This window comes from Piliocolobus tephrosceles, chromosome 9 (assembly GCF_002776525.5).
Source record: "Piliocolobus tephrosceles isolate RC106 chromosome 9, ASM277652v3, whole genome shotgun sequence".
Taxonomy (NCBI): Eukaryota; Metazoa; Chordata; class Mammalia; order Primates; family Cercopithecidae; genus Piliocolobus; species Piliocolobus tephrosceles.
The window spans coordinates 83,772,970-83,838,837 of record NC_045442.1 but is presented as its reverse complement, the minus strand read 5'-3'; the positions used below and the strand labels follow the sequence as shown (position 1 = coordinate 83,838,837).

Here is a 65,868-nt window from a genome sequence, read left to right as displayed (position 1 = left end):
AGGAAGGGAAGCCAGGTGCTGGGCCAACCTGTTCTTTGACTAACCAGGTCAAACTCTGCCCCTGATGTCGCAGCCCTTCAGAGCCTCTCGGCTGGGGCAGTTATCTATGCTCATCGGAGGTCACAGAGCGTACTGCGTTAGGGCACTGTCTACATGGTTCTCTCTGTGGAATGATAAGAAGACAAAGTCACAAAAGACTATGTCAAAACATTTAACACGGCCGGGCGCAGCGGCTCACGCCTATAATCCCAGCACTTTGGGAGGGCGAGGCAGGTGGATCACGAGGTCCGTGGTGAAACCCTGTCTCTACTAAAAATACAAAAAATTAGCTGGGCGCAGTGGCGGGCGCCTGTAGTCCCAGCTACTTGGGAGGCTGAGGTAGGAGAACGGCATGAACCTGAAAGGCGGAGCTTGCAGTGAGCCGAGATGGCGCCACTGCACTCTAGCCTGGGTAACAGTGAGACTCCATCTCAAAAAAAAAAAAAAAAAAAAAAAAAAACTTGTAAAATTCTATATTAAATGTTAAATTGATGTGTGTGAGCTGTGAGTAAAACTATGCACAAAGCATGTGTATATCTCATTCCGTTTCAACAAAATAGATTCCGGGTAGATGAAGGACTTAAATTTACATACATGAATTTATTAACTTACTAGGAGATAACCATCTTAGCTCAGGCTGCTATTATAAAATACCATAGGACAGGTGCAGTGGCTCACACCTGTAATCCTAGCCCTTCGGGAGGCCAAGGCAGGTGGGCCACCTGGGGTCAGGAGTTCGAGACCAGCCTGACCAATATGGTGAAACCCCATCACTACTAAAAATACAAAAATTAGCTGGGCGTGGTGGCACATGCCTGTAATCCCAGCTACTCAGGAGTCTGAGGCAGGAGACGCCCTTGAACCAGGGAGGCAGAGGTTGCAGTGAGCTGAGATTGTACCACTGCGCTCCAGCCTGGGTGACAGAGCAAGACTGTCTCAAAAACAAAAACAAACCATAAACTGGGTGACTTAGAAATGACTTAGAAACCATAGAAATTTGTTTCTCACACTCCTGGAGGATGGGAAGTCCAAGGTCAAGCCAATGGCAGATTTGGCATCTGGTGAGGGCATCTTCCTGGTTCGTGGATGGCCTTGCTGTGTCCTCACATGGTGGAAGGAGACAGCTCTCTGTGGTCTCTTTTATGTGGGTGCTAATTTCAACCTCCCAAAGGCTGCACCTCTTAATATCATTACATTAAGGCTGAGGATTTCAACATATGAGTTTTGAGGGGGAAGACATCATAAACATTTAGACATTGTAATAACATAAGAGAGTTTGGCCTAATCTTGGAGAGGGGAGAATCTTTAGAACCGTGACAAAAAACACCCAGCGGCCATAAAGGAAATATTAAGTAAATTTGGCAATCCAAAACTTTGAAATTTTCTATAGCCAAAAAAAAAAAAAAAAAAAAAAAAATTACAAACTAAGGCAAAAGAAAAACTCATTAAAAATATTTGTAATAAAAATGATAATCCAGTATAACAACCCAATATAAAAATGGTCAAAAGACATGAGCAGGCATTTTCCAGAAAAAAGGGTAAGTAGGCAGTGTAGCCATGAGATGCTCAGTCTCACTCACAGTTGAAGAAATACAAGTTGTTGGGGAAATTAAAACCAAATTCAAATTCATTCTGCCAGGTGTCCTGTTGCCCTTGGTCCCATTGGGCCACTCCAGGGACTAATCCATTAAGATGGCCACATCCCACAGGCCACTCAAGGGGACACAAGTTCAGCGGGTGGATCACTAGGACATTCTTCCTCTTTCTTTCCAACAGCCATTGCCGAAGCCGTAAAGAAAGCCCAAGAGTCAGCGGACAAAAAGATGAAGGAAGTCACTGAGACAGTGACCAACACAGTCACAAATGCCATCACCCACGCAGCAGAGAGTCTGGACAAACTTGGACAGTGAGTGCACCTGCTACCACGGCCCACCCTTCCCGAGTCTCAATAAAAAGCCGTGAGATGAGTATATCAAGCCCTGGATTTATTCCCATTTGGATGGAAACACTAGGCAAAGTATTTTCTTATTGATATAAAATATTTTACATATTTATGGAGTACATTTGAGTATTTATTACATGCACAGAATGTGTGGTGATCAATCAGTGTTCGGGGTGTCCATCACCTTGAATATTTGGTATTACTATGTGTTGGGTACATTTCAAGTCCCCTCTGCTAGCTACTTTTTTGTGGTTGTTTTTTGTTTTGAGACAGAATCTTGCTCTGTCACCCAGGCTGGAGGGCAATGGTGTGATCTTGGCTCACTGCAACCTCTGCCTCCCAGGTTCAAGCAATTCTCCTGCCTCAGTCTCCCGAATAGCTTGGACTACAAGCGCAGGCCACCATGCACCGCTAATTTTTTTTTTTTTCTGTATTTTTAGTAGAGATGGGATTTCACCATGTTAGCCAGCCTGGTCTTGAACTCCTGACCTCAAGTGATCTGCCTGCCTGGACCTCCCAAAATGCTGGGATTATAGGCATGGGATACTGTGCCTAGCCTTCTAGCTACTTTGAAGCATACAATACATTCCTGCTAACTATAGTCACCCTAGGTGAAATATTTTTCAACAGAAACACTTTGCATGTCCCCTGTGTCTCCTCTGCTGAGGCGGACACTGGCACTGGGGCCCATGCTGCTGGCTGGATAGGTCCCCATGATGAATCAGATGCTTCTCTCTCACGCTAAGACCTTTCATGTCAGGAAGGGGCTTTTCTGGAAGAATAGTTAGTGTCTGTGCTACGTTTCCTAAAAAACTGTTTCCCCAGAAACTATATAAACTTTCAGCCACCTCAGTGCTTCAGGAACACGCTAAGGGAGGACCCTCATTTGTCTCGCATGTTTTGGGGGATTTTTCTTGAGATGTTCTTGCAGGACTCAGGACAGATAACAGACCAGCTTGATGAAGAATTTAGCAAGGCAGGCCCCCACTGAGCTGCTTCTTGTTCTCCCAGAGATCAGATAAGCATTTCTGCTGGACAGTTACAGAATCTGGTCAAGGAGAGACTGAGTCACTGCTTAGTCATCCTAGAAGCCACTGTTGATTTTTTTTTCTTCTTCTTTTTTTTTTTTAAGACGGAGTTTTACTCTGTTTCCCAGGCAGGAGTGCAGTGGCATGGTCTTGGCTCACTGCAACCTCTGCCTCCTGGATTCAAATAAATCTCCTGCCTCAGCCTCCCGAGTAGCTGGGACTACAGGTGCCCGCCACCAGTCCCAGCTAATTTTTTGTATTTTTAGTAGAGATGGGGTTTCACCATGTTAGCCAGGATGGTCCCGATCTCCTGACCTTATCATCTGCCTGCCTTGGCCTCCCAAAGTGCTGAGATTACAGGCGTGAGCCACCGCGCCCGGCCCAGAATATTTACCGACTGACGTCAGGCCTACATGTTGATAGTGGGTAGTAGGGGACAAGATGCCTGGCCCTCTCTCTTTCTTCTCATGAGCAAGTCAGTATCACAGAGGCTAAACATATCTTTAAGTAGCATTTAACTTAAATTTTTTTTAATAAAAAAAAGAGAAGTAATTTGTAAAAATATTGCATCCCCTATTTCTCTGCTGGAAGCTATTTGTTCTTAGCATAAATAAGAAGAAAAGGTGTTTTGCTTAAAAAATAAGTGAATTGCTCACCGTATTTCTGGATTTCATCTAGAATTGGCCTCACAGTTTGTGAACAGCCCAGGAATAGCCAATGTCTTAGCTTTGGAACATTTGCCACTTTCCAGCTACAGCTGGACCTTATATCCTGGTTTGGTTCCTGATGACTTTCAAATTCTCCTGATCCAAATGCAAACTCAGAAACAAGAGCGCATTGTTGGTGGCAGTATAGACTGAAACACCCTCTTTGGATGGCAGTTCCTCTCACAGGACTTCATTCTCCAGGTGTGCACAGGTACACACAGGTGCCCGAAGGATAAACACACAGATCTATTGTGGCATATTTGTATTACTGAGAGATTAGAAACATCCTAAAATGCTAACCAAATCACTTGGATGAAAAGTTTTGCTCTGCTTATTAGGTTTGGCGTGCAATATGGAGGTGACATCTGTTACTTCCAGTGTATTCTAAATACTTTAGCTCGAAAAATGAGACCTGTACCTAGATGGACACCAAAAGGGACTGGAAAACAAATATTGCATATGCAGGGGTGTGGGACGGCTCCGGGGCGGGGGATGGCGGCAGCCTTCCTTGCCGGGGCTCCAGGACAAGCGGATGGATCCCAGGAAGTGCTGTGAAATAGGCTGGCTCCCCAGCCAGCTGGTGTCATGTGCGTCCGTGTGAAGAGACCACCAAACAGGCTTTGTGTGAGCAATAAAGCTTTTTAATCACCTGGGTACAGGTGGGCGGAGGATTTGGGTAAGTAAAGGAAAATTACAGTCAAAGGGGGGTTGTTCTCTGGAGGGCAGGAGTGGGGGTTACAAGGTGCTCAGTGGGGGAGCTTTTTGAGCCAGGATGAGCCAGGAAAAGGAATTTCACAAGATAATGTCATCGCTTAAGGCAAGGACCGGCCATTTTCACTTCTTTTGTGGTGGAATGTCATCAGTCAAGGCGGGGCAGGGCCTTTTCAGTTTTTTGTGATTCTTCATTTACTTCAGGCCAAGTGGGCGTATCTGTGCAAGTCACAGGGGATGCAATGGCTTGGCTTGGGCTCAGAGGCCTGACAGCCGGGAGGATGGGAGGACACTTACTACAGCTGCTCAGAAGCACCACTGGAAGCTCAGATGTGGGTGCCCCCGCCAGAAGCAGAGAGGGGTACAGAGAAGCTACAGAGAAGCCTCTCCTGATGCCCCAGGGAGCAAGCCGACTCCTTTCAGGCTCCAGGAACACCACAAAGCAATATGAAACCTGTTCATGAGAGGAGTCAGGAATGGCTTCCACCAAAGAAACAAGACCTCCCCGTGAGCAGCGAGGATATGCAGAGAACTACCAGCTGCTCCACTAACCACACACCCTCTAGTGATGCCTCTGAATGCTCCCGAGGGGTTGTGGTGGCCGGGCCGAGCCAGGAGCCACAGTCAGCCGGGGGGTGGTGGAGCTGAGGCCATCACCTGTCTTGACAGTGGACCAGTATGGCATGGTGTATAAGGTGGCTGTGCCGCCTGCCACCTTCTCACCAACTGGTCTCCCAACTGTGGTGAATATGAGCCCCTTGCCCCCGGGAAAAATAAAATATTGCATATACAGTTGATTAAATGGAATGCTCCATGGCTGTTAGGAATGATGAAAATGGGCTGGGCATGGTGGCTCACGCCTGTAATCCCAGCACTTTGGTAGGCTGAGGTGGGCAGATCACCTGAGGTCGGGAGTGTGAGACCAGCCTGATCAACATGGAGCTGTGTTTATTGAGTGGGGATTTCGCAGGCTGGAGCTAAGAATTTCCAGTATGCATAACAGCCACAGCCCAATTATCTGACAGTGAGTTGCATAATTCCTGAGAGCAGGCCTGGACAGTGTCTGGGTGGGGCCTGGGAGCCACAGGAGACGCCCAAAGCCAGGCAGAGCCCGGGGGCGAGGGGGCGGCAGGCAGGTGTGGCACTGGGTGTGGCCCAGGGAGGGCTTGCACCCCCACACCCAAGGCAGCGGCCTGCTCATTCCTCGGCTGCAGGAGTGTGTCTCTTCATCTCCCTGGGAAAGGTGCCCCCGAGGTGAACAAGATGGCCTGGTGGAAAGCCTGGGTAAGTGGGAGCTGGCAAGAGAGTTGGGCTCCTGCATTGGTGTTAGGTGCTGGTCACCAGGGAGGCCTGAGAAATGTAAAGTCGCCCTTGGCTGGGAGTGGCTCATTCTACATTTGGCTGCCTCCTGGGCCAAGCATGGAGGGTGAGGAGGGGCCGAGATGAAACAGTCCCAGGCCTAGAGTGCCCTTGGCAGGGATGGGACCTGAGTCGGAAGGCAGGCCGATGAAGAAATGTAGAAATGCAAGGGGGAAGCTGAGGTTTGAGAGGAGTCCAGGGGAGACCCTTGCAGGGGTGAGACCACTCAAAGGAGGGGGTGTCATGGTTGAGCCTTGTGTGTAAATGTGTATGGGGTGCACACACGTGTGCATTTGGGGAGAATCAGGCACACTGCTCCCGGCAGAGGGAACTGTGTCAGAGGGTCAGAGGGCGGGCAGCTTGGCTTTGAGGGAAGCTGCTCAGCACAGCTCGAGGGTCCTGGTTCCGGAGGAGATGGACCTGGGGAAGAAGGCAGGACCAGGTCCTGAAAGGCCTTGCCTGGCAGGCTGAGGAGTTCAGGCTTTACCTTAAGAGCAGTGGGAAGGCATTGAAGGGCTTTGAGCGGGAGAGTAACCTGAATATGCTGTTGGGGACCCATCAGTGCCTTCACCTCCGGGATCAATGATGTTCATTTGTCAAGACTGGAGAGAGAAGAGGGGAAGCAGGAGGACCTGGCCTACTAGAGCCCTGAGGAACCCGGGGCTCAGGGCAGCCCATCCCCAGCAGAACTGATGGGTTCTCAGGAGCTTTCGGTCTATGCTTGAGCCTGAGGCCATCGCTGTGCTAAGGAGTTGAATATCCAGGAGGGGACAGAGGTGACATCTCCTGGCTGCCGGCTCTGCACGCCCTTTTCCTTTCCTCCCAGGCAGCCTCAGGATGTCAGGGCTGCACTTTCTGTTTTGCAGATGAGGAAATGGAAGCTCAGAGACACTGAGTGACTTGCTAGGGTCCAATGGCCAGCAGGCTCCAGTCAGAGAGCACTTGGGTCTCTCTGCCCAGCCCTAGGCTCTCTGTGAGCTTTTATGGGGAACCAGGCTTGTCCAGCTTCAGGGAATCTCTGGATCATAGATGTCACAACCCAGGCAAGGGTCCTCAGGGTCAGACATGCTAGGTTCTGGACAGGTGGGACACAGGAAGCCAGGGTGAGGTGGGGCAGCTGTCCTGGCCCCCAGGGAAGCAGCCATCTTCCAGGACAAGGGGCCATGGCAGCCTCCAGCTTCAACCAGGCTGCTGGGAACCTGCCTTTGAGGAGGTGGACATGGCAGGGAGAGCCCAGTGCTGGGTGGTTTCCAGAGTCAGTTGCTGGCCAAGGTGGTCTGACACTGGGCCTTGCACCCAGTGCAACAGGACAAAGGGCTCTCCATGTAGGGACCTGCCAAACTGACAGGATCACTGTGGCACTCACTGAGTCCCTACTGTGTGCCGGGCCCTCCTCTAAGCACCTCACATTTAGTATCTCCCTTGAACCTCACAAGAAGTCTATGAAGGCCGGGCGTGGTGGCTCATGCCTGTAATCCCAGCATTTTGGAAGGCCGGGGCGGGCGGATCACCTGAGGTCGATGATTTGTTTTTCTAAGACCAGCCGAGAGAGCACAGAAGAACCAGCGAGTAGGCAAGGGTAACAGCAAAACTGCAAGTTTATTTTTGGTAACCTAAGGTGTGGGGGAGAAGTCTGTCGGCCTCCGGCCAAAGAGCCCGGCAGAGTCCCCCGGTGGGGCTCTCGGACGGACTTCCCACAGTCCCGACATCCCGACAGGACTGGGGCTGTGAGAAGACCGGGTGTGGTGGGCACATGCCTGTAATCCCAGTTACTAGGGAGGCTGAGGCAGGAGAATCGCTTGAACCTGGGAGGCGGAGGTTGTGGTGAGCCGAGAGAGCACCATTGCACTCCAGCCTGGGCAACAAGATCGAAACTCCGACTCAAAAAAATTTAAAAAAAAAGAAGTCTATGAAGTAGACACCAGTATCCTTATCCACAGATGAGGAAACTGAGGCACAAGTAGGCTAGGCAGGTGCCCGAACTCACTAGTAAGTGTCAGAGTCTGGGTGAGAATCTGAACAGCCTGACTCCAGGGCCAAAACTGTACCCTGGCCATCCATGTCCCATGTGAGAGCTGGCTTGGGGCAGCAAGTTCACAGGTAGACCCCACCTGCAAGAGCCGAGCTTCCAGCGAGGACCCAGTGTCCTCTGGGCACCAAGCTGGACCAGGAACAGGATGGGAGGGGATGAGGGAACCACTGGAGAGAGCTCTGTCTGCAGGCAGAGCCCCTTTGCACCTCTCTTTTTGGTGTTGTCTTTTCCTCTGTGTCTCATAGAGACAAACCCATCTCCCAGGCCTCTGGGCAGCCACATAGCAGGGGAAGGCCAAGGTGTGGCAGCTCCCCCATGCCTGTCACAGAACAAGTTATATTAATAGATGTAGTCACAGGCTGGTCTGAATCACCTTTTCAGTGCAAATGTGTCTGTCTGTACTAGCACGGCCCTGGGCAAGACCCTGCAGGAGCCTGAGGCTGACCCTTCCTTCTCAGCAGGGGTTCTGGAGCTCCAGGACTCCACACTGATAGCCAGGGCTCCAATTCCTAGAACACTTATTTTCTAAAACCTTAGAGTGGGAAGTGAGACAGAGGCTTCTTAATGCAGCAAAATAAGAACCAGCCTGGGAGCTGCTTACAAATGCTTCACCTGAGCCCTACTGCACCCCTACTGGACTGCATGCTCCTGAGGGATGCAGTCACACAACCTGGCCACTAGCTGGTGCACCACAGCACCCGAGAGAGCCGGGACAGAGGGAAGCCGGCAGGCACTGAGAGCTGAGAATCCCCGCACCTTCCCAGACGACCTGCATTCCTGTGGGTGAAGCTTCCTACAGTGGAACGTTCCAGGAACACTCATTGCCTGGGAAAGGTTGAGTCATCAGTAGGGCAGGGGAGGTAGATAGAGCTCAGCTTCTGAGTCAGGCTGGGGAGTCCCAGCAGCACTGCTTACTGTCTGTGTAAGGGAGTCCAGCTCCCTTTCTGTAAAATGAGGGATCAGTACTTACCTAGCACAACTGTTGAGGAAGCCGTGACATAAGCATTGCATCTAAAGCACCTGGCCCAGGTCTGGCACACACAAGGGGCCCAAAGTGCTAAGAGGAGTAATAGCAGAGTGTTACTCCACAAGCAAGGGATATCGTGTGTGTGTACACTGATGAGCAATATCTCGGACCACATTGGCTGTCTCTGGATGGAATTTCCATAGGAATTATTTCTAACAATTTCTGCTCTGCAACATGGTGCTAAGAAATGACTCAGGAAGATCTGTCACCAGACATTTGAAATTAAAGCAAAGGGTTCAGAAAGATGCCTTACCTCTTACTCAAAGGAAAGATACTTACAGATATACCATCCATGGGAATCTCTGTATTTTCAGAATCTAACCCAGGGCCTGGATGGATGAATGGATGGATGTGGTAGTCAAATGGATAAGTGGGTAGGTGGGAAGGTAGAAGGGCAAATGATGGAGGTGATGGAAGGAATAAGTGAACAGGTGAATGGAAGACAAGACTGGATGGGACTAAACTCTTTTTTATCCTGGAGTATCTCTGAGTCTCCCTCTAATTCAATACCTATCTCCAATATCCCTCCACTCTCTACCATTCCTCCACCCGAAACATGCTTATGAGGAGTCGTCTGTCTTAATCATCTGAGAAATTCTGCAGTTTAAAGAGCCCTCAGGCAAGCCCTGAACTGGAGGCTTGGAAGTCAAGGGCTCAGGCACCTGGTTATCTGGTTTATTTCACAATCTGCAGAGCATCCTGCGGGTTTTTCTAAACCTGACGCTCTGAGCCCCATGGGCCTGTGGACTTGCAAACACCCTGAACTATCAGGATGCTCAGCTGAGACCCTGCCCTCTAAGTTCCTGTAAGTCCTAACTCCCCAGGAAGAGGGCAGACTGAGCTCAAACCATTCCTCAGAAAGGCAGAACCATGCCCAGCCTTCCAGCCTCATCTGCACGCTCTGAAGGCGGCACATGCAGCTCCAGGAAGCCTTTGCTTAAGTGTTCTTTCTCCCCTAACTTTGGGTGCGTTTGTCCCTTCCTGCTGCTGGTGGGTGATGCTGGAAGGAGCTGGGTGTGGCTGGGGCTGCTATCTGCCCTCAGATGGCACAGGCAGGGACTGGAAAGTTTTCGTGGCTTCTCCCCACAAACTCTGGCTCTGGCTACCCCACCCTGTTGGCCAAGGGGCTGAAGGGCTGAGTACTGGCCTGCAAGGGCTGAGCAGATCTCCGTGCCCAGGGGAGGGGCTTACTCTGTCGGGGCAGGCTACAAGATGGGCTGGGAGACTGCTCTGCCCTCCCTGTCCTTGCCTGCTTTGAGCAGGCCTGGTTCTCTTGCAGATTGAACAGGAGGGTGTCACAGTGAAGAGCAGCTCCCACTTCAACCCAGACCCTGATGCAGAGACCCTCTACAAAGCCATGAAGGGGATCGGTGAGTGGGTGTTGGCAGCCTTGCCACCTCTGCTCAAGACCTCTCTGCTCACAGCCCTGGCAAGCAGGTGCCAGGGGACATCTGGGGAGCTGGGGGTGTCCCGTGATACTCTGAGACTGACTCCACTACCCAGAGAATCACACAGCCTTCTGTTTCTGCAGTGAGGTCAGCACCCACCCTGCAAGACTGGACAGGAGGGTGCTGCTCTTCCCTGGGTAATAGGGGTGGGGAGGTCAGCTATGTGTCCCTGTGAGTGACTTCCCATCAGTCTCAGCTTTCTCACTTGTAAAGTGGCCCCAATACTTCTTGGCCTCGTGTGTCACATGAAGTATGAAGGGGATGGTGCTAAACAACGCCAGGAACAGAGGTGTGGGGAGTTTGTGGGGCTGACTGAAGGCCCCCTTGCCGCATGTCGATGGCCACGGAGCCGGCTCCCTTCCCATCTCCAGCACTTGCCCAGTGCCGCCCTCAGCACTACCGTTGAGTGGGCGAGGGCTGACCTGAGGCCAGATTTAAACAGCTTGCCCAGAAAGCCCTCCTGACCTGAGAGCAGAGCATGCACCCTGACCTCACCCCAGCTGGGACTGACCCCTTAGCCGGCTCTGCCTGAGGATCAGGGACATTAACGAGAACTGCCGCTCCTGACAAGCCCAGAAAACGTTCTCATGCCCTCTGCTTTCTCTGAAGCAGAAAGTTATCTCCACTTCCCAAATGAGAAAACAGAGGCCCAGGGAAGTAAGGCTGGCTGCCCAATGCCACGCAGTTGCTGAGCCAGGCCTCAAATCCAGGGGTTGGACTCTTAGTCTTGACCTTCCCCTATTGCAACCCACACAAAGGAGGGCAGAGCCAGAGATCTCACTCGGCCAAGCTCCAAAGGCCTGGGCTGATGTCCAGAGCCACCCAGACCTCAGATTCCATCTTGTGAGACTGGCCCTGGGCACACCCCAGCATTGTGGTGGTGTGGGGTGGGAAATGGGGAGGCAGATTTCCTAAGGGCCTTGTTTACACCACGAAAATGGTCCGGGGTTTTGGAACTATCCAGGTGTCGGGTCCCAGCTGCTCAGCCACCAAGCAGCTGCCTTCACCTTCCCCTCCTCCACCCTCACCAGTGCGTCACCCTGGGGTAGAGGGTCACTCGCGCTGTATCCCTGCAGGGACCAACGAGCAGGCTATCATCGATGTGCTCACCAAGAGAAGCAACGCACAGCGGCAGCAGATTGCCAAGTCCTTCAAGGCTCAGTTTGGCAAGGCAAGGGGAAGGCTGGTGGGGGTGGGGATAGGTGAGCCTTGGGGTTGGGGGTACAGCCTGGGAGGCAGCTCCATTCTGGACAACTTTCCCCCACAGCCAGCCCACTGGCAGCATGGGCACATGGAACCTGTGTGCACGAAAACAATTGTTCTTTATCGAAATTCACATGTAACTGGCCGCCCTGTGTTTCATCTGGCAGACCTACTTTTAGGTGTCAGTGCCCGGGCCAGGGGTTGGCCTTCCCTGCTTCCTTTCCTGCCTCCTCTCTCACAGCATTCCTTCTCATGCACCCCACAGGCCCCACTGGAGGTCTATCTCCCTGTCCCCAGGCTATCTTGCCCTGCCCTCTGAGCCCAGACCACCTTCTCTTTCCCATGCCCCGCGCATGCAGGCCTGGCTTCGCTCTGTTCTGGGGTGTGGGCACATTTTCCTCAGTCGAGCTGCTTGCACCCACACCTCGTCCCTTCTGCCACCTGGGAATTCTAAGAGCCTGGAACAAGTATGCCGGACCCTTTGTTTCTCCTCCCACCTGCCCTCCACCCCTAGGGCAAAGCCTGACCTTTGGGGGTACACAGTAAACACAGGATTAAATATGTGCATAGCCATGGTTGCCTGAAGCCTCTAGTGACTCAAATCATTAGTTTGGAGATTTAACAAGGGAAGATCAGCTCAGATATTCTCTTGGAGAACCCAGTGCACATTTTTACAGTTTCCTTCTCTTAGTCCTCACAGCTATACATTATTCTTTGCATTCAAACATTTGGAGAAACTGGTGCTCAGAGAGGTTGTAAGTTGCCCAAGGTCCCAGAGCCTGTAATCAACAAGATGGGGATTAAAATCCAGGTCTGACAAAGCCGTTGATGTCTCTGCTGTTCTGCAGATCAGCTGATGTAGCCTGGTGGCTCCTTGTAGCAACATGTGCCCTTCGAAGGAGGCACATGTATTTTATGGCAATGCCACACTCAGAGCTTGCAGTCTAGCTAGCAATGCCAATTTCATTTTACTGAGAGCTTATGATGTGCCCAGCACGGCACTGAATGCTGAGTTGAGTCACACACATCTCTCTATCAACACCCAAAGCAATGGGATGAAGCAGGACCATGTTTATCTCCATGTAACTGGTAAAGATACTGATGCTCAGAGAAGCTAAGGAGCTGGCCCAAGAAACCCAGCCAGCACATGGCAGGGCCCACGCGGAATCCAGCCCAAGCCCCTGGGCCCAGCCACCACGCCGCTGCCTGCACTCAGGTGGGCCTGGCTTACGACAAATATCACCTTTCCCTGTTCCTGCATTAGGACCTCACTGAAACCTTGAAGTCGGAGCTGAGTGGCAAGTTCGAGAGGCTCATTGTGGCCCTTATGTACCTGCCATACAGATACGAAGCCAAGGAGCTGCATGATGCCATTAAGGTAACCAGGCTAACAGGGCAGGGAAGTGGCAGGGGTGCTCACATGACTGGGTAGAGGCAATACGGGGACCAGGCACTGGCAGCCCAGAGCTCCCCTTGAGCCACTGCTTGGAATGGCCACATGGGCCACAGCTGGGCCCAGTGAGCAGGCAGTCAGCTGCTCAGACTGCACCCAACACCTGACTGACATGTTGAGTGGCCATGATGAAGCCAAAATCGGTACTTCTCAGAACCTCACAAGCTCAGGCGTACAGTGGTATTGGAAACCTGCCTCTACAGTCCCAGGCATAGCCCCCTGGGTTTCCCTTTACCTCTCACTACTCTTTGCTTTTGCAGATTAATAGGGGGGATTTTGCAGATTAATAATGGCGACCCAGTAACTATAGTCATTTTGTTTGAAAAGACACTGCTCCATGGGCACTGCCAGGCATTTTACACCTGTGTCCCCTAATCTACCTTCGGGGCAGGGGAGGCTTATTCCTGTTTATGGATCGGGATGCTTAGGCTGCGGGACATGGAGCAGCCTGTCTGACACCACCCACCTAAGGAGGGAGAGCTGAGACAGGGCTTCCCCATCACACCACTTGCCCTCAATGTCCATCACTGAAGACAAGCATGTGATTTTCTCATCACATCCTCCCACTCCAAGTGGGATAGGGCAGTGAGGTCCTCCCTGAGGCTTAGGCATCTTAAGAAAAGAAGGTGTGGACAGAGCAGAAGGTCATGCAGAGCACTCCAGCAGGCAGAGGTTTCTGTCCACAGGGCTTAGGAACCAAGGAGGGTGTCATCATTGAGATCCTGGCCTCTCGGACCAAGAACCAGCTGCAGGAGATAATGAAGGCGTATGAGGAAGGTAAGGGGTGGCACAGATGGAGGGGCTCAGGAGTGGTCACAAGCTTTGGCAGCCTGGCGGGGAACAAGGATCAAGAAGTAACCTGGACCACACTAGAAAGGACCTTTTGGGGACTTTTTTACTCACAGGTGCTGAGCACCAACCGTGTGCCAAGATCTGTGCCTGATGGTGACATTGAACATGACTTAGACTTGATCTGTAAGCTCACCAGCCCCTCTTACAGGGGAGAGAGGCATGTGACCAACTAAAATCTCTGCCCTGAGGACTGTGTTAGTGGGGGGTGTGGACCCCAGGCTAGCACAGGCCAGTCAGTCCTCCACATTGCGTAGCCAGTGGGGAGTTTTGCTGGAGGCTTTGGCTTTGCCAAGCCTTGAGATGAAATGGAGCTTTGTTGGCAGCCCCTGGCCTGGCTCTCTGATCTGGTCCATCTTGTGCTTTGCACTTGGTTGTGTATGCATGTCGCTTCTAGTTGTGAACCACCACCCAGGTGGCAGCCACTTGGACACCCGAGCATTGCATCCATGCCCTGTGCCAAGGACTTTCTTTCCTAGAAGGCTTTAATCAGGAGAAGTATGGGGAACAGGGCTGGAAGGAAGAAATCAGGCCCTGGGTAGGCTGTGGACCTCTGCTTGTGCCTCATGGTCCTGTTTCCCTGCAGACTACGGGTCCAGCCTGGAGGAGGACATCCAAGCAGACACAAGTGGCTACCTGGAGAGGATCCTGGTGTGCCTCCTGCAGGTATCACAGCCTAGGCTCTTGGGAGTGCCGTGGTTTGGGGGTCCCAAGAGCTCCACCCCAGGGAGTAGCTCTTGAATAGAGCCACAAGAATCAAGGCAGGGGCATGGGATAGCCCAGCAGCCAGGGCTCATTGGGTGTGTCTCAGCATGGTTAGAGGGTCCCGACTGCAGAGCCCCCACACCTGTCCTTACTCAGCCATGTGAGAGCGTCCTGGAAGGGCGAGGAGAGCAGGGCCTTCGTGCAGGCCTCATGCCAGGCACTTTGCTTACCTTAGCTCACTGAATCCCCCAAGCCTTATGAGACAGTCCTTACCACCCCCATTGTACAAATGAGGAAATCGAGGGCTGAAGAGAATAACTGGCTTGCTGAAGTTTCCACAGCCAAAAAGCAGCAGAGCCATGCCTACCCTCCAAGCCCAGGATCCCGCCTCTGCCCTTAATGCTCTCGTCAGCTGGCCTGCCTTACAGATCCACCTCCTCTGTTCCTAGGGCAGCAGGGATGATGTGAGCAGCTTTGTGGACCCGGGACTGGCCCTCCAAGACGCACAGGTGAGGCTGCGCCCAGCTGGCCCTGTGGCCCCACCCCCTGCCATCTGGACTCCAGCTCCTCTGCCCGTGGGGGCTTTCTCTGACACTAAGCTGGGACCCACCCAGCTCAGCTCCCTATAGGCCTTTGCCCTCTGGTGTCTGGGGAGGAGAGTGAGGGTGTTGGGAGACCAGGGAGGAAGGAGCGTGACTTGGGGGTGGGGGAGCACTAAAGCTCTGTCCTGGCAGCAACAGCCCATGAACCTGGGGATGCTGAGCCCCAGGGCTGGACACAATGTGTCCGGGTTTTGTAGGTCTGCTGCTGGCAGAGGGAAGCCTGGGAACTGGGCAGTTCCTAGAGCAGACTGTAGCCCAGGATGGAGAAAAGATTCTAAGCCAGAGCTGCTAGAGAAAGGGGACCTCCCTGTCAGAGATGACCAAGCAGAGGAGCATGCTGGCCTGGTAGAGTAGACAGGGCCCAGCCATGGCTGCAAAGCTCTGGGACTCTGGGGCTCAGTCCCTCACCTCCCTGGTCTCCCTCACCGGCTTATTGTGGGTGTTCCAATGCTAGGATCTGTATGCGGCAGGCGAGAAGATCTGTGGGACTGATGATATGAAATTTATCACCATCCTGTGCACGCGCAGTGCCACTCACCTGCTGAGAGATACCAGGGAGGGAGGGGGCTGGGGCCGGGGTCACAGAGCGTATCCTGGTCATGAGTCTCTCCCTCATGCTTCTGCCTTGCCAAGTCTAGAGTTAGGGAGAGAGCCAGGGAGGCCAGGACTCTTTCCCTGGCTACCAAGTGGGAGGTCAGGGCAGCACATTGATGTGCAGTCTCTGATCCGAGACACTGAGGGGCATTGCAAGGAGGTCTGACCATCCCCTGAGCAGAGCCCTCTCCACAGTGTTTGAAGAATATGAGAAAATTGCCAACAAGAGCATTGAGGACAGCATCAAGAGTGAGACCCACGGCTCGCTGGAGGAGGCCATGCTCACTGTGGGTAAGAGCTCAGACATGCACATTTTTCAGGCCACGGGGCTCACCGTGGGGCAGCACCAAAAGAACAAAGGGCCTAGAGATGTGACCGCAAGAGAAATAATCCATGTCACCTTCACGGAATGTCCCCTCAATGCACACTCTGCCTGTCCCCTTCACCCAGGGACTGCTCCACCTCTAGAGTCCCAGTGTGTGCTGCCAAGGATTGATCTCTGTGATGCCCACGTGGTGCCCAGTGCTGTGTGGGTGTATGTGCATGAGGGTGTGTGTGCATGAGAGTGTGTCTGCGTGTGTGTGTGCATGAGTGTGCATGAGAGTGTGTGTGCGTGAGAACGTGTTTGCATGAGAGTGTACCTGAGGGTGTGTGTGCATGACTGTGTGGGTGGGATGTGAGTGTGTGTGAGTATATGTGAGAGAGACAGTGTGTGTGTGCACACACGAATATATACGCCAGTGATTATGCCAGCCCCAACCCTTTGTGTACTCATGGCAGCCATGCAGGGAGCGCTCTGGCTCTGGTTATGAAGCCCTGGCCAGCACAAAGTCACCTTTCTGGACATGAGCCAGGGGCCTGACCCCTGCCTTCATTGCCAGTTGAAGAAACAGTGATGTGTGGCTTGAGTCCAAACTGAGTGACAGATGGTCTGGTGCTGAGAAACACTGGGGATCTTCCCCACAGCAGGAAGTCAGGGCTACTCAGGAGGTCCCACTCCAGAGCTCTCATGGGGTCCAGGGCTGAGATCACAATGGGAAGAGTCCCTGCAGAGTAGAGAGCTGAGGCCCAGGGCAGAGGGACGTCTCTTCTCTCACTTACACACAGAGCCCAGGTCCAGACTCCTGGTCTGCAGCTCTCAGCTCCACACCAGGCTGCCTCCGTGCAGAGGCCAGCAGCCAGTAGGCTCCCTGCTGTGTCCTTGCCTCTCTGGGTGGACAGGGCCATCTGAGACACCCCAGCTGGCCTTGGATGCTGTGACACAATCCGGTCTATGTCAGGACATCTAATCATACCCCTGCTCCAATCTCAGCTTCCAAAGTCCACCCCTGGATCTGGCCTGAACCCGCCATGAATGAAGTCTGCCAGCAGGGAACAGTGAAGCCATGCAGTGCCCTGTCATGCTGGGCCTTCCTATTTACTTACCCTTGAAGCCTTGCATCAGTCTCACTTCCCAGATGAGTCAGGGAGGTCAAGTAATGAAACTATACTGCACCATCAAGGCAGGAAGTGAATACATGCCTACCTCACTCAAAACCCACGCTCCTTCTACAGCCCTGGGTGAAAACGCCAACCTTCCCCACTCAGATGCCAAGTCTCTGAGCAGCACCCATGGGAGCAAGCAGGGGTCCACTCTCTGGACCAGACGCCCCCAGGTGCCTTAGTCCTCTGGGGCCAAACTCCACTTGTCACATGGGAATTCAAAATGCAGCGTTCCTGCTGAGCGACAGAGAGAGGGCACTCTGAGGCCAGCAGCCACCATACCACAGTGCCTCTGTGGATCTGAGTGACTGGATTTTCGGTGGAGGTGCCTCTGGGTTGAGAGCCCAGGGCCTGTCCTGAGTCTGAGCGGCCCTCGGATGGGCTTGAGCTGGTGTCTTCAGATGAGCCCCACAGTCCGATGCATTTCACATCTTACCCTTTGCCTGCCTGCTTGGGCCTTTGGAGCTGTGCCCAGTGCCCCGGGCTTCCTTCCTTGTCCCACACCACCTGACACAAAGCCTCTCACTTTGGGAAAGGCAGGGCACAAAGAAATATGCCAAGCCTTGCACAACACTGACTCTTAAGACCCAAGGGAAGACATAAATTTGTAGGCAGTGCCACCTACCAGCTCCAGACATTAACACAGCTTTCTTGTTTGCCAGTGAAATGCACCCGAAACCTCCACAGCTACTTTGCAGAGAGACTCTACTATGCCATGAAGGTAATTGTCCTGTCTTCTGCTTCCTGACAGTCACCCTACATAGCACCAAGTGCAAAGTCAAGAGCTCAAAGCCACCACCATCCTCCACACTGGGGAGTTCTCTTACCCCAACCTGTTGTGGATCAGAAAGGTTTTAGTTCTCAGAGGTGAAATTGAGTCTAGGAAAGGGATGCTGCCTCTCCGGAGGTGAATAATTCCATGAAACTAAAACCAATGCCTGTTTTCTCTGATTGATGGTTGCTGATATCCCCTGAAGTCAGTTCCACACCCGAAACCCAAGCCCTCTGGCCACTTCTGCCCAGGAAATGAGAGAGGGCATGTGATTCCCTTGGCCATGTGGCCCTAGCTGACATGAGACTGGTCAAGGATGAAGGTGAGCAGGAAGGCCCTGCCTGTGAAATTCCTGGCTGAGCTGACTGATGCTGTTGCTCTAGTAGGAAGTCTTGCTCCTGGAGCAGTGAGTATTTCGTGTCTAGAATATGATATGGCAAACCAAACATAATGAAGTTTGGAGCACTTGGCATCATAAAGGAAGAGTTCTGGGCAGTGGGTGAGAAGGGATTGAGGGAAGTGGACACCCTAAGCCACCAAAGCATCCCTCCTAATGCTTCCTTGACTGAAGCACAGGCTCCTTCCCTCCCTCTAAAAGCCCCAGAACCCGACGACACAGATCCGTCCACCACTCAGAGATGGACAGGAAAGGTGAGGCAGGATTTTGATGGCCGCTGTCTTGCCCAGGGAGCAGGGACACACGATGGGACCCTGATAAGAAACATCGTTTCAAGGAGTGAGATTGACTTAAATCTTATCAAGTGTCACTTCAAGAAGATGTACGGCAAGACCCTCAGCAGCATGATCATGGTAAGCAGCCATTCCCAATGTTGAGGCCAGCCTGAAACCTAGACTTTCGGGGAGACCTGGAGGCTGTGGCCAATGCCATGTGAGCCCCTCCCTTCCCAGTGGGCACCACGCGCTTGCATTCCTGACCATGTGGCGTGTGCAGGGAATAGTGGAGGTCAGTGTGGCTGGATCCCAAGGGGAGTTGGGGGCAGAGGGGAGATGCAGAGACCAGGGCACAGAGGCTCCCTTGTGTCCCACTCAGAAAGTTGGTTTCACATTTGAGTTATGGTTGCTCCTTGGAAAAGACACCAAATCCTTGCAGAAGAAGCCACCTCTGAATAGTCAATGAGATGCACTAGTCCAGTAGGAATCGGGCCCACCGCTCAAATCCAGATTTAAATAGTCCTGGCAGCCAACTTCTAAGTCAGATGAGCGCCAATAGACGGTCTGACCAGATTCCAATTAGCAAGAGTTCTGGAGCCTTCAAAACACAGAGTGATTATCACACTGCGATAATCGGGAGAAACAGCTCATCTGGGGGTGTCTGCAAATTGAGGTCTTGATGATTTCATTAGCAGAAGTCACATTAGGACAAATATTTCCCCAAGTCTTCTTTGGTTACTAAGTCAAGTCTCTAGCTCTTCCGCAAATGTCGTTGTTAAGTGCACTTTTCAAGAAACACATAGCTGACAATAGATGGAAAAGACATTTCTGTTTCCAGATGTTTCAAGACGGGGCAGCAGGTGGGCAGGGGGAAGGGACGGTTGGAATTATTCTTGGTTTCACTTTAGGCTCCCCAGCCAATCTTGTCGGGAGACAGGAGGGCAAGGCACACACCAGCCTGGACTGCTGCTGTCACCTGCAGACGGTCTGAGCTGATTGTCATTAACCCTTTTAACCACACATGGTAACTTATGGCATCGGAGAGATTTCTAGAGATAGATGAAGCCACCCTCTTCAAATTTTATCTAATGTTGTAACTTAAGAAAATTGAGTTAGAATCACGAATACCTTGACGAAACATTTTCTTTTTAGTATAGAACACAGATGTCATTAAAGCAAAAATGGTTTTCAATACTAATATGAGTTAAAAACTCTTGCATTGAAATTAAGAGGAAAATGTATAAACACTCCAAGTATAACTCATGTATTTGAAAAAGTAAACAAAATTAATGCTTCTCTTTCTAAAAACTATTACAAAAATTGTCTTCAAAATAATAAAAATCACCAGGCGTGGTGGCCCACACCTGTAATCCCAGTGCCTTGGGAGGCCAAGGCAGGAGGATCACTTGAGCCCAGGAGTTCAAGGCTGCAGTGACCTAGGACCGCATCACTGCACTCCAGCCTGGGTGACAGAGTAAGACCGTATCTAGAAAGAAAAAAGTTTTTAAAAAAATTAATTGTAGTTTGAAACCTGTGACAAGATTTCAGGTTCAAAACAAGCAAATGTTACTAAGCGGTGAAAAACAGACAATAACCATGAGACCTAAACTGTTCCACAGTGTGGAAAGTCTAGCCCCAGCCTACCCCTTACTCACCATACTCCACTCCCCTCTCTTGGCCCCATTGTCCTCAACTGCATGAAGAAGAATCTGGGTGATCTGACCTGGCCCATTTCCCAGCTCTGTGTGCAGACCCCGGACTAGCCAGTCCCATCAGGACCTACCAGTATCTAAGAAACAGGGCTCCTCAGCCATCAGACCACAAGGTCAGTCTCATCAGGAGACAAACACTGTGGACCTGATGTGAGTCAGCTGCAGGGTAGACCAGCTTGCCTTTCTCCTGCTCTGCTCTCACCACATCTCAGCAAGATGCACGGCAGCGCAGCGTCAATCTTATTTCATAGATGAGTCCCACAGAGGTGAAGGGGCTTGCGCGATGGTCCAGGCTCCTTCCACCCCCAGCCCTGCCCCCAGGTGTGTGCTGGTGCCTCACTCTCAGCCTTGGTTCCCAAGCTGCCACAGCAGGTGTTGAATAATGATGCATCGTGTTGTGTAAATGAATGGCTGGGCACCCCTGGCTCCCGAATAGAAGAACCCTGGGACAGCTGATTCCTTCCTTGTTTAGAAGTGGAACTGTCTCTGATTCATTTTCCACATCACTCCTGCATGTAGTTGCTAAAAGAATCAAAAGGACATGCAAAGGAATGGTGTGAAATTAAAAACAAGGAAAGAGGGGTGACAGCACAACCCCTGCGGCTAGGAACCCTGAAGGGCCAGGCCAGGTGCAGGCCAGGGGCATAGCTGTTAGTCATAACAACACGCCGCCATTGCCAAGCCAGGCACAAACAAGCCCCTTCTCATGCTCATGCACCTCCTGCCCACAGGAAGACACCAGCGGTGATTACAAGAACGCCCTGCTGAGCCTGGTGGGCAGCGACCCCTGAGACAGAGAAGAACAAGAGCAAAGGCCATGAAGCCAGAGTCTCCAGGCCGCCTCGCTCAACCTCAGCCATGGATGCACGTTGGGTGTGGCAGGCGGGGAGTATCCCAGTCTTTTAGTCTTCTTTTTCCCTATTTCCAGTGCTTTCCAGCCGGGTTTCTGACCCAGGGGCTGGAACCGGCCTGGACTCCTCTTCCCAACTTCCTCCAGGTCATTTCCCAGTGTGAGCACAATGCCAACCTTAGCGTTTCTCTAGCCAGACAGATGCCTCGGCATGAAGGGCCTGGGGGCTTGTGGGTCATTCCTTCCTCCCTGCAGGAGCTTCCCAAGCTGGTCACAGAGTCTCCTGGGCACAGGTTATACAGACCTCGGCCCCATTCCCATCTACTGAAACAGGGTCTCCGCAAGAGGGGCCAGGGAATATGGGTTTTTAACAAGTGTCTTATTGATATGCTTCTCTATCAGGCAGCTGGAGAGCTGGCTGGGAGCCCTTTTGTTTTAGAACACACATCCTTCAGCAGCTGAGAAATGAACATGTATCCATCCCAACCAAGAAGCCATTAACATTCATCTAAAAATGTTAGGCTCTAAATGGATGAAAAATTCTCTTACCATCTTAATAAAACAAACTACAAATTCCTGACCTAAGGACACTGTGTTCTAAGTGGCGTGGGCTCCCCTGGTGGCTGACCAGGTCAGCTGCTCTGGCCTCGCACCCCTCTGCATGCAGCACATAAGGGCGTGACCATGCCCTCGGCACCACTCTTGTCCCCACCGAACAGCAACTGAGACTGGGTACCTAGAGATTCTGAAGTGCTTTGCTGTGATTTTCAAAATAATAAAGATTTGTATTCAACTCAAAGTGTCTTTGGATGTTTAGCAGGCACCAGAGTAAGACCAATTTAATCTGTCAGAAACAGAGCTTTGGGGAGCCACAAAGCCTGAGCACCCCGTGGGCATCTCCCAGTGGGAACACTGGATGGGCCGCACCCACCGCTGCCCTGGGGACAACCCTTGCAAATGAGGGTAGATTCTATTCACCTCTTGATGTGTAGGCTATATCCTCATATCTCAGGGTTAGGGAGGGATTTAAAGTCAGCTGGTCCTGTTCCAACCTCAGCCTGACTATCTCCTTGGCATCCACCCGGGGGTGGTCCTTGGTGTGCTTGGGGTGTACTTGGGTACTCAGGGTATACTGGGGGTACTCAGGGTGCAGTTAAGTACTCCAGGTGCACTTGGCTGCCTCCAAAGATAGGGACTCACTGCATCCTTTGACAGCCCCGTCTTTTTCCAGTGTATGTGACCGGCAAAGTTCTTGCTTCACCTGAACCAAAATCAGCCACATCAAGCCCACACCTCTGCCATCTGGGGCCACAACACTTATTCATTCCCAGTAACAACATTTTGGATATCTGAAGAAGCCCCACAAATTCTGCGATGACTTCTGTCAAAGCCCGGTGTCCCCAGTCCCTTCAGTGGGCCCTCCTGGAGCCTGGTTTGGGGCCATCACCCCTGAACATGCTCTGTTTTCTGAACTTCCCCTCAAGTGGCCCTGAGGCGTAAGCGTGTGCCCAGGAACCAGCCTGATCAGGGAGATGGGAACAGCGTGGGCTCTGAATTCACTCAGATGGGAGGCAGATTCTGGCTCTGCCCTGTGCCAGCTCCATGACTTTGACTGTGTTAGGCTATTCTTGTGTTGCCATAAGGCAATACCTGAGTCTGGGTAATTTACTGACTCACGGTCCTACAGGCCATATAGGAAGCATGGTGCCAGCATCTGCTCAGCTTCTGAGGAGGCCTCTGAAGGGACCTTACAGTCATGACGGAAGGTGAAGGGGGAGCCAACATCACGTAGTGAGAGTGGGAGCAAGAGAGGTGGGGGGAGGTGCCACACACTTTTAAACAACCAGATCCTGTCAGAGCTCAAGCTGGTGAGCACAGCACCAGGCCATGAGGGATCCACCCCCTGACCTAAACACCTCCCACCAGGCCCCACCTCCAACACTGGGGATCACATTTCAACATGAAATTTGGAGGGGACATCCAAACTGTATCAGTGACTGAGTCACTTACTCTCTCAGCCTGTTTCCTCACCTTTCTATACAGGGTGGGCTCCCAGTTACAACTGCCGCCTTTCACACCACCCCAGAGCCAGTGGTGTAAAATCCTCATGTATAACGTTCACAGATGCTGTGGGTCAGGAATTCTGGAGGGCACCGCAAGGTGCTTGTCTCTGCCCCAACAAGTAAGGGGACTCAGTCTCAGTTGGGAAGACCTGAAGTTTGGGGTGACTCTAAGGCAGAGGGTTGCAATCATCTGGATACCTCTTCACTCACATGTTGGGCCCCTGGTGAGATGGTTGAAAGGCCACGCTCAACTGTAGTCCCCTGAGATCCTACATGTAGCTTCTCCAGCAAGGTGGCCTCAGGGTAGCAAGGGGTGGGGCTCCACAGTCTCCCAATGGACAAGGAGTCACATGGTATCACTTCCCCGGTGCCCTATCAGCTGAAGACATCACAAGCCACCCCAGCTTCAAGGAAAGGGGACACAGACCCCATCTGTCAATGAGAAGAGTTTCAATGAATCTGGGGACCGTTTTTAAATCCACCACAAGTGGGGCTCAGAATATTTAACAACTGCTGCGGCACAACCCACTCACCTGAATGGCTGTTGTCTGCAGGGGTGGAGCAGAGCTTGAATAGTGGCCCCTGCAGGGCCAGGCCTCAACCCTTAGCGCTGGATGGCAGGGAGTCTATGGGGCCCCAGGGGAGGCTCCTGGGTGTTTGGGGTGCAGCAGCTATTCACCAACATGTCTTAGTCTTTTCAGACTGACATACAAAATACCATAAATAGGTGGCTTAAAAACAGACTCTTATTTCGCACAGTTCTGCAGACTGGAAAGTCTAAGATCAATTTAGTTCCCGGGGAAGGTCTCTTCCTGGCTTGCAGAAGGCTGCCTTTTTGACAGGTCCTTCCATGACCTTTCCTCTGTGCTTACACATGGTCACGGGGGGAAGAGTTCTCTCTCTCTCGCGCGCTCTTTTCATAAGATCACTATACCATCATGAGGGCCCCACCCTCCTAACCTCATCTAACCCTAATTACCTTCCAAAGGCTCATGTCCAAACACCATCAAACTGGGGGTAAAGGCTTCAACAACACACAGTCAGACCATAACACAGCAAGGCGGGGGCCCTTTGGGAGTTTAACAACCTTTTAGTAGCTGTATCAGTGTGTGTCTCTTGGATCCCAGCCCTGGGTGAGGATTCTTTTTCCTTTTCTTTCAGTTCAAGTCCTGCTCTGTGTGCCAACTTGCTTTCAGTGCTGAGCCACTGCCCAGCTGCTTTCTGCCAAAGCCCTTTAGAAAGGATTTAGAGGGGCCAGGCACGGTGCTTCAGTCTATAATCCCAGCACTTTGGGAGGCCGAGGCGGGCAGATGACAAGGTCAGAAGATTGAGACCATCCTGGTTAACACAGTGAAACCCCCTCTCTGCTAAAAAATACAAAAAAAAAAAAAAAAAATAGCCGGGCATGGTGGCAGCGCCTGTAGTCCTAGCTGCTGGGGAGGCTAAGGCAGGAGAAAGGCATGAACCCGGGAGGCAGAGCTTGCAGTGAGCGGAAATTGCACCACTGCACTCCAGCCTGGGTGACAGAGTGAGACTCTGTCAAAAAAAAGAAAAAGAAAGAGAGAGAAAGAAAGAGGGAGAGAGAGAAGAAGGAAGGAAGGAAGGAAGGAAGGAAGGAAGGAAGGAAGGAAGGAAGGAAGGAAGGAAGGAAGGAGGGGGGGAGGGAGGGAGGGAGGGAGGGAGGGAGGGAGGGAAGGAGGGAAGGAAAGGAAAGGAGAGACAGAAAGAAAGAGAGAGAGAGAAAGAAAGAAAGAAAGAGACAGAAAAAAGAGAGAGAAAGAAAGAAAAAGAGAAAGAAAGAAAGAGAGAGAGAGAGAAAGAAAGAAAGAAAAGAAAAGAGAAAAGGAAGGAACAGACTTAGAGGATCTCTCTGCCCTGCAAGCCCTCCTGACCACTGGTTCGATGGGTTCTTTTGCAGCCCACCCCAAAACAGCCCTCACGTGGCCAAACAGGAGCCTTGAGAAGAGCTGCAGCCAAGGAAATTTGGTCACATCCAAGTACGTACCCAGCAAGGGGATCTGCTTAAGCAGAGCCATAAAGTTGATTCATCTCCCCTAGTGGGGCAGAATGGGCATCACCCCCCACTGCCTCCCTGCCAGCAGAGAAAGCTGGGACAGGCCTGGAAGCAGGAGGTCTGCTCAGATTAGAGGGGAAGCTCTCTCTGCCTGGTGTCAAAGCTGGAGCGGCATGGGTGTAGGGGGTCACAGCCCCCTGTGCTGACTCCCACCAGGTGACCCCCATGGCACCTGGGGAAGGAAGCAAAGGGGACCTGGCCAGGACACCAGCAGCATCCACAGCACCTGCTAATCATTTTTGCTGGAGTAACCTTTTGGGCACTTCTGATAAAGCAGACACATTCCACAGGTGCTTTTGCAATTGCTCTTTGGAATGTTTTAAAAACACACCTATGTTTTTAAAGATAATTTGGAGTCTGCCTAGTTTAATTTCAGCATAGGGGAAAAATAAGGGAGTAGTGACAAAGATTCTTTGCTTGAGCAAACTAGAGTCAGGCTCCTGAATCTGCTGGGCTCATCTGTGCACTTTCTTATAAAATCCAGTTTGAGCAACAACCCCACGAAGTCAATTCAGCAAGAATCCCCCTTGTTCCTATCTGACCACTCCCAATATCTGATCAGGGTCCTCATCCTCCACCTTCCCAGGTGATGTCTGGTCACCCTGGCCTTTCTTCAGCAGGTATCCTGTTAGGTCAGTTTAGCCAGCATCACCCTCACCCCTGACGTTTCCTCTTGGTAATTTTCCATCTTTCAACTCCTACCTGCTCCATGGCTCCAACTCTCAACTTCTCATGCTGTTTTTAGAATGAGCCTGACTGTATACTGAGGTCTGTTTTCACTTATTGCAATAGTCCTGAATAAAATCTGGTTTTGCTACTTTATCGTCTAGCTCTGGTTTTTCTTTGCCGTAAGGTATTCCCTGCTTGTAGCCTTGCCATAGCTCTATCATCGTTGCTTTTTAATTCCCTCCAAGAGATGATATCTACATATACTCCTTCTCTATCCACAGATCAATGTTTTGCATTTCCTAGGAGCTGAATTCCTTTCCCTCCATTGCAGCACTGGCTGGGAGAGAAGGCACAACATGGTCCAGCATACTGAGCCCCAAGTTTGCCCTGCAGCATGATTTGAGACACAGTGTTCGTGCCGCACAGAAATATGTGAGCTCTCCAATAGCCTTTCATACATTTGTTTTCTGCTTAAACTACAGAGTAGATGCTCTTGTTAGCACCTAAGAACACTCTCAATTACACAGAACTACACCCTAACGACATTTTATCTCTTTACGTGTCCTCTCAGAAAAACTGTAAGCCCCTTGAAGGCAGGAACTTTATTTGTTTCTAAACATTCAGGGCCTAGTAGATAGCAGGCATTCAACAAATATTTTTGAATAACAACAAACAAGAGTATGGACTTTGGGAACAGGAGAGCCTACTAGTCAGTGAGCCTGAGCCAATCCTTGATGGCCTCCAGTTCTAAGAAGACTCTCTGGGCCCCCTTAGGCTCCCTGTGGAAGAAAGCTTACCCAGCCAACCCTAATAAAAATACTTCCCAGACAGATCTAACAGGACAAAGTGGGGTTGCTCAACTCTTTCGGCAGCCCCTTCACCCCAGGTGTTGTTTGGGGTTCTGACACTGCCATGGCATGGCCAGCATGATGGCCCCTGTGGCCGCTAGAGCTGCTCTGTAAGAGCTTCCCACCCCTGACCCGCAGTCCATGAGGGCAAGGCCAGAACCGGGCACATGCCCACTCGTGTTGGTCTCATGCTCTCAGGGGGTAGAGCTAGCGTGTTGGACTTGGCTTGTTTAGGGTCACCTTCCCGAGGGTTGACAACTATCATCAGCAGCAATGATAGAGCTATGGCAAGGCTACAAGCAGGGAATACCTACGGCAAAGAAAAACCAGAGCTAGACGATAAAGTAGTAAAACCAGATTTTATTCAGGACTATTCCAATAAGTGAAAACAGACCTCAAAATCAGCATTCCCTTGGCAAGGAATAAAGAGGGAATGGATTTGTGGTCAGCAACCCACATTGTTACACCGCCAAGCATTCTGCCTGCAACAGGGTGGGGCTGGCCAGGGGAGGCTCCACAGGGAAGGTGAAAGCTGTGCAGAGTTTTGCAGGACGACTCAGTGCTTATCAGGTAGACAGATAGGAAAGAACATTCCAGGGAGAGGGAGGAATGCTAACAACAGCAGGGGGTCTGGTCTGTACCCGACATGCCAAAGGAATCGTGTGTCCATATCAACAGAGGAGGGAGAGACAGAAGAGAAAGAGCAGGTCAGGGCTTGAGTCAGAGCAGGCTCATGCTGTGGGGCTAAGAAGCTCAAAGGATTTCCAGGGACCGTGGGGAGGCTTTACAGGGATAGGCAGGGGAGGATCTTAGCCTGGCTTTCATAAGCCTCTGGCTTAAGTATGGAAGGTGAGTCTGCGACAGGGAGCCCAGCGCCAAAGTGTTGGAACACTCTAGGGAGACACACAGACCAATTCCCTCCCCCTAACAGCCCTGCGCTTTGGGGTCCTGGGGTACTTTCCTGGGAGAAGGCTGGCCTTGGCTACCTCTGTCCTTGACCAAGGACGTCGTTTTAAATATTTGTGATGTGTCCTAGGTCACTGCATCTCTGTTCCTGCAGTGAAGAGCAGACACTGATTCCCCAAGCTCCTACTCTGAGACCACAAATATCTGCAATACCTCGGTGAGCACTAGGCCTGAGTGTGAGTTTGCAGGCACTTCCATGGCCCCATGCAGGTGTCCAAGATCCCTTGTGGTATTTGGCCAAGGTGGGCCCTGTGTGATGTCCTAGCGTGGTGACTACCTGTGTTCCTCGGCATCTTCCAGGGAATTCTGGGCTCAGCCTGGGGATTCATGCGGGCGCATCTCTGTGATCTGCTCTGTTGCAGGATGTACATCAGGTCTCTCAGACCCGAGTCCCTGGTGCCTGGCGCTCAGCCTTGACTTAAGTGCTCGGCCCACCCTGCTGGGCCAGCCAGTTCCTGCTCAGGGCCACAGCCCTGTAACCAAAGCTTCCTTCCCAGGACTCAGGAATTCTCCCACTCCGGAATGCCTTGCCGCTGGGGTGACCAGGTCTTCACTTGTGAAACAGGAGTCAGCCATCTCAGCCCTGTGCCTGGCCTGGTGGAACACGGGTCACCGCCCCAACCTGGGGGCAGCCGCCCCATCCCAACGCAGTCGCTGCCGTTCCCCATGCCTCCCTGTGCCCAGCTAACCGGGGGACTTGTCCCCTGGGAACAACTGGGTACGCAGGATGCCTTTGGTTTCAGCCCCTCCTCCTCTTCCCGGGCTGCCTTTGCTGCCTTTACTCCCCGGACGGCCCCTTTCCCCGGGCTGTGTTCACATAGGCTGGGAAGGGTCCCTTGCAGACAGATCTTGGACAAGGTCGCGCCCGCATGCCTCCCCTCGTGACCAGCAAGCTCTTAAAAGCGGTCCCTGCCCCAGAGCCCGTGTCGCCTCCAACCGGCAGTCCGGGCGCAGTGCCGCCTAGTGGCGCCAGGCGTGCCTGGAAACCCGCTCCTGCAGCGCCCTCTCGTAGCGGCTTCCGCCCGCAGAAAGGCTTTCTCCGGACAGAGAAGCGGGCGCGCGGGGGCGGACGTGTGGGGCCTTGCGCGAGAACCTGACTCTCCGCCGCAGCAGCGGAAGCCGGAGTGACGCGTTCTGTTGAACACCAATTTTCTGGAGCGCTGTGTGTTCTTACAGCTGAGCAGTCTGTTTCTCCAATCAGATTTCAAAGCCACTTCACTGCACTGGCCCCTGTGGGTCACTGTTGCACCGCCCTGGCCCACGTGGGTCCCTGAGTAGCGACCCGCCGGGGCCACCTGGCTGGACCAAAAAGACACACTTTGGACTTAATCCGTGAGAAAAAAAAAACTTCAGTAAGAAACAAATCAATAGGCAAGTCAAAGACTAGGAGAAAATATGCATAAAACATAACAAGTGACTTGATTCCTGATTCTGAAGTATTAATAATTCCTATAACTCAACAAAATGTTCATTCTTTTTAAAAAAGGCTGGGTAAACTATTCACAAAGGAACGTAGACAAATGCCAGTACACACACGAGAAACGCATACACATCCACAAACTTCAAACAAGCCCACCTCATATATTTCTGGCGAGTAAGGAAAACAATGCAAACACTTTTGAAAATGGTTTGGTCGTTTCTTGTAAATTTAAACAAATACCCTATTATATAATCCAGCGAGTCCATCCTTAGGTTTTTATCCAAGGATAAAGAAGTGAAACTCATATCTAACAAATAGATTTATAAAACAATGAAAATAGAAGCTTTATTCATAAAAGACAAAAACTAGAAATAACCCAAATATTCATTCACAGGAGAACGAATAAACAGACTAGATTGAATCCATACAATGGAATGTTAGCAGACAATAAAAAGAAAATGAACTATTGATGCCACCTACTACACGGCAGAAGCTCTGAATCACGTTCCTGAATGAAAGACGTCAGGTATGAAAGAATATACATTGTATGATTCCATTTATATGAAAACAAATCTGTGGTTTAAAAATCAGACTACTATTAAGTTGATGCAAAAGTAATTGCGATTTTTGCCATTTTTTTTTTTTAATAAAAATAGTTGCGTTGGGGTTTGTGGATGGAGTGGCATGGCAGAGGTTAGCTGAAGGGGGCATGAAAGAACTTTTTGGGGGTGCTAGAATGTTCTAAATCTTACAGTGGGGGAGGGACAGGAATGCAGGCATTTGACAACACACATTGAATTGTAAAATTTAAGATTTTACATTTCATTGTATGTAAATTACTTGCCAATAAAAACACTATGAATACAGCAGTTATGAACATTTGTGTGTAGATTTTTGTGCAAACTTAAATTATAATTGCCCAGGAATGTGATTTTTTTTTTTTTTTTTTTTTTGAGATGGAGTCTTGCTCTGTGGCCCAGGCTGGAGTGCAGTGGCCCTCAGCTCACTGCAAGCTCTGCCTCCTGGGTTCACGCCATTCTCCTGCCTCAGCCTCCCGAGTAGCTGGGACTACAGGTGCCTGCCACCTCGCCCAGCTAGTTTTTTGTACTTTTTAGTAGAGACGGGGTTTCACCATGTTAGCCAGGATGGTCTTGATCTCCCAACCTCGTGATCCGCCCATCTCGGCCTCCCAAAGTGCTGGGATTACAGGCTTGAGCCACCGCGCCCAGCGTGATTGTTGACTAATATGATAAGTACATGTTTTTTGAGAAACTGCCGATCTATTTTTGGGAGTGGCTGTGTGTATCATGTTATATTCCCACAAGCAAGGGGTGAGAAATTTGGTTTCTCTGCATCCTTGCTAGCATTTGGTTTTATCACTACGTTTTTATTTCAGCCGCTCAAATAAGTGTGTAGTGATTTCTCATGATCTCAATTTGCATTTCCCCAAAAGCTAATGATGTTAAATATATTTCCACATGCTTACTTTCCTCAGCGATGAAATGTCTCTTCATGTCTATTGCCCAATTTCTTATTAGATTATTTTTTTACTGTTGAGTTTTGAGAGCTCATTATGCATTGTAAATGTGAGTCCTTTGTCAGATACGCGATTTGAAATATTTTCTCCCCTCTGTAGCTTGTCCTTTCATCATCTTAACAGAATATTTTGCAGAGGCAAAGTTTTTAATTTTGATGAAGTCCAATTTATCAATTCTTTCTTTAATGAATCGTACTTGGGTGCCATGCCTGTGTATCCTCATCTCCTAGGTCCAGATGATTTTCTCCTGTGTCTTCCTATCATAGCCAGAAACTAGAAAAGAACCAAAATATCCCTCACTAAGTGAATGCTTAGACTAAGTGACACATCTATGCCAATATTCAGCAATAAAAAGAAACAAATTATTGATGCAAATAACTAAATGGAGGAATCTCAAGAGCATTAGGCCAAGTGAAAAAAAAAGCAATCTCAAAAAGTCACATACTATACGATTTCACTTGTATAACATTCTTCCAGGGGCAAAATTATAAACATGGAAAATAGATTAGTGGTTGGCAGGCGTTAGAGGGGGTGGTGGGGAAGAGTGACTACAAAGAGGTAGCAGGAGAGATCTTGGGGTGATGGGATGGTTTTGTGTCTTGGTGGTTATGGGAATCTACACATGTGATACAATGTAATAGAAGAATGCACATGGTGTAATGTCAGTTTCCTTGTTTTGATATTGTTCTATAGAACGTAAAACATTGGGGAAACTGGGTGAAGGATATTGGGACCCCTTCACAAATTCTTGTCAATCTATGATTATTTGAAAATTTAAAAGTCTAAACATACCTAAAATAAAAACCTAAAAGGCAAAAAAGTAATGCATGCACTTGATAAAAATCAAGTACTACAAAAGAGTAAATGGTGAAAATAAATCTCTGCACCACTCTAGAGACCCCAACCAAAGTCCTCTCCAAACGCTCTCACAGTTGTTAAGTTTCTTGTATATGCTTCTAGAAATTCCTCTTGCATGTGCTTCTAGAAAATCAAGAAGTACAAAAGAGTAAATGGTGAAAATAAATCTCTGCACCACTCCAGAACCCCCAGCCAAAGTCCTCTCCAAACTCTCTCACAGTTATTAAGTTTCCTGTATATGCTTCTAGAAATTCTCTAGATATATGCAAAAATGTATGTACTTTCCCTCCTTCTCTAGCTTTTGTCTAATGCTAGTCTTCTTTCAATTTGAAATTATATGTATTTAATATATCTTTGGGAAAAATTAATACTTTTTAATAGCAGTGTAAAATTTCACTGTGAATGTACCATAATTTATTTAACCAATCTCTACTCATTTAGTCTGTTTTTGGTTGTTTAGGCTGGTTTTAGTAACTTGTTATTGGAAATTATTACAATAAACATTCTTATATTACTTTGTATCACCATACAATAGACTCCTAAAATATTGTGTTTAGATCAAAGAGTATGTGGAATTGTACTTAAGATAGATTTTTGTCAAGATGCCCCAAAAATAGCATTCTCATCAGTACAGAAGGAAAATACCAATTTCCTAAACCTCTTACTAAGACAGTACATCTTCAAAATTTGATCCTCACTCATCTGGTGGACAAAGTATAGTAATTCAGTGTTTCAGTTTGACTTCCCGTGATGACAAGTCAAGTTTTTAAAATGATGCTTTTTATATATTTAAAGGCCTTTTGTGTTGTTTTCCTGTGAACTGTTGGCTCAGGTCCGTCATTTAGTGGAGTTTAGTGAATCTGCCACGTTTCCCTAATCAATTCTCTCTCCTACCACTGGAAAGGAATACCACAATTGTTTATCCATTCATTAGTTGACAGACATTTGGATTATTTCTGCTTTTAGGGTATTATGAATAATGCTGCTTTGAATACACTTGTACAAGATATTGTGTGGATATATGTTTTCAGTTCTCTTGGGTATGTATCTAGGAGTGGAATTCCTTGGTCATATGATAATACTACACTCAACTTTTTGAGGAACTACCAAACTGTTTTCCAAAGTGACAGCACCATTTTATGTTCACACCAGCAATGAATGGGGTTTTCAATTTCCCTGCGTCTTCACCAACACTTCTTATTTCCTGTCTTTTTCTATGAAAGCCATACTAATGGGTGTGTAGTTGTATCTTATTGTGGTTCTATTTGTACTTTCCTAATGACTAATAATGTCAAGCATCTTTGCATGTGCTTTTTGATCATGAGTATACCTTCTTTGGAGAAATATTTATTCAAATTATTTGCCCATGTTTTAATTAGTTTATTGTCTTTTATTGCTGAGTTGTTAGAGTTCTTCATATATTCTGGATACAAGTCGCTTATCAAATTATATATATGATATATATCACATATATATCATATGATATATATGTGATTATCATATATATATGATTTGCAAATATTTCCTCCCATTTTGTGGACTGCTTTTTGACTTTCTTGATGGTGTCCTTTGAAGCACAAAAGCTGTCAATTTTGATAATGTCCTGCTTATTTTTTTTTGTTTGGTCACTTCTGCTTTTGGTGTTATATCTAAGAATCCTTTTACCAATCCAAGGTCATAAACATTTACCTCTATGGTTTTATAGTGTTAGCTCTTACATTTAGAACTTTGATCCATTTTGAGTCAAGTTTTGTACATGATGTAAGGTAAGTGTCCAGTTTCATTCCTTTACATGTGGAAATCCAGTTGTCCCAGCATCATTTGTTAATGCCTTTTTTTTAATCCTCTTGAATTGTCTTGGCACCTTTGTCAAAAATCAGTTAACCATAAATGTGAAGGTTTAATATTGGATTTTCTATTCTATTACATTTCTAGTATTGGGCTATCTTGATTACTAGACGTTGGTAGTGAGTTTGGTTTTCTTTGGGGTTTGGGGGGTTTGTTTTGTTTCATTTTGTTTCTGAGATAGGGTCTTGTTCTGTTGCCCAGGCTGGAGTGCAGTGGCTTGATCATAGGTCACTGCATCATGGACCTCTTGGGATTAAGTGATCCTCCCACCTTGGCCTCCCAAGTTGTTGGGACTGCAGGCACACACCACCATACCCAGCTAATCTTTTTTTATTTTTTTTAGAGATGGGGCCTCATTATGTTGCCCAGGTTGATCTCAAACTCCCGGGTTCAAGCAATCCTCCCAACTCAGCCTCCCAAAGTGCTGGGATTACAGGTGTGAGCCACTGCACCCAACCTGTAGTAAGTTTTTAAATCAGGAAGTGTAGTCCTCTCTCTTTCAAGATCATGTTGACTATTCTGGGTCTCTTGCATCTCCATATGAATTTCTGAGAAAAAGGCACACAATCTTTCAATCAAGATTGCATTGAATCTGTAGACCAATTTGGGAAACGTTGACATCTTAACAATATTAAGTCTTCCCATTCCGTGAACATAGGATGTTTTTTCATTTATTTAGGTCTTCCTTAATTTCCTTCAGTGGTGTTTTATTGTTTTCAGTACGTACAAGTCTTAGGCTTATTTGTTAAATTTATTTAGAAGCCTTTTATTTTGTCTGATGCCATTGTAAATGGAATTGTGTTCTTAATCTTATATTCAGATTATTCATTGCTAGTGTGTAGAAATATAATTGTTTTTCATATTGTTCTTGTATCTGCAATCTTGTTGAACTCATTTATTAGTTGTAATAGTTATTTTGTGAATTTCTTAGATTATATCATCTGTAAATATAGTTTACATCTTTCTTTTCAATTTGGATGCTATTTTTAAAATTTATGTACTTACTTATTTGCATAATTGCCCTAGCTCAGAGCTCTAATAAAATGGTGAATAGAAGTGGTGAGCATGGACTTCCTTTCCTTCTTCCTGGTCTTAGAAGGAAAGTATCCACTCTTTCACCCTTTGGGACGATGTCAGTTGTGGTTTTTCATAGATGCTCTTTATTAGATTTCACAAATTCTCCTCTTATTTCTAGTTTTATGAGTGTTTTATCATGAAAGGATATTGATTTTGTCAAATGCTTTTTCTGCATCTATTGAGATTAGGTGAATTTTGTCCTTCATTTTATTAATGTGGTATATTAATTAGATTTGTTTTATTATGTTAAACCAACTTTGCATTCCTGAAATAAATTTTGCTTGATTGTGATACGTAATCATTTTATATGTTTCTGGGTTTAGTGTGCTAGTATTTTGTTGATAATTTTTGTATTAATATTCGTGAAAGATACTGCTCTGTTCTCTTAGAATGTCTTTTGTTTTGGTATCATGATAATAATAAGGACATCATAGAATCAGTTGAAGTTTGTTTCTTCTATTTTTGGAAAAGATTGTGAAGAATTGACAATAATCTTTTTTAAATGTTTGGGAAAACTAATCAGCGAAACCATTTGGTACTGAGTTTTTTGTGTATGGTGAGATTCTTAATTATTAATTTAATCCCTTTACTTACTAAGGGACTTACTTATTATTCAAATTTTCTATTTGTTCTTGAGTCAGTTTTGGTAGTTCCTGTCTTTCTAGGAATTTTTCCATTTCACCTAAGTTAAAATTTTGATGTCTTACAATTGTTCATAGTATTCCTTTATAATCCTTTTATTTCTATGAGGTAGTAGTGGTGTGCCATATTTCATTCTCTAAACATTAATAATTTAATAATTTAATTCCCTATACATTAATAATTTAATGATTTAATGTATAGGGAATGAAATAGGACACATAACTTTTTTCCTGTCAGTCAAGCTAAAGGTTTACTAATTTTATTGTTCTTTTCAGTGAAGCAATTACTGTTGTTTTTTCCCTTAGTGTTTTTTCTATTCCCTATTTTATTTATTTCAACTACAACCGTTATTATTTTCTTATTTCTGCTTGCTTTGGACTTAGTTTGAGCTTCCTTTTCTACTTTCTTAATGTGGAAGTTTGGGTTATCGAGATCTTTCTTCTTTTTAATGTAGGCATTTACAGCTATAAAAGTCTCCCTAAGTATTGCTTTAGCTGCATCCCATATACTTTGATATGTTGTTATTTTATTTTCATTCATTTCAAATAATTTTCTAATTTTCATTGTGATTTCTTCATTGTAATTTTCAATTTTCAAAATTGATTATTTTGGAGTGTGTCATTTAATGTCTACATATTTGTGGATGTCCGAAATTTCTTTCTGTTTTTGGTTTTGAATTTCAGTCCACTGTTGTTAGAGAACATATTCTATATGATTTCAATTATTTTAAATTTACTGAGTTTTGTTTTATGGCTGAATATACACGTATGTGTTTTCTATTGCTGCCATAACAAATTACCACAAATTTGTACCTAACACAAATTTATTATATTGTGGTTTTGAAGATCAGAAGTCTGACATGTCTTACTGGGCTAAAAATAGGAATCTGTGTGGTTATATTCCCTTGTAGAAATTCTCGGAGAGTTCCCTTGTTCTTTCAAGTTGTTGGTAGAATTCAGTTCCTGCAAGTTGTAGGACTGAGATTCCCACTTCCTTGCTGGCTGTCAGCTGAACTGTTCCCAGCTTCTAGAAGCTACCCACATTCCCTTATTAATAGTCCCCTTCCTCCATCTTCAAAGGCAGCAATGGTGGATCAAGTCCATCAGTTTAGTAGTCACTTAAACCTTTCTCACACCTCAATTGTCTCCTCCTTCTTCCATTTCATCTCCCTACCATGACCAGGAAAGTGTCTCCACCTTTAAGAACTCATGTATTTTGATTGGGCCCACCCAGACAATCCAGGGTAATCTCTGCATCTCAAGGTTTATACCCTTAATCATACCTGCAAAGCCCCTTTTGTCATGTAATATAATGTGATTCCAGGGATTAGGGCATGGATATCTTTGGGGGCCACTATTCTTCTCATGACAAGATTTATTCTTGAGAACATTCCATATACACATATAAAGAATGTCTATTCTGTTGGTGGTGGTGGAGTGTTCTATGGGTAACTACTAGCTCTAGTTGGTTTACTGTTTTTTTCATATCTTCTATGTCCTTGTTGATCTTCTGCCTAGTAGTTCTAGCCATTGTTGAAAGTGCAGTAATAATATCTCCAACTACAGTTGTCGAATTTTCTGTTTCTCACTTCAGTTTTTGCCTCATGTATTTGGATCTCTGCTATTAAGTGCATATATATTCTTAATTGCCATGCATTCTTAATAGATTGAAACCTTTACAATTATAAAATGTTTTTCCTTGTCTTTTGTAATAATTTTTGCCTTAGAGTCTATTTGGTCTACTGTTAGTATAGCCAGACACTCTAGCTCCCCTTTGGTTACTACTTTCATGGTTTATCTTTTTCCATCCTATTACTTTCAACCTATTTGTATCTTTGAGTGTAAAATATGTCTCTTATAGATAACACATAGTTGATTCAGTTTTTAAAAATCAATTTTGACAACCTCTGCATTTTGATTAGTATGTTTATTTACATTTAATATGATTTACTGAAAAGATAGACTCTACACCTTCCATTTTGCTATTTTTATATGCCCTACATCTTTTTTGTTCTTCTATTCCTTTATTACTGCCGTCTTTTGAATTCAATTGATATTTTCTAGTATATCGTCTTAATTCTTTTATTTGTTTTTTTTTTTTTTTTGAGACGGAGTCTCGCTCTGTCGCCCGGGCTGGAGTGCAGTGGCTGGATCTCAGCTCACTGCACGCTCTGCCTCCCAGGTTTACGCCATTCTCCTGCCTCAGCCTCCCGAGTAGCTGGGACCACAGGTGCCCGCCACCTCGCCTGGCTAGATTTTTGTATTTTTTAGTAGAGACGGGGTTTCACCGTGTTAGCCAGGATGGTCTCGATCTCCTGACCTCGTGATCCGCCCGTCTCGGCCTCCCAAAGTGCTGGGATTACAGGCTTGAGCCACTGCGCCTGGCCTCTTTTATTTGTTTTACCAAATATTTTTAGTTATTTTCTTATTCTTGCCCTGGGGATTATAACCTTAAAACAATCTAATCCATATCAGTCCAACTTATTTTCAACAATATATTAAAAGATTGCTTCAGTATATTAAAGATTCAACAATATATTAAAAGATTGCTTCAATGCCCCCTTCCTTTGTGTAAATATTATCATACAAATTACATCTTTATACATTATAAGCCCAACAACCCAGTTTTACAATTACTCATCTATGTAGCTATTTTTAAATCCATAAGAATTACAAATAAAAATACATTACACTGTCATTTTATTTATGTAATTACCTTGCAGTGCTCTTTATTTCTTTGTGTGGATGAAGTTACCATCTAGTGTCCTTTCATTTCAGCCTGAGGTACTCCTTTTAGTATTTCTTGTAGGTAAGATCTACTCATGGTGGATTCTCTCATTTTTCATTTATTCAGGCATTTCTTCATTCTTTTTTCAAAGATACCCTTGCTAAATATAGAATTCTTGGTTGACAGTCATTTTCTTACAATACTTTTAATATGTTATCCCATTGCCTTCTTGCCTGAATGGTTTTGATAAGAAGTCAGCTGTTAATCTTATTGAAGTGTTTGAAACTAGAGTGTATATGCTGAGTTATTTTTCTTTTGTAGCTTTCAAGATTCTCTTTTTGTCATTGGCTTTTGATAGTTTGACTCTGATGTATCTAGGTATAGATTTCTTTGTTTTTATACCACCTGAAGTTCACTGAACTTCTTGAGCATGTAAATTAATGTTCTTCATCAAATTTGGGAAGTTTATGGCAATTATTTCTTCAAATATTCTTTCTGTCCCTTTATCTCCTCTTCTTCTGGGATTCTTATTATATGCATATTGGTATTCTCTCTGAGGCTGTGTTCATTTTTCTTCGTTCTTTTGACTTTCTGTTCCCTGGATTGTATAATCTCAATTGACCCATATTCAACTTACTGAATCTTTTTTCTGCCTGCTCAAATTGGCTGTTAAGCCCCTCTGGTTAATAATTTTTTATTTCAGTAGCACTTTCAACCCAGAATTTTATTTTGTTCCCTTTTTTATATATAACTTTCTATCTCTTTATTTATATGCTGTATTTGGTAAGACATCATTGTCATGCTTTTTAAAATTCTTTAAACATGTTTTTGTTTAGTTGTTTAAACATGTTTTTAAAACTTGTTCTAAAGTCTTTGATAGTAAGTCCAATGTCTGGGCTTCCTCAAGAAAAAGTTTCTAATGGCTGCTTTTTCCCTGTGAATAGGCCACACATTTTGTTTATTTGCATTTCTCATAATTTTTTCTTAAAAACTGAATGTTTTAAATAAATAACGTGGCATCTCTAGAAATCAGACCTCACCCCTCTTCACAATTTGTTGTTGCTTCTGTTTGTTGTTGCTGATGCTGCTGTTTCTCTCTGTTTAGTGAATTACCTGGACTAAGTTTTAATGTATACTCTTTGTCATGTGTAGCCACTGAAGTCTTTCCTCAGTTTAGTTGTCTGTTAATTTTTGGACAGAGATTTCTTTAAATTCCATGCACCACTAAATCTCCCTACCTTTCCTGAGAAGCTTTGTGCATGTTGGGTCATGCCTTCAATGCTTCAGCAAGCAGCTGACAACTCTGCCTCAGAGTTTACTTCCTGCTTGCACAGAGCCTCAAAGCTAAACAAAAGTTGAGCTCTAGTTAGATCTGTCTTGGACATGTGTACAACCCCGCACATGCACATGGCCTTCTAGGTTCTTAAGAATATGTCAGAGCTTTTTCAAAGCCACTATGATTATCTCATTCCCCAGTTTTCCCTTTTAAGTGTTTTGGTCAGCCTCTCATTAGCCCCAACTGGTACTGCCATTTCAGGCAGTTGCAATGTTAAACAATTTTTGCTGATTGTTTTTGACAGATTCCCTCAGGATAGGGCTGTTCACACAGACTAAGCTCCGAACCATGTTAAGCAAAGACAATCCCAAAGGCTGGGTGTGGTGGCTTACGCCTGTAATCCCAGCACTTTGGGAGGCCGAGGCAGGCGGATCACAAGGTCAGGGGATTGAGATCATCCTAGCTAACACAGTGAAACCCCATCTTTACTAAAAATACAAAAACAAATTTAGCTGTGTGTGGTGGTGGGTGCCTGTAGTCCCAGGTATTTGGGAGGCTGAGGCAGGAGAATGGGGTGAACCTGGGACATGGAGCTTGCAGTGAGCCAAGATCCATCACTGCACTCCAGCCTGAGCAACAGAGTGAGACTCCATCTCAAAAAAAAAAAAAAAAGACAATCCTTAAGAATGTGCCTTTTCCAAGAAGCTGTCAGATGGATCAAATAGTGACAACCTTCTGAGGATGGAAGTTTTTGGAGGGCTCCAAAACTATTCTGTCCTCCCCAGTGGCTACCAGGCTGCTGGTTTTCACAGCTGCCATGGTTGTGAGAATGTTAATTGCGTGTGTGTGTGTGTGTGTGTAGAGACAGAGGTTGTATCTGTGTTGTCCAGACTGGTCTCAAACTCATGGACTTAAGCAACCCTCCCATCTCAGCCTCCCAAAGTGCTAGGATTACAGGTGTGAGCCACCATGCCTAGCTGAGAACATTTATTTTCAAGTTTATCATACAGCTTAGAAAAGAAGACTATGAATAAGGCAAATTAAAACACCACAAAATGTGCTATTCTTACTGAGATTCAGCTATGTTTCTTGAATGAATCTAACTTGGATTGCTGAAAGCAATTTGGTTAATTTCCAGAACTCTGAAAAGGTTGATTTTGACATTTTTGCTAGTGCACTCGTTGTTAAGGAAGGATTTTCAGAAGTCCTTATTCTGACATTCTGCAAGTGTTTCTCTTGGTTTGAGTTTTCATGTGATTGTGTGGGGGTAGTTGTTTTTATTTTTGTTGTTGTCTTGATTGGTTTTTGGAGAGATGGTTTTCTACTGGATACACCTATGATTCTTTTCCTTAAAGTCAGACATTCATTTTTTTAGGATCTGTCATCTCAGCATTGACTTCTCTAAATCAGTTTACCCTTCAGTCTGAAAATTCAAGTCTTCCTTTATTTATTTATTTACTTCAGGAAAGTTGTTCTGAATATTAACTCAATACTTTTTTCTCCTTCATAGTTCAGGTTTCCTAACCAGGGGACAGAATGTCCTCCTCTGCACTGAATGGCCTCTGCCTTTGTCTACTGAAGACTGCCTGAGTATCTCTTGCAATTTAAAACAGGACCTGTCTGTAGAGCCTTCTCTGTACCCAGGACAGTTTAGAGGCCTGTGTGTGTTTCCACACTAATAGTAATTACAATAGTAATTATTACTACAAAGTGAGCATCTAATGCTTCGAAATCTGATATCATTTAATGACCTCAGCTACCCTGTGACGTGGGTATTATCTTCATTTGCAGATGAAGATACTGCAGCTTAGTCAGCAGACTAAGTCACCTAAATGCTCTGTCAGAAGCAGAGTTTGTACTCAGGAATGTCCAACTGCAAAGCCCATGTGCTTAAACAGTATGGCATGCTGATACACGCAGAAATACAAAAGATCCTCAGAAAATACTGTGAGTAATTCTATGCACACAAATTAGAAAATCTAGAGGAAATGGATAAATTCCTGGGAACATACAATCTCCCAAGATTGAATCAGGAAGAGACTGATGCCCTGAATAGACCAATATCAAGCTCTGAAATTAAACCAATAATAAAAAACCTACCAACGACAACAAAAAAAAAGCCCTGGACTAGATGGATTCACAGCTAAATTCTATCAGACGTACAAAGAACTGGTACCAATCCTACTGATTAAACCTCTTTAGGTTCCGCTACGTGTGTTGTTAAAATCTTCATTTCTGGTTTTCTAACAGTCTCTGATTCAACATTCGTTGCCAATAAACAATCCAGGTAGCCTCACCCTGAGTGGCTATCTGGCTGGGTGAGTTCTAAAAATGCCCAGGACTTCCAAGACTAGGTGAGATCTGAAGTAATGAAATGCCTCCATTCATAAAGGCCTGAAATTGTCCTGACTGCCCCAGTCCCAGGGACCAAGAAGAGCCTTTCAAGCTGTGATCCCAATACTTGTGGCTGCTGTGGGAATAAGGAAAGCAGCCCAGGCCTCCAGTGGGAAGATCAGATGTTTGCCCTTCATACCTCAGAGAGCCTTCATCCAAGTAAAATGGGTAGTGAGGAGCTGTAGATGACAGCATGAAGGATGAGGACTGATGCAGCAGCCATAATTAGATTATAGGTTTCTGTGGGATGTGCCATGACTGCTTACAAATGGGGCCCAACCGTGGAATTGAGTTATCAACTAAGCAGATTCCTGAGGCACAGATCATTCTGTCCTCCACAACGTGATTAAAGACTGCATGCTGCTCCGAAAGACCTCTGCAGCTGTGTGCTTGGAGGAATGCGTTTTTCCTGCTAAAGCATAAGAAAAAAGAGACCAGCAATTATTATCTTAGGCCTTGCAGCATCCTTTCTGGTTCCACAAGTTTGAGAAGGCAGGGGTGTGTGTGTGTGTGTGCGTGTGTGTGCGCGCACGCTGCATGCATGCTCATATAATGGAAGCGGGTACGCAAAAGTCGATTGCCTATATACCATCCCTCCAAACAGGTGTATAAGAGTGTTCTTTGAGAATGAGAAAGCAAGAAGGAGCACATCCCACACCTCAGCATTCATGCAGTCAGTTAGCAAACTCCTGAGCTCCCATGACATGCTAGACCCTGGGCTCAGCAGTGGAGCTTAGACATGTCCCAAATCAGGCGGTGGAAGTGGTGGGAAGCAACCACTCATGGACAGTTTCCCATGTGCCAGGCATGTGCCAGAATTGACATGCCGTCTCTCACTCCCATCCTCCATCACATTAGTGATTCTGCCATGAGTGACTCGTTCCTTTGGGTTCCTGTAAGTTCCTGTGGAGGGATCTGGCCACAGCAATGGAAAAAGCACCGAGGGAGCCTTTAGGAAACTCTGCTCTAGGTCAGGTGTATGATGCTGAAAAAATGGTGCACCCTCTTCAGACCTGTTTCCTGCTTTGCACAGCAAGCAGGTGGTGTTCTCCAAAGTCTCCTTGAAAATCCAACTTATTCTCGGTCATCATTTTGCAGAGGGCAGGTCCTGTCCCCAAACCCACCAGAGTGGAGGAGGGAATGAGCTTGCTAGCTCTGCCATGACCAGCAGGCAGCCTTGCGCAAGTGCTTCACTTCCCTGAGCCTCAATTCCTCTGCCTCGCCCCTTCTCAGAGACCACTCCTTATTTACCATCGTAAAGTCTGACCCGTCCTGACCACCATTATTCTCTCTCCATCCCCTGGTTTGTCTCTTCAGTACAGTTATTGCATTCTGTATCTCTTGTTGTTTCTTAGGTGGAGAAAGTACCTGTCTCCCTACCTAGAATGTGAGCCTCGTAAAGGAATGGACCTCATCTGTTTCAGGCTTGACCTCCAATGCCCGTCACAATAGAAGCTTAACACCATTTCTAATGCCAGAAGTCACAGGACAACAGCAACAATAGCAATATTTCTGTACCACCTCCATCATGACCCCATACTGGGACCTCGCTTTCCAAAGAGAAGTAGTTCCCAGCTTGGACCCTACCTTGCTGGGAGGGGTGCCCAGGTGTGGCCTCTCTGTGACTTTGGACTCTGGCTCTGGCTTGTGCCAGCCTGGCCTTTCCCCAAGGTAGGGAACTGGCAACCTGGGCATTTCCCAGCCAGCATCCAACTTTCTTGGGCAGGGTCCTTCCACACCATTCCTCCCAAATCCTCACTGGATCACCCTGGAACAAATGCAGGCGGAAGCTCGCATCCCCACCTCTGCTATTTCTGCTGGGTCCCCAAAGAGCTTTCTGGCCAGTGGCTGCTCCTTTTAGGCCCCACAGTGGGGCGCTGGGTAGACCTCGGTTGGCCTTAATTTTCCATTCACCTGAGGAGTGGTTCAATCTCACTCACTCCCATTGGGGTGGATGTCAGCCAAACTGGATGCATAAGGCTTTTGTGATTTGGGAATTGCAACAGGGGAGATAAAGCGCCTAGGAATGTCTTCGGTTGGAGAAAAGGGGCATGATCCTCACATTCTGTAACCTGAGCACTTTATCTCCCCTCTCCCCTTCCTTTCACTGATACAAGAAAGGAGATTCCAGCACTAGTTTCCTCAGTCCTTCTGCAGGGCAGGCTTCTTCATGGCCTCAAGGTCAGGGAGAAGAGTGTGCACAGGACACCTTACTTTAAGCAAAGGCCATAGACCATAGTTGAGAAAAGGAGTTAAATAAAGAGGCAGCCACCAACAAACCAGAGCCTTATGGTCACTCTGGTCCCATAGACTCTAGAGGTCAAAGGGCCTCCAAGCATTTGAGAATCAGAGAGGACAAGTAACTTGGCTGATATCACACAGCACGAAGGTGGCAGAGCCAGGATTCCACCTGCTGGCCTCCCAGATGTCTTTCCTGTTGGACCCTGCTTGCTGGCCACTCCTGGTGGGGTCATTCCGCTGTTAGTGTATTCATCAAACTAACAGTTGTGGTCCAGATCCCCTGCCTCTGGTGTGCCCAGCACCTTAGCTGGCACCTCCCTCAGCAAGCCCAGCCATCACCATCCTCCCAAGCATACTTCCTAGGGCTGTTTTGTCCATTATGGTCCCAGAATATAGGGCCTTTGGGATTTTTCAGCACCTGTAAAAAGGTTTGAAACATGAAAAAAAAATTGGCAGTTCTAAAATTCTCAAATAAAATTGTAGAAATGCCTTAGGAATTAAGTGTGTAATAAGATGTGAACACTTGATTACACACCTACAATTAGTCACATGTCTACGATATGTGAGTAATGTCAGGTCAGCTAGTGAACCGTTATATAGTAATTGCACATCACTTATATAGATATACACGAAGTGCACTTACTGACTTAGATGTGTGTGTGTTTTGTTGTTTGAAGTGGCGTGGGTGGAGGCTCCAAAATATAAAAGAGTGTAGAGGCGGTGACTCTTCAAATGGCCCTCACCCACCCCTTACCCTCAGCTCAGCCACCATGAAGCTTTCCCCTCCAAGGAGGACACACCTCCTTTCCTAGAACATTCTTCAGTGCCACAGGCTGCTCAGTCAGCCCTGATTCCAGAGTCTCCAGTGAGCGAGGCCTGGGGTGGCCCCAGCAGGATGAGCCACACTCCCCACAGCACTCGGCCTGGATGTGACGCCGGCTGCACAAAGCAAGAGGCAGCTGTTGGACACCTGCTCACCACACGTTCTGTTTTATCCTCCCAGCAACACCGAGTGAGGGAGGGAGTATTAACCCATCATTCACCAGGTCTTACCAGAGCCCAAGCCCAGGCTGTCCCCACTGCACACTTTTAAAAGGGTCCTTTCACCTTCCCATTAAAGAGGTTTGTTCCTTTGTTCCTCCTCTCCCGTTCTTCCTAAGACATCACTGAAATTTAAGCTTATAAATTTGAAATGGAATAAATCTATAAGGGAAAAGCATTAAAAAAGAGAGAAAGATGGCTTACTAATGGATGAGAGTCCAACACATTTCTGGAAGACAAGGTTCATGAGAGGCCTAGGACTGTGGCTCCCATCTGTAATCCCAGCACTTTGGGAGGCTGAGGCAGGAGGATTGCTTGAGGACAGGAGTTCAAGCCTGCAGTGAGTTACCATCACACCACTCTGCTCCATCCTAGGCAACAAACCGAGACTCTCTCTCTTGAAAAAGAAAAAAGAAGATTCACAAGAGGGTGTGGCAATATTAGACAGGCTAAGCCCCCAGCTGTACCCAGTGTAACCACAAAGGCCCTTTGGCGGAAAGGAGAAGCAGAAGAGGTCAGAGTGAAGCCACGCCTGCTGTGACAATGGAGGGAGAAGGTGGCTGGCCAAGGAACTCCATCAGCCTCTAGAAGCTGGAAAAGGCAAGGAAACGGTCTCCGCCCAGAGCCTCGTGGGAACACAGCTGCCTCATGGGAACCCAGCTGCCAGTGACACTGATTTTAGCTCCTTGAGACCCATGCTGGACTTCTGGCTCCAGAACTGTAAGATGTGTGATGCTCTAAGAAAATCGTAAATTTGTGGAAACTTGTTACAGCAGCAACAGAAAACTAGCACAGGCAGCCTATGTGCTAATTCTCATCTTACCTGAGGTGAGGTGTACAATACACCCTGCATTAGCTGGAAAACTGAAACAATTCTCTAATGCTAATACTGAAATTGTTAGGCCAGTGTACTGTAACAGTGTGGAAGCAATGAAGGCATCAGTGAGCAGGACCGGCCGCCTTTCTTACCACCACAGCTTGATCTCTCTCACAACTTCCTCTCCACCCTCACTGACCTTTGGGTTGGTTTTCTCCTGCACCATCTTTCCACATGTCAGGGGCCTGGAGGCACCCTACTACAGCCGATTTTATGTTTCCTTCCTAGAGGTAATCCCAGAACAAAAGAGAGCAGTTTTTGTAGTGAAAGTCCTGGAGGATTCTTAGTGGTCAAGACTGGGGAGCATGCCTGTATCCCACAGTGGCCAGGGCCCAGGACATACGCCTGGCCCTGTGACTGGCCGGTCATGGGCACAGGCCCCTGAGAAGGAGGGGAGAGCCCTTTCAGAAGAAGGGGAGGGTATGGGAACAGACCCAAGCTGGCTGCCCCAGGCCGTTACCCTCCCTGAGGTGGATGGAATGCAGAATCAAAGTACAATTATATGGTTTAAAGTTTTAAAAGTAAATAACAGAAAACTAAAAATAATTATGCCAAAATGATAAAACTTTGGAATGATGAAGGGTGGAAGAAGACGTGCATAATGAGGCCATTTCTTATGTTCCATCATAGGAGGTAGATACATTTGCTACAGATGAATAAAAAAATAAGTGCCTATACGTGCTACTAAGCATTGTGGAGGCACCCACCAGAAGTACTAAAAATGGAAATGTTTATAAGAAGTTGGCTCTGGAGAGTGAGGCCAGGACTGGGGAAGGGAGAGGTTAGAAACTGTTTTCTCTCACCATAAACCCTTCTCTCATATTTGATTTGTTGCTATCTGTTTGTTTTATGTTGATCACAAGATGTGCTGTGAGAGTGAAAGATTTTTAAATATTTGGATGGATTGAGCTTTGATATGAAGTGCTGATCTCCATTTGGGATAAAATTTTAGGGTCATGGGGAAAAAAACATAATTTGGAACCATCTTTCTTCACATGCAAGTTATGCTTTTTAAGAAGGAAACTTCCTCGATTCTCATCTGCTGTGCTGAATCTTTAGGAGTTTAACCTGCTATGTCACATGTTTCAATAAAAGAGAGATATTCTCAGCCTGTTAAACAAACTCGCCTGCTTAAATCAAAAAGCAATTACGAATGAGTGAATGAACTCTTGTCCTCACCCTCTCTTCAGGAGAGAGTAAGGCACATTCATTCTCACAAGAAGATCTGGCCTCGCCCCATTTCTCTGTTTCCCAGGCAAATGGCTCATCTGCGTCCAGTGTATGTTTGGCCAGGACACTGGACATGTCCCACTCAGCTCCTGCCTCTTGCCCCTGCCAGTCTGGCCTATAGCCCTGGGTCTGGGGGAGGACTGGGAGCCATCAGAGAGAGCAGCCGGCCAGGATCTGATTCGCCTTTGCATCTCTGGGATCTGGGTTGGAGCCCAGACTCTTTCCCTAGATCCCAACTCTGCTTGCCCAGAAGTCTTGGCCTGGTTACCTGGTACCCAAGTTTCCTACCCACTCACAGGTCACAGCCACCCAAAGCCCCAAGGCTAGGAAGCTCACTAAGGCCACCTGCTCCCATCCGCATCCATCTCTTACGTTCACATCCCTTCTTTATCAGCCCTGGTCTTTCAGAAGGCCGGGAGCACCATCCCTCCTGGTGGCTGCTCATCCCCAGACATCTCCAGGTAAATCAGCATTCACCGCCAGGCTTCCCTCCTGCAAGGGGCAGCACAAAGTCCAAGCTGTGGGAGCCCCTGAGGCAGAACTCGGCCTGCCCTGCCAGCAGAAGCCCCAGGCAGCCAGCTGTGGCCCTAGGATGCTGGTCTGCCATGACCCAGGCCTAGTGCTCAATGCAGAGTTACTCTTTAGGCCCCAGCTCCTTCATGCAGGGCTCCTGGGCCACATATTCAGAGTCAGATTCTCCACCCTCCTCCAGGGCTTTGGGTCATCGACTTACATCAAAGCTGGGAGCCATAAATCAGAATCCTTCATTGGTCTCATTCCTGAACCCATCCCTGCAACCTTTGGTCATCGCCCCATAGGCCAGCCCTGGCCATGCCATCTCCCTGCCACTCCTTCCATCCTGCTCTGGGACTCCTCCCCTTCCTGCTCTTCCGCCACCGCTGACTCTGCCTCCTCGTCACTGTTCCATTGGGAGGCCCATTTCAGAGCCAGTGAGACTTCTGTGTCATCAGCCTCTCTCCCCTCCCCTGAGGGCACACGGCTTTGCTCTAGATGGGGTTTCTCACTCTTCCACTTCAAACTTGGCTAAGGATCCAGCAGGACAGGGAGCCTCTTCCTCCTCCCCGTTGCTCTCCTTCCACATCCCATTGTCTTTCACTCTCTGGAGGTGGGGGGGAGGGGCAGGGTGGAACCATCCCCCCAGCTCCTCACTCCCAGGAGACGGTCACCATCTCCCTCGCCTCCCTGAGGCTGGAGGCCTGGCCATGCCCATAGGGACAGCGTCTCCCTTGCTCTGGGACCTCCCCAACTGCACAACAGGCTCCCAAGCCAGGACTGCTTTTGTCTCATCTCCCCCGGAGACTCAGGGAGCCCTCCATGGAAAACCGCAGTCGAAAAGTGGATTTAGCATCCGCATTGCTCAGGATCATGGCAAGAAATGGCATTGAATGGTTCAGATGATGAGACTTTAATGTCAGTAGTCCTTACAGAAGTGTGGCCAGGTGAAGAGGATGAACAAGGGATGTTGAGAAGCACGAAGACAATTCTAGGATGCTGTTACCCATGGGACTAAAGGGACAGAGAGGAATAGTGTTGCCAGAGCCAGTAAGAGCTAGAGATGTGGAGAAGGGGCTTCCAGCAGGAGCTGATGTCTTGGAGAGACATAGCCTTGGGCAGCGGCAGTGGGGACGGGGTGGGGGAATACCCTGATCACTCTCTCTCTTCCTATACTTTTGCCTTTCAGCTAGAGTCTCCCACGGTCTAATTCCAACCTCTGTCCAGTCAGTAAGAAAGCCCGAGAGCCAGCTTAAAGAAGTCGGGTTCCCAGGGTCAAACAGGACACATGGCTGTGGGGGTGGGAAAGGAGAGTGGGCAAACACCCTGAAACTAAAAGGAGAGTAGCAGTGCAGAATCCAGGGTCACTGAAAACAGTTCCCAGAGTCCAACTTCTTCATTTTGCAAATGGAGAAGCCAAGGCTGGAAAAGGTTAGTGATTTTCCCGAGTCACACAAATTTGTGGCCAGGCTGAGCCCAGACCCTAGATCCCCATCTCCCTGGCTGCCTGTCACACAACAAAGGCCTTGACACCAACACTCCCTTCTGTGGAGTCTCTTGAAGTGTTTATGCACTAAAAATCATTTTTAAAACATTTTAATCGAGTATATTGCTTTGAGTCTCTTCACCAACAGGAAATATGCTGGCTGACTGGCAGAAGGCTTAGCAGCTGACCTTGAACTCCCTTGACCTCCCCACATCCAGGCTGAGATTTTCCATCCAACAGTATTGCCAGAGCCCAAGCTGAATGGAGGAGGCTGGAATTAAACGATAATAGCCCCTTCCAGTTATCGCTCTGTAGTCAGCAGTTAGATAAATATTCGGAAAAGATCGGAGGAGAAATCTAATTGAATTCAAACATAATAAATTGAAGCCAACTCACTGGATTTATGGTCATGTCTTCTGGCATCTTTTAATTTTGCATCACATTCATTTGGAGGCAATCAAATTAGGGCGCTCATTAGCGGCCAAGGGAGGGGAGGCTGGAGCCACACTCGCTGCAGTAATGAGATCTCTGCAGTGGGATGATTCAGAAGTCGGTTGCCAGGGAGGCGGCAAGGGCACAGTGGTCACTGCCTCCTTCAGGAAGGTTGTTGGGAGGAGCAGGAGGTCTATTGTAGGAGGGAGCAAGGGTGGAGTCCAGCCCAGCTACTCACAGGGTAACTGCAGCCTTCCCCGCCCACAGGGTCAGACTCCTCCATGGGATAGTGGCAGCGCCTGCCTCTGAAGGCTAAATGAGTAGGAAATGAGACAAGAGGTAGAAACCATATCTTCCTCCAGCCCTCAGAGTCGGATAACCTCTGCCCTCTCATTCCATTACGGCCCCATGGACAAAGCTCCTTGGTCCCTGATTCTCACCCATGGACCTCTGGCTTGTACATGTGAGAAACAAACTTACCCATCCAAACCCAAAGAATGGACTCAGATACCCGGAGAGCAGCGAAAGTCAAACTTTTAATGATGGTCTTGCAAGATGGGGTGTCTGAGGGACAGGCACACCCAGAAGCTTCAACAAGCAGTTTATCCCTGGAGTACGGGTCCCTCCCCCAGTTGCTCATAGACTGAGTACTGTGGGATCACAATCTTCCCAGATGTTGCCAATTGATTGTTAGGCAGGGGCTTCAGGTGTTTTTTTTAGGGTTGTCTTGCGGCATTTTGCTGCAGCTCACAATGCATTGCAATCCTAATCAGCTCAGGGGCTCTTCAAGTGTTTGACTTATAACCTAAGTAGCGAGGCAGGCTGACAAGAACAGACAAATCAAGCTATTCTGCAGACTAGTAAACTTTTAACTTAAACTTCTTTGGTTCGGGTGAGGGCAACTAAGCGGGTGGGGAAGGAGAAGAAAGGAGGAGGCCGACAAGCAGGCATCAGCTATCCAAGCAGGGGCCTGGTGTGTCCTGTTTCTTCTATACTTTGCTGACCTAAGCCGATTCAAGGCACATGGTCTTGGAAATGGACCACTGTGTACATTATTTCCTTCAGACACCCACCATGGACACAATGTTCAGCTCATCCCGGCAACCTGGCAAGATATGGCCTTGCCGCTAGAGTCGTTCCAGGCATCCCTACCCCACACCAGGGGACTGGTCCAAGAGACCTGAGCTGGAACCTAAGACGGACATTCAGACAGCAGCCAAAGAGGTGCCTGGTGCCAACAGGTATTCAGGAAACATGGGCTTTCTCATCCACCCCAGCCCCTGCACAGGGCCAAGGAGGAGGAGGGCAGGCAGCTTTCTTGTCTGACACAATCAAACATTCACTTATGGAACACCTCATATGCCTGTGGTGCCAGGCAGGATGCAGAATATTATCCCATTCCATCCTCACCGACCATAAGGGAAGTATGAACACATTTCACTTTGTAGATGAGGAAACTGAGTCCCAGCGAGAATAAGCATTTGCTTACAGCCACACGGCAGGTAAGAGATGGAGTCAGCAGTCAAACCCAGGTCTGACTGACCCGAGCCTGCGCACTCTCTGACAAGCAGCCCCACAGAACCGTGGCTGCCCAAACAGGTGACTCCACAGAGCCTGGAGCCTCTGGGACCTGGACAGGGAAGAAGATTACAGCCTTGTGAGAGTTACATCATGTGATGAGGACTTTCCAATCCCACAGTCTACATAGGGAAACGCAGCTGGGGCTGAGCAAAGCCAGCTCATCCAGGCAGGGGCTCCAGTGAGTGGGCCCTGCTGCTCGCCAGGTGGTCAGCCTTCCAGCTTCCCCAGGGAGGATCTACACGTCCCCCCAATGCTTACTGCCCACTCTCAGGAGGGGCTGCGTGTCAGAGCCGGCCGGAGTGCCAGATGCCCTGTAAGCATGTGTCTCTGTTTGTGTATGTGAGTGTGCACACACACGCGAGTGGAAATGTGTGTGGGTATGTACACACTTGTGTGCATGCAGAGGACTGTGTGTGTTTATAAGTGTGTGTCTCTGTGAGTGTGTGTGTGTGTATGTGTGTGTAAGTGTGTGAGGTAGGCCAAGCAATTCCGATCACTTATGTTCTGAAATGTCCTCAGATCCACCCAGGTGAAAGGAGCTAATAAATATGTCATTATAATCACATTTTTTATTGTTAAAATACAGTCTTGATTATATTTGCAATGACGACAGTTTACTTTACCCAACACAGTAGATGATTCAATTAAACCTCTCCCCATCTATCCTGGGCAGCCAGACAGGCCAGCCTTTCCAGGCACAGGGAGAGGGCCAGTGGATGAGCGCATCTGAAGGGGCCAGTAGAAGCAGTTGACCTTTTGGAGAAGGAGGCAGGAAAGGCTGGGGAGGTAGGTGGCCTGGGAGGCCCAGAGGGTCGGGGGAGAACGTGGGGGTGGAGTGACAGTTGGGCATCCCGAGGTAGGGACTGGAAAAGGAGACCTAGGGAGTTCCAGATGTACCCACCTTTCTCTTTGTGACTTAATGCTGGTTGCATGACCTGTAGGTCACATTGCAGGGGATTTGGTATACAGTATGAGCTCTGTGGTTCCCTGCTTTGAGAAAAGGGATCCTCCTTACCAACTTTCTATGTGATTGTGGTAAGGGTAATAATAAAGAGAGCTCTCTACTGCCCACCACAAGGGCAGTCAGAGGACCCCCATTGGCCTGTGAATCCATGTGGCTCCCGGTCTATGCTGGAGGTACTCCCCGGCTTTCCCTAGAAGCCAGTTGTGTTAGTCCTTTTTCACGCTGCTGTGAAGAAACACCCAACACTGGGTAATTTCTAAAGAAAAGAGGTTTAATTAACTCACAGTTCTTCACAGGGCAGCAGGAGAGAGAATGAGTATTAGCAGGAGAAATGCCAGGCACTTACAAAGCCATCAGTTCTCATGAGACTCACTCACTATCATGAGAACAGCATGGGAGAAACCGCCCCCACTATCCAATTACCTCCGCCTATCTGGTCCTGACTTTAACACGTAGGGATTATGGGGATTATAATTCAAGATGAGGTTTTGGGTGGGGATACAGCCAAATTGTATCATCGGTGTTATCCTCTCAGAACTCAATTATACACGTTTACTTATTTTTAAATATACTAAAAATGATCGTTGACTGGCCAACCTATTAATACCACATCTTATTCATTGTATTTAACTATACTTTTGTACCCATTAACCATCCCCGTTTCCTACCCCCCAACCCTCACAACCTTTTCCTGGCTCTGGTGACCATCATTTCACCCTCTATCTCCATAAGTTCAATATTTTTAATTTTTAGCTCCCACAAATGAGTAAGAACATGCAAAATTTGTGTTTCTGTGCCTTTTTTATTTCATTTAACATTATGTCATCTAATTCCATCCATGTTGTTGCAAATGACAGGATCTTATTCTCTTTTTATGGCTGAATAGTACTCCATTGTATATATGTACCACAGTTTCTTTATCCATTTGTCTACTGATGAACAGTTAGAGTGATTTCAAATCTTGGCTATTGTGAATAGTATTGAAATAAACTTGAGAGTGCAGATATCTCTTTGATATTACTAATTTCCTTTCTTTTGGGTATTTACTTACCAGTAGGATTGCTGGATCATAGGTAGCTCTATTTTCAGTTGTTTGGGGAACCTCCATACTGTTCATCCTAGTGGCTGTATCAATCTACATTCCCACCAACAGTGTATAAGGGTTTGCTTTTCTCCACATCCTCGCTGGCATTTGTTATCGCCTTTCTTTTGGATAAAAGCCATTTTAACCTGGTTGACATGATATCCCATTGTAGTTTTGATTTGCATATCTCTGATAGTCAATGATGTTGAGCACCTTTTCATATGCCTATGTGTCATTTGTATGACCTCTTTTGAGAAGTGGCTCTTCAGATATTTTGGCCATTTTTAATTATATTATTAGATTTCTTCCTATTTAGTTGTTTGAGCTTTGCATACCTGGTTATTGATCAGATGAGTAGTTTGCAAATATTTTCTCCCATTCTGTGGGCTGTCTCTTCACTTTGTCATTTCCTTTGCTGTGCAGCTTTTTAACTTGATGTGGAAATTTCTGGTTTGTATAGTAAGTATATATTTAAATTCATAAGAAACTTCCAAACTGTTTTTCGAAGTGACAGTGTTAATCCTGAATTTCCACTAACGTTATACAAGAGTTCTAGTTGCTCCCAATTCTTATAAAAATGCAGAATTGTCGATCTTTAAGTTCAGGCATCCTCGTGGTGTGAGGGGCTGTCACATTTCCCTGATGCGTAATGCTGCAGTGCATCTTTTCATGTGTTTATTGGTTGTTTTGGGAAGTGTCTGCTCAAACTTTTCTGCCCATTTTGATCAAGTTATGTTGTCTTCTTTTTATTGATCTTCCAGGGTTCTTTTTAAATTTGCATACTATTATTTTGCCAGATATCTGTGTATATTTTCTCCTGGTCTCCAACTTGCCCTTTCATTTTCCCTTCATGGTGCCTTTTGTAGACCAAAGCTTTTAATTTCAATAAGGCCCATTTATCAATTTTTCTCCTTGAAAATTTTTTGTGCCCTGAGAAATCTTTGCTTGCCCAAGTTGTGAAGATTTTCTTTTATGTTTTTCTCTAGAAGCTTTACAAATTTAGCTTTTATTTTGTCTGTGATCCATTTCAAGTTATGGTATAGGTAAGGGTTGAAGTTCACTTTTTTCACATATAGATCTTCACTTGTTTTATCACCATTTATTCAAAAACTATCTTTTTCCCCATCAAATTACTTTGGTAATTTCGTCAGAAATCAATACATTATGTATGTCCAGAAACAGGACATCTGATTCTGTTCCACTGACCGACTTGTCTAAACTAAAACCTATACCACATGTCTTAATTACTGGCTTTCCTATAATCTTGAAATAAAGTAGATAAGTATTCAACATTTGTTCTTTTTAAAAATTGCTTTGACTATTCTAGATCATTTCTACTTCCATGTAGATTTTGGAATCGCTTTGTCAATTTCCACCAAAAATCAGGACAGCTGACTTCTTGACAATACTGAGCTTCCAATCCATACATATGGTACGTCTTTACTTTTATTTAGGCCTGCTTCACTTTGTCTCCACAACGTTTCATAGTTTTTTACATAGTGGTTTTGCTTATCTTGTAACCATTTTCAGATGGCACTATAAACAGTATTATTTATAGAATTTAATCTTCCAATGTGCCAGAATTTAGGAAAACAACTGATCTTTTGTTTGTTGACCATTGTATCTTATCACCTTGCTACATTTACTTATTTTAGTAACTTTTTTGTAAGTTCCTTAGGATTTTCAGGTACATTATTATTTCTTCTATGAATGGAGTCAGTTTTACTTCCTCCTTTCAAATCTTATATTGGTATTTCTTCTTACCTTATTGTACCACCTAGGACTTCTGATACAATGTTGAATGACCATGGCAAAAGTGGACATTCCTGCCTCACTCCCAACCTGAGGAGGAAAACATTATGTCTTTCACTATTAAGTTTGATAATACCTGTAGGTTTTTCATGACTGCATTTTTTCAGGTTGATGAAGTTCTCTTCTACTCCAGTATTTTAAGAGGATTTTATTTTTTTAAAAAAGTACATCATGAATGAGTATTGCATATTATCAAATGCTTTTATAACATCTATCTAGATCATCACATGGGTTTTCTGCTTTCAACTACTAGAGTTGCATTCATTGATTGATCAATTGCACTGATTAACTTTGTATTTCTAGGATAAGCACTCTTGGTCATGGTGTATTACCCTCTTACATATATTCCCAGATTCACCATACTAAAATATTTTAAGGATGTTTGCATGTATATTCCTTTGTTTGTTTGTTTGTTTGTTTGTTTGTTTGTTGGAGACAGAGCAAGATTCTGTCTTCCAGGCTGGAGTGCAATGGTGCAATCTCAGCTCACTGCAACCTCCACCTCCGAGGTTCAAGTGATTCTCCTGCCTCAGCTTCCTGAGTGGTGGGGATTACATGCGTACACTACCACACCCAGCTAATTTTTTGTATTTTTAGTAGAGACGGGATTTCACCATGTTGCCCAGGCTGGTCTTGAATTCCTGGCCTCAAGTAATCCACCCGCCTCAGTCTCTCAAAGTGCCGGGATTACAGGCATGAGCCATGGTGCCCAGCTGCATGTATATTCCTTGTGGACATTGGCCTATAAGACTTTTTTCTTGTAGTATTTTTTCTCTGAGTTTGATATCAGGGTTATGCTGACCCCATAAATTAAGTTAGAAAGCCTTTCCTCCTCCTTTACTTTCTGCAAGTTTGTATAAAAGTGATAGTACTACTTCCTTAAATATTTGATTGAATTCACTAGTGAAGTCATTGGAGCCTGGAATTTTCCTTGTGTAAAGGTTTTTAATTACAAAGTTAATTTCTTTAACGGTTATAGAGCTATTCGGGTTATCTATTTTTTTCTTCAGTGGGCTTCAGTAATTTTTCTTTGGAAAAATGTTCCCATTTCCTCTGGGTTGTCAAATTTGTTGCCATAAAGCTTCTATAATATCCCCATATTATTTCTGTAATCTCTGCATTGTCTGTCATTTTTATTCCCTTTTTTATTAGTGATGTTGGTAATTTGTTTTATGACTTTTTATTAGGAGTTTATCAATTTTATTGATCTTTTCAAATAACTCTTATTGACTTTATTATTCCTTTTTCTATTACATTGTTTTCTGCTATTAACTTGATTTCCTTTCTTCTACTTACATTAGGTTTAATTGGTTCCTCTTTTTCCAACTTCTTTTCTTTTTTTTTTTTTTTTGAGATGGAGTCTTGCTCTGTCGCCCGGACTGGAGTGCAGTGGCCGGATCTCAGCTCACTGCAAGCTCCGCCTCCCGGGTTTACGCCATTCTCCTGCCTCAGCCTCTCCAGTAGCTGAGACTACAGGCGCCCGCCACTTCGCCCAGCTAGTTTTTATATTTTTAGTAGAGGCGGGGTTTCACCGTGTTAGCCAGGATGGTCTCGATCTCCTGACCTCGTGATCCGCCTGTCTCGGCCTCCCAAAGTGCTGGGATTACAGGCTTGAGCCACCGCGCCCGGCCTTTTTCCAACTTCTTAAAGTAAAGCTTAAATCATTGACCTTGGACTTTTTATATTTTCTAATAAAAATTATTTAAAGTTATAAATTTGTCTCTAATCATTACATAAATTTTGACATTCTGTGTTCTAATTCTTATTTAGAAAAAATTATTTTAAAAGATCTTTTGTGATTTTCTCTTTGATCCATGTATTATTTAAAAGTATGCTGCTCAATTTCCAAAGGATTTTCTAGATATCCTTCTGCTATTAATTTCTATTTTAGTTCCATTGAATTTAGATAACATGTTCTATATTACTTTGGTCCTCCTAAAGGTATAAAAACTTGTTTTCTGCCCCAGATATGGTCCATTTTAATGAATGTTTTGTGTTCAGTTGGAAAAAATGTGGATTCTACAAATATGGTGAATTGCATTGATTGATTTATTGCACTGTTGATTAAACTGACTTTGCATTCATAGGATATAGAACACTCCACGTAAAAACCTGTATTTAGGTAGAAGGTTCTATAGGCATCAATTAAATCAAGTTGGTTAATAGTATTGTCCAAGTGTCCTACTCCTTTTTTCATTTTTTTCTACTTGTTATATAAGTTACTGAGAGACAAGTATGACAATTTGTAAATATAAGTGTATATTTCTGTACTTCCCCCTTCAGTTCTGTCCATTTCTTTGTCATATTTTGAAGTTCTATTATTAGGTGAATACATGTTTAGAATTTTTCTCTTCCTGATAAATTTATCGTTATGAAATGTTCTCTTTTATTTCTTGTTCTGAAGTTTACTTTTTCTGATATTTAACTAGCCACTCCGACTTTCTTGTAATTGGTGCTACATTGTATATTTTTTTCCATCCTCTTACTTTTAACCTACATGTGCCTTTAAATTATTGGAGTCTTTAGACAACATAGAGTTGAATCTTGCCTTATTATACCATCTAAAAATATTTGTCTTTTTATTGGAATTTTTAGACTAGTTTCATTTAATATAATTATCAGTATAGTTGGGTATAAATCTACCATTTGTCATTTGTTCTCTGTTCATTTCATCTGTTCTTCATCCTTTATTTCTCTTCTCTTGATTTCTTTTAGAGGAATTAAAAATGTTTATGGTTCTATTTTATCTCCACTGTGAGTTCATTAGCTATAACTCTGGCTTCATATTTAGTGGTTGCATTAGGGTACACAATATGTATCATTAGCTCATCACAAATAGACTATTATAACATTTTATGTACAATATAAGACCTTACAATCATATACTTCCATTTCCTCCATTCTGTCTGTCATGCTATCATTATATATTTTGCTTTAATATGTTATAAACCACACAGTATGTCGTTATTATTTTTGTTTAAACAATCAATTATCTTTTAAGGAAATTTAAAAATGAGAAAAGCCTTTGTATTTACCCACATACTTACTATTAAGTGTTTTTCATCCTTTGTCCACTTAGTATCACTTCACATTAGAAACACCTGGACAGTCTTATTATATTTGTTAGTTTGAGGAAAATAATTGAAAGTATACACACTCACCCAGCTCCTTGTCTCTTATAAGGGGTTGATTAGGAGTACCCATTGGTGATATCTTTATTGCTAGATCATGCCATGGACTATTAGTGCTCTCTTTACAACTGGAAATAAAGTTATTAGCAACTTTAAATGTAATCAGATTAGAGAAACAATTTTGGGATAGATATGATTATACTTAAATATATAATTACATATAATTTTATACGTATACATAACTTGTGTGTGTGTGTGTGTGTGTGTGTGTAAGGAATTGGCTCCTATGATTATGGAGGCTGACAAGTCCCAAAATCTGCGGTTAGTAAGCTGGAAAGAGCAGAGCCAATGGTGTACTTCCAGTTCAAGGGCTGGCAGGCCCAAGACTCATAAAAAGCTGATACTTCAGTTCAAGTCCAATGGCAGGAAAAAACCATGTCCCAGCTCAAAGCAGTCAGTCAGGATGAACTTCTCTCTAACTTGCAGGAGAGTCAGTCTGTCTGTCCTATTCAGGTCTTCATTAGATTTGATGAAGCCCACCCACATTTCTTAGCCACTGGTATTTAGCAATTGGATTATGTTTTACCTTGCATAATTTTCTTTGTGTTTATTTTGCTTTTGATCTATTGAGCATCGTGGATGGGTGGGTGGTTCTATATGTTTCATCAAATTTGGAGCATTTTTTACCATTATTTCTTCAAATATTTTTTTCTCTTCCCTCTTTCCTTTCCTTCTCAGCTTCCAATTACAAGTATGTGACCCATACTTGTATGGGTATTTTCCCACAGGTTACTAAAGATTCATTTACATTTTTTAAGTCTCTTTTGATTGAGTTTTAGTTTCGAAAGTTTCTATTGCAACAGTCAAGTTCACTGATCTTTTCTTCTTCACGTCTAATCTGTTCATTTCATTAAGAAATTTTTTATTTAAGATATTTTATTTCCAGCTTTAGTATTTCTTTTTTAATTTTTCTCCTTCTTTGATGATTACTTTCATGTTTCCTCTAAATTCATGTGCATATCTGTAATTGGTGTTTTAAATCCTTTGTGTGCTATTTCCAACATCCATCATTCCTGAGTGTGTTTCTATTGACTGGTTTTTCTCCTGGTAGGTAGGAGTTGCACTTTTGTGCATCTTTACATGTCTCTATTTCTTATATGACACTGAACATTGTTAATTATACCTTACTTAATGCTGGATTTTGTTGTCTTCCTGTAAAGACTGGTAGATATTTTTCTGGCAGCCAACTGAGTTACTTACAAATTACCCTGACCCTTTTGAGGTTTGTTTTGAAGCTTGACTGAAGGAAAGGGGTTGGATTAGACTTTATTTTAGGGCTTCTTTACTCCTCCTGCCAAGATATGACTTTTCTGGGATCTAAACTGAACACACCAGGTTTTCTACAAGGATGCTCCACTCTGGCTGGTAGGAATGCAGGAGTCCCCCCATGCCCCACATGAACTCTGAAAGTGCCCGCTCTCTGCTTTCCAGTCACCCTTTGTCCATCCTCCTGGAGTTTCATGATAGACATCCACAACCTAATTTTTATAACAGATCCATGGGGAACCCTGTTGTATTAATCTGTTCTCACACTGCTGTAAAGAATGACCTGAGACTGGGCAATTTATGAGGAAAAGAGGTTTAGTTGATTCACAGTTCCACAGGTTGTACAGGAAGCATGGTTGGGGAAGCCTCAGGAAACTTAAAATCACGGCAGAAGGGAAAGAGGAAGCAAACACATCCTCCACATGTTGGAGCAGGAGGGAGAGTGATGATCTCATGAGAACTCACTCACTATGACAAGAACAGCGAGGGGGAAATCCACCCCCATGATCCAATCACCTCCCCGCAGGCCCCTCCTCTAACACTGAAGACCACAATTCAACAGGAGATTTGGGTGGGGACATAGAGCCAAACCATATCACCTGTATACAGATTTCTGGATATTTTTCTCTACATTACTCCCTCCTCTCAAAACTGCTGCATTGGGGATTAAGTTTCCAACACATAAACTTTGTGGGACACATGCAACCATAGCAATCCCCCTCCAGGGAGGTTCTGCAAAGAGGCCTACCACTGATTCTTCATTGCATGGAGATGAGATCTCACCTATTCTGCAAAGCCATGTGGTTTTTCCATCTCTTTCTAATCTGTGTGCTCAGGTAAAAGTCCACACCTGCTAACAGGAGCAAGCAGGGCTAAAAATTAGTGAAGAGGGTCCAACTAACTGAAGGGTAGCATGCCCACACAAAGGGCCAGCTGTGACCAAGATCCCACAAAGGCAGCCATGCACGAATGCAGGCCAGGGCTGCTCGACTTCAGATTCTTCCAAAGAAGATGCAAGTCACAATTTTTACATGAAATCTCCTGTGTGTTAAAAGTTAGCAACTGTGGATCAGGCTCGGTGGCTCATGCCTGTAATCCCAGCACTTTGGGAAGCCAAGGAAGATGGATCACAAGGTCAGGAGTTCAAGACCAACATGGCCAATATGGTGAAACCCCGTCTCTAACTATAAATACAAAAATTAGCTGGGCATGGTGGCACATGCCTGTAATCTCAGCTACTCAGGAGGCTGAGGCAGGAGAATTGCCTGACACTGGGAGGTGGAGGTTACAGTGAGTTTTAGTCACGCCACTGTACTCCAGCCTGGGTGACAAAGAGAGACTTTGTCTCAAAAAAAAAAAAAAAAAGTTAGCAACTGTGGAGGACAAGCAAAATGCTGACCCTGTCTTCGGACTCCTCCTTGGATGGAAGGGATGGCAGACCCAATCCTTTGGCTTAAGACATCTCCCCAGGGCCAGGTCCTAACGAAATGTGGCTTCTCCCATGATGTCCTCCATGTGTCAGTGCTAAACCCTCCCTCTGGCTCTGACAATTCAAAGTCAACTCAACAAATGCTTACTGAGCATTTGCTGCCTGACAGGCTCTGGCCTTGATATTGGGAATAAGACTGGACCAGTCACCCATCTCTCTGCCGTCAGAGATGTGACCTCAGAGATTAAGCCTCTAGTTTTTAACTAGTGGTTAAACACTAGTGAGGAGGCAGATATTAGCCCAACCACCACAAAAAATACATGACTACAAACCTAGATAAATGTTAGGAAGAAAAAATTGGAGGAAACTAAGAGAGTTTATTACACAGATTTTACCTATTCTGGCTGTGATATTTGAACTGAATGTTGAAGGATGGATAGCATTCAAATAATTAAAGGGGTTGGATGAGATTGAGAGCAAAGCTTTCCATAAAGTGAGCACAGTATATGCAAAGGCCCTGAGGCAGCGCAGAGTGTAGGCATTCTACAAACTCGAAGGCCAGTGTGGCTGGAGTGCAGGGAGAAAGAGAGAAAAGTGCACCCAGGTCTTCTGACCCCTAAAAAAATGTGTTAGCCACCTAGGTTTCCCCAGTGTAACCAGAAATGCATTGGTAAAGAAAGACCCAGGTTAAAGCAAGCCCAAGTGTGTGTGACTACTCTCTGCATGGTGGCTTCTGTCCTGCTACCCATCCCAGAAGGACACAGCAAAGCCAGGGGCCACACCTTTGATTCTATAACTTGCATCACAGGTCCTCCAAGTACAGCTCCTTCCCCATCAGTCCCTGGATGCTTCTAAGGTTATTCCCTGATCAACTTCCCTCTGGCCTAGACATCTTAACCATTGAGGACATTGTTTGGCTCACGGCCTTGTCCCTCTGTGTTTACCACTTACTGTGTGTCCCCTCAGGGCCCAGACCAGAGCCACAGACATGGGCTGGACCCCTCCCCGGGGGGTGAAGAGCCCTGGTGTCATCTTCCAGGAAGAGGCTGATCCTCGCAAGGAAGTGGGACCAGAGAACTCAGGCTGTCTCTCTCCGGAGCTGAGGTAGGCCCGTCTCCACCCTGGTTTTGACTTGAGTTTAGATTTGTCTGAGGCTAGGAAGGTTAGTGAGGCACCAGGGGGTGGGCAAAGAGGCCCTTACCCAGTAAAGACAACTGGGGTGAGGCCACCTCAGAGTAAGGCCCTCTGAAGAGGAGAAGGGTTTTCCTATGAGCCCATAACATCGAGTCACCTGCTGCCTCCTGATGCAGTCAACATTGCTGAATGTCTGCAGCTGAGCCTGCAACTGAGGGACAAGTAAGAGCTGTTCAAGCAGAAAAAGAAGAAAGATTGTTTAAAGTAGTAGGGGGAAAAAAGCCTGGTCAAAATCATGGAAGACAGGAAAGGGTGAGGGGTGAGGGGCTAAAGGTCTAGAAAATGTAGTGGCTCTTACCAAGTTAAGGATAATGGCATTGACTGAAAATTGAATTAAAAACCAGAGGATTTTAAGCAGGAAAAATTGCATAATAAAATGTATGCTTTAATAGCATCTTTCTGATTGTTAAGTCAATAATTGACTGGAGGAGACCAAGGCTGAGGTTCACATAGGAGGTGTTTGCATTAAAAAATGCACATTATAACATACTCTGAATCTTCCCAATTTTCATTCTTGCTCCATTCGGTTTTCTGTACCTGAGGTGCACTTGCTAGTCTGTACTACGGAGTGAAATAGCCATTCTACAAGACTCCCATGAAAACCCATCCTTTCAGCTAAAGGACATCGTTCCCAGTTTAGAACATCTTTTGGATAGCATGTCACATTTTTTCCTTTCTATTTTAGTATTTGTTTCTTGTTTCTTCTCTGAGACCATAATCTGTGGGGCAATATTTGTGTCTTGGTTCCTTTTGGTGCTCTCTACAGCACCTGTGCGTAACTACTACTCAAATGCTAGTTAAATGAAGGGAAGTATAGTAGAGCCATCTCTAGAGATGTATTCCAGGATCCCTGTGGAAAAGAATTACTACTTATATTTTCTTAGTTTTCTTATAGTACTTTAGCCATCTATCATGTTTATGGAAATCACTCAGTATTTATTTTTATTTAAAATATTTGTTCATGGTTATCAAATCAGCAAAAATAAGAAACAACCATTTAAGACAATATTTATTTCTTTACTGTGATATAATTCATTTAGTGATTTTTCAAGTTATATAGGTATAGTAATAACATCAACAATGACAGAATCTTGTGAGAAGCTCTCTCCCTCTGTCTCTGACTCTCCCTCTCACTGCCTCCCTCTTTTCCTCCCTCCCTCCATCTTTCTCTCCCTCATCCCTCCTTCCCTCTCTCTGGTAAATTATTAAATAATGTGCTTTTCTTTTAAAACGTGTCTTTTTGTCCTCGTTAAATTCATGCTGTCCTAGGCACTGACACATGACTTCCATCCTTCCTGCATCTCTTTATTTTGGTAACGTCACTAATAAAACCATTCTTCTGCTTATTACAGGCCAAAGATGTCGACCTTGGAGCAAATGTGTCTTACCAGATGAGAAGCCCAGAAGTGAAGCACTTTTTTGCACTACATCCATTTACAGGAGAACTATCCCTTTTAAGGAGTTTAGACTATAAGGTATTTCCAGACCAAGAAGCAAGTATGACTTTTTTGGTGGAGGCCTTTGATATTTATGGAAAAACGTCACCTGGTATTGCTACTGTCACAGTGATTATAAAGGTAAGGACTAGAGATGACTTCAGGTTGCCTGCTTTGCTCTCTCTACATATAGGTTTTGTTTCTTCTGTTATACCTATAATATGTTTTGATAGCAATTCCTAATGACACAGTGGTATCAGACCCAGAACATAGATTTTCCAATGGGAAATATTTATGAATACATAAAAAATAACTATATTTTTGACTATAAAAGATAAATTTGAAAGAGGCACTAAATAGGAGTACAAAGACCATGGAAATGTAAGTCTGCATGAGCTCTGTGACTTCCATCAAGTCATAAGCTCTCTAGACTAGATTTTAGCTCAAACTCCACAGCATCAGGCATAATTATTTGGTACAAATCCTTCAACTAAAACAATTTTGTAAATGACTCTGAAGAGCCAAGAGTTCTTAGGCCCCAAAATTAGTTTTGCAACCCAAACCTCTGGGATGAAATAAGTTTCCAAGTTAGATGGAATTGGGGTTAAATTCCGGCTCAACGCTTTTCAAGCTCTATGACCTTGGGGACTTTGTTAACCTCTCTGGATTTGTTATCTCATTTATTATAATACCCTGTGCCAGATGATTGCCTGAAATAGCATGGCATTTTTAACCTCTTGAATTTCTAATGATTTTTAAGAGACAACTTACAAGTAGATATGAGAAGAAGTACTATAAGTTGATCAGTTCTCAAATAGTAGTACATACAAAATTCGTCTGAGTGCCATCTGAAACTTTCAGATTTCTCCACTCCTTCCCCAAAGAAGGACCTGTCCCATGGGGACTATCATAAACATCAGCATTTTGGAAAAGTACACAGATGATTCTTATACAAGGCATCTGAATTCCATATTGAGAAATTTATTTCAATTACAAAAATACCTATACAGAAATCCTCACGTTACTTTACTAAATGAGTATATTACTAAAAATTGACTTTACATGACAATAATTTCTTAGGCGATATAAAGTAAAAGTTCATTCACTATCATGGTACTTTGTAAAAATTTTTGTTTTGGTAAGGGAAGAAAACAGAAACTTGAAAGTGTCCTATTTAAAGTGTTTTTTTTTTTTTTTTTTTTCTGCTTCCTGAATAGATTTTGAATGATGAAAAAGAGCTGGGAGGAAAAAGACAGAAGAAAAGAAGCTTATAGAGTATTTCAATGGCCATGCATAAAATAGACGAATATGAGTAATTAATTGAATAAACAATTTAACTCTAGTATAGATGTTTTGATTTATATTTTATTCACAGTTGTATCTATGTTCTACCCCTAAAAATATAATTGATAATTCTGGCTCAGATTTTACCAGGTGACCATAGATATCAAGTTTCTTTGTTAAAAATCAATGAGATCTATGGGCTTAGATAGAAAAATGTGGAAAGATGTGGACATTTTAAATAAATGCTTAGTCACAGGATCATACCATAGGATTAGAATGAAATCTTGGCAACTACATATTGTCTACTACATGGTGGTACTATTCATGCTTTATATAGTCACTAAAAGTGTGTAAGAGCTGAGTGGGATCAAAGTTACATGACTTACCAACTTTGTTAGGTTATCTAATCCTGGAGATCATGCAGATACCTCTAGGCATCCATGTTCACTTAAACTTTGCCAGTATTACATTTTCAGGTTGTATTTTGTTCCCATCAATGCTTTTTCATTTGTTCTTTTGAAGTGGCTAGAGTTACAGTCCATTAAGTGTTTAAGGTGAATTGTTTAGCAGAATTTACCTATGAGAAATTGCTAACAATTCCATATCATTTGGATTTTGTTGGCTACCTGAAGACTGTGTGAAGGTGCAGATACATTTCCGTCTAAAAATAAGACAAAGTTCCTGAAGATTACTCTCTGTTTGTTTTTTTTAATTTTTTATTTTAGTGGCCAGTACATTTATGTGAGATCATTCAGATTATGCATATGCAACACAAATGTCTCTGAGGGACCTTAGTAGAAGACTATATGTATCCAGGGTCATAAGGTAAACAAGGTCATAGGCAACTTTTCTACAATTCTCATATTACAGGGACTACAAATAAGATTTTCTTTTATTTGAAATGATGGAAGAAGAAATAATCACTTTTCTTAGGTTATTGTTTGACTGTTATGCTGCTGAATAGCTAGATATATGCTATTGATTTTCTTAGACAACAAAGTAATGATGTGAAAAAAGATTTCACCAATACATAATTAGCATAACTGTATTTTTCCGGTAGGTTAATGTTCTTAACCATAAAATTTTGGGGTCTGGATTTTTTTAAGATAATTCTGCAATCACAGTGAAACACAGGAAGTATTCCACTACTTTTTCTTTTTTTGGTGTCTTATTTCACATTTTCACCTTTTATTTTAGATTCAGGCATTGCATGTTCACATT

General features: G+C 45.6%; 1 protein-coding gene and 1 pseudogene across 2 annotated transcripts; both read left to right on the top strand.

The window, feature by feature from the left end:
• The first annotated feature begins 5,690 nt into the window (after positions 1-5,690).
• On the top strand, positions 5,691-21,986 carry LOC111528000 (annexin A8-like). Its single transcript, XM_026455772.1, is given in 13 exon segments — positions 5,691-5,711; positions 10,125-10,215; positions 11,258-11,339; positions 11,341-11,464; positions 12,761-12,874; positions 13,636-13,726; positions 14,385-14,464; positions 14,953-15,012; positions 15,560-15,651; positions 15,893-15,990; positions 17,844-17,902; positions 18,641-18,763; positions 21,069-21,986. Coding segments are annotated over 13 exon segments (1,095 nt in total). The 3' UTR covers positions 21,129-21,986.
• A 5,022-nt stretch (positions 21,987-27,008) lies between these two features.
• Positions 27,009-30,071, top strand: LOC113225089 (annotated as a pseudogene). Its single transcript, XR_003309713.1, has 3 exons — positions 27,009-27,223; positions 28,018-28,049; positions 28,170-30,071. The product of XR_003309713.1 is annotated as an uncharacterized LOC113225089 (transcript).
• Positions 30,072-65,868: the final 35,797 nt, after the last annotated feature.